The sequence below is a fragment of the Lissotriton vulgaris genome, chromosome 1_1, assembly GCF_964263255.1.
Source record: "Lissotriton vulgaris chromosome 1_1, aLisVul1.2, whole genome shotgun sequence".
NCBI classification, from domain to species: domain Eukaryota; kingdom Metazoa; phylum Chordata; class Amphibia; order Caudata; family Salamandridae; genus Lissotriton; species Lissotriton vulgaris.
Genome location: NC_141685.1, coordinates 832,263,142 through 832,335,230, shown reverse-complemented (window position 1 = coordinate 832,335,230; position 72,089 = coordinate 832,263,142).

Here is a 72,089-nt window from a genome sequence, read left to right as displayed (position 1 = left end):
GCAAAACTTGCCCCCATGGCTACTCCACTTGTTTGGATATAGTATTCATTTTGGAAAACAAAGAAGTTTTTAGTCATTGCGATTTCCAAAAGTTTAACAATGAAGTCGGTCGGTACTCTGTGAGGGGCAGATCTCATATTAAGGGCACACTCTACACAGGACAATGCCTCATTTTGAGGAATGTTTGTGTATAAGGATGCGATATCCATCGCAGCCAATATACACGTGTTGTGGTCATAATTGAAGCCTTCCACCAATTGAATGGTATGTGCGGTGTCCCGCACATATGTTGGGGTAGCCGTGGCTATGGGCTTCAGAAACACATCGATATATTTACACAACGGCTCCAAAAGGGACCCACACCCTGATATTATAGGTCTTCCCGGGGGGTCTTCTAACCTTTTGTGCACCTTGGGGAGCGTATATATGGTTGGTGTTCTGGGGTTCTAATTATTTAGAAACTTGTATTCATGTTTATTAATAATCCCCTGTTCCAATGCTCCTTTTGTTAATTTCTGAATGGAATCGCTGATGGTTTTTGTTGGATCCTTCCTCAAATGAACATAATTTCCTGGTATGCCCAATTGTGTGTAGATTTCAGATTTATAACTTTCCAAGTTCTGTACAACAATAGCTCCGCCTTTATCGGCGGGCTTTATGACGATGTTACTGTTGTTTTTTAGGGATTGTAATGCAGTCTTTAATTCCTTGCTTATATTGTATGGAACGTACTGCCTTGTAATTAAGGTCTCATTGATATCCCTTAACACTACTTGTTCGTAGGTCAATATCTTGTTATCAATCAAGTGTGTAGGGGGGTTAAACTTTGATGGCGGTCGTAATCCGCTACCTGAGCATGTAGGGTTAAGTGGGATTTTTTAAAAATAATGCCTGAGGCGAATTTTTTGGAAAAATTGCTGCAATTCAACTCTAAGGTTGAAATCATTGGGCATGTTAGTCGGGACAAAGGACAGTCCCTTTGATAGGACTTGTTGTTCAATGGGGGATAATTGGTAACCAGATATGTTGATTATAGATTTGTCTGGTTCATTTCTCACCATTTGTATTGTTGCCTCCTCGTATTTATTTCCCCGTGGGAGTTCTGTTGGAAGTGGGTTTGTTTTTTCCCTCGTCCCGCTCCCCTGTTCCACGGGCGGGATCTCGAGCCCCTGGGCCTCCCCCAGGGGCGGCCTCTCGAAGATGAACCCCACCATTGATCTTCCTCTAAAAAAGGCTGTTGTTCTGGGTAGTGTTGATTATGAGGGGGGTTGGTTGCTGAACCAGCATGTGTATATTGGCTGCGATGGATATTGCATCCTTATACATAAACATTCCTCAAAATGAGGCATTGTCCTGTGTAGAGCGTGCCCTTAATATGAGATCTGCCCCTCACAGAGTACCGACCGACTTCATTGTCAAACTTTTGGAAATCGCAATGACTAAAAACTTCTTTGTTTTCCAAAATGAATACTATATCCAAACAAGTGGAGTAGCCATGGGGGCAAGTTTTGCTCCGAATCTTGCCATCATTTATATGAGTGAATATGAAAGCAGATTTGTCCAAAATCAATATAATCCTTACCTCAATAATATTTTATTGTGGGTAAGGTATATTGATGATGTTCTGTTGATCTGGCACGGTGGTGATTCTGATCTTAGGGATTTCCATAATTGGATTAACAATATCCAATTCACGTTGGAATGTGATTCAATGTCTATTAATTTTCTAGATTTAAAAATAAAAACTGCAGATGGAAAACTGTACACCACTTTGCATAGAAAAAGCAGTGAGGGAAATACTCTCCTCAGGTATACGAGTCACCATCCACGCAACCTCAGGGACAATTTGCCCTTTGGGCAATTCCTGAGGTTGCGTCGAAATTGTTTCAAAAAGGACGATTATCTAGAGGAGTCTGCCGCCCTGATGTCGAGACTGAGTGAGCACGGTTATCCCATCAGGCTCCTCAAAAAAGCTAGAAAACGGGCCTGGCATAACCACCGAGAACATTTACTTCACACTACTCAAAAACCCAAAGAAGACCGGCTAGTTTGTGTCACGCCATTTAACACAAAAAGTAACAACATCAAAAAATGTATAAATCGCCACTGGCATTTAATCAGTGGTGAGTTGGGTGGTATGCCGCCACCTTTACATGCATTCCGTAAGGGTAAAAATATCCGGGACCACCTGGTGAAAGCACTCTTACCACACAAACTACCTTCAAGTCAACCGACAATCTGGGGTGCATCATCGGTAGAAGGCCACAGAAAGTGTGGGAGTTGTAAGGCTTGCCCACTCACACTTGAGTGTAATAAGTTTGATCACAATGAGCGAACATACAGGCTCACCCAACATACAAACTGTAACACATCTTGGGTAGTCTATGCAGTTGCATGTCCTTGCGGTTTTCTGTATGTGGGTCAGACCACACAGAAAATAAAATGTCGGATCTTGCAACACATGAGCCGCATAAGGTGCAAAGTTCAGGGTGCACCTTTGGTTGATCACTTTAGCAGATCTGAACACCATGAGAATAGCCTACGGTGGTGGGTTATTGAAAAAATAACAGCCAACCCCAGAGGAGGTGACCTACATAACATCTTAAATAGAAGAGAGTGTAAATGGATACACACCCTCAATACTGTCAATAAGGGTTGAATGAATTAGAGGAAATGAACAAACAAGTGGCACTGTTGGGAATATGAATTCATACCAGTAGGTGGCAATAGGCTTTGTGATATCCTGAACAGCCAATGTTTCTGAATTGGATTACACTATGTTATCTACTGTAGTAGACTGTATCACGAAACATGATGTAACTAGGAGAGATCCTTGTCACTGCTTTATGGGTAATATTTATTTGTCCTTCAGGGGTTGCATAATGAATGACAACGCAGCCATGTTTTATAGCTCTGTTATTTTGTTATCAGTATTATCCATCATGGTATGAAATTGATGATTTTTATTTCACTAATGTAACCAATGTATTACCCAGATGTTGTTGATGTATCGGTTTACTGTGTTTATCCTATGTGTCTACTTGTTCGTGACTATGTAGCACCTGAGATTTCTCAGGGGTCCATATTACACTTTATGGTCTCTTGTCTATCTCTACCCAGTAGCGCGCAATTGAACTATCTCTATTCCTCAATATGAATTGAGTACCGTTGACAAATCGCCTTCGATATGTTTCTCTATTTACCGCCAGTGGTTAAAATATCAAATCAATAGTGGCGGTTTAATAAAAAACACCGCCCCCGTTTTTCCAACATGATTTTCCAAATAAGGTTTTTTGACCAACAAACATCGCCGTTTTTCAAAAACATGAGGCGATTGGCCTAGTGGCGTAGTCAAATGTAATGCTTCACCCATACAGCAATTATATTTTTCAAAACGCAGCATACCTAGAGTACAAACCAAGTCAGTCCTCTTTCTATGCAGACTGTGCGATGCAGTCTGGGTATTTACCAACGCGGAAGGACATTTGCGGTTCACCGACGGCATCCTGCAGCACCGTGAGGCTCGGATGTAGACGATTTTTTTCGTACGGAAAAGCGGGTAGGTGGAGACCATTTGGAAACTATTGCTCGTTTTTTGCACTACCACGCTTTCGTCTCAAGTGATAATTAAAACAAGCTCCTTATGTGTCTTCACACAGCTTTCCAAATCGAGTAGGAGCATCCTTTACATTAGTACACTTGGACAACCGGAAGCACCGTGAGGCTCGGATGTAGACGCCGATATCACCAATATAGCGGGTAGGTGTGGACCCTCTTAAATTGTTAACTTTACACACAGCGTCGGCAAAAAACTCCGAGTGAGACCTGAATCAATGATTTTGTGTCTCCCTCAACACAGCTCCTTCCAAATTGAATCGGAGTACTACTGCCATTGCTTATCTGAAAAACAGTATAATTTAATTCAGGTAAGCTTCTCAAGTTTTTTAAGTTTACTTGAATGAATCGTGAAAAAAACCCAACAGAGTGGTACTAGTGGCATATCAAGTAAGTAAGTAAGCTTTATTTCGATATATAAAAACATATCATAAAAGCGAAACATCACAGTATAAAACAATGATCAAACAATCAAATTGGAAATCGTTATACATTAAAAGAGATCTGTCAAATGGACAGAAAAAACATGTTAAAAGACGGGGGGACGTTATTGGATCATCAGTTTTTTAGTGGTTCTTATGCGCCAAGCCCATCCTAGGAATTTTGCCAGACAAATGGAGAAAAAAGGTCTTGTGTCTGAGAGCAGTATTCTCAGAGCTTCCAGATGCGAACGAGTTCCTAAGCTCCTAAAAAGAGGTTTCAACCACCTCCGTCTGGGAGCTAGGTAGGCTCGACACTCAAATAAAAAGTGTGCAACGGATTCTGTTTTCAGCTCACAAAATGGGCAGTTGGGAACAGTTTGTAGGGGTGGTTTCCAGGTAGAAGTGAACTGGCATAAAGGTAAAACCCCAACCCTGAATTTAAAATATAAAGCCCTATCATAAGAACTGTGTATCAGGTCCAAATAAGCTTCTCTGGAGGGGTTACATTTGACCATCAGGAAGTTGGCAACAGTTTTTGGATGGTTCGATTTGCCCAGTCTCTCGCTATCGACCCAAGACCAATAGGCCTTCTTCAATTCCTGTTTGGGAGGTGCGGTTTTATTTTCCCACGCAGATCCCAAACCAAGCAAGATGAGTGCCTTCTTAACCTCTCTAAGCCAGGCGATTTTGTGCCAGCCAGGAAGGGACAATACGTCTTTTAGGGCATCCGCATAGCTATGGAGTTCAGGAACGTTCCAAATTCTGGACCACAGTAATAAAGGACGTAATTTAGCTTGGTCGCAGATAGGGCGGGTACCTGCGTCGAGCAAGAGTGGAATTGTGGGAGTGCTCTGGGGTAGCCTCATCAAGTCTTTATGGAATTTGTTTTCTAGATGGGCCAAAGTGTCCACTCTCTGGGTTCCCCAAAGTTCTGCACCATACAATGCTGCACTCACAACCCTGGCCCTATAGATGTCAAGAAGTGCCCCGATCGGTTTTGTGGAAGAGGCACGTTGTTCTTTAAGTAAAGTGCCAACAACCCTCTTGTGGGTTAGAAACACTTTCTGGTGATGGGCCTTCCAATTCATACTATCACAGAGGCGAATGCCTAGGTAGTCAAATTCTTTGACCCGTTCTAACGGAACAGAGTCTAGAGTGGGGGGTTTTACAGATTTCTTCGGGGGGTTGAGGACAAGAAATTTGGTCTTACCAATATTTATTGCTAAGCCCTTGGCATCACAGAAGGCTTTAAAGCTGGTAAGTAGCGCCTGTATGCCTATGGGTGTCTTCGAAATCAGGAGGGTGTCGTCGGCAAACAGGAGTGTCGGGATTTTTCTTCCGGCCAGGGATGGTGCGCCTGCAGGATGTTGTAAAAGATGCTCCACCACTCCATTTACGTACAACGAAAACAGAGTGGGGGCAAGCACACACCCCTGGCGAACACCCCTGTCTACTGGGATACATGATGTTTTTTCTCCCTGGGCACCCCATCTGATTTGAGCAAAGTTATTTGCATGGAATTTTATCAATAGGGCCAGAAGGTAAGGGGGTAGACCTAGACCGTCGAGGACTTTCCACAGTAATGCACGTGGAACCAGGTCGAAGGCCGTTTTTAAGTCAATGAAGACTAGGTATAAACTTCCTCCTCCTAGCACCACAACCTTCCAATAGAGCATTAGAAGGCGGAAAGTCTGCTCGACGGTACCTGTCCCTGATCTAACACCTGCTTGGAAATCAGATAATATCTGGTTATCATCCACCCACTCCAGAATCCTGCCCAATACCACTTTCCCCGCCACCTTTTGCGTTGTGTCCAGCAAGCTGATGGGGCGGTAATTGGCTGGGTCTTCCCTGTTGCCTTTCTTGAAAATGGGGACGACTTCAGCGCCCCTCCAGGAATCAGGGAAAGAACCCCCCAACGTAACCTCATTAAGTAGTTCTGCAATTAGTCTGCTCCAAAATGGGGGATTATTTTTTATCAGGTCGCCCGGGATCCCGTCCGGGCCTGCCGCTTTGTTGGGAACAATACAACCAATTGCCTTCTCTACTTCTACGGCGGTGAATACAACTTCGTTTGGTGGAAGGACTGTAGAACTGAACCGTAATAGCGGGTCTGGTTGGGGGGGCCCTGTTTGCGCTGAATACAAGTTCGAAAAATGGGCAAACCAGACAGCGCCAGGGATGTTACAAGTCAACTGATGATCTATGGGCTTTTCTCTTGACCTTAGCAAGTCCCAAAACCCCTTGGCGTCTTTCCTTGTACTTGCCTCCGTTAAATCACGCCAAAAGTTGAAGTCATATGACCGCTTGGCCTCAGACACAGATTTCCTGTAAAGTTTCCTTGCAAACCTGATGGCAGCTTGGTCTTTCCCTTTTACTGCGGCCACGAGATCACTCTTAGCATTTCGGCAATTCGCTGTGAACCACTTTCCATTCGCTCTCGGGACGTCTTTTGCAGCGTTTCTAGCGCTGGGTTTTGAAATAGTAAATAGCCCACTTAGTGCTGTTACTGTCTCTAAAAATAGTGAAGAAAACTTCTTGCCATCATCGTTTATAGTACCAAACTTGGATTCAGCCTGTAGTAGGATGGTTTCAGCTTGTGCCATCCTTGCCTCGTCTGCTGCGACTCTTGCCCATTTAAGACGTCTCCCGCAGTTTGAGGGGAGGATCTCACGTGAAGATTTCCATATCTGATTGGTGTTTTCTTGGGAGCCCTGATGCCAGGGAACAGAAATGGTTAGTGCAAGAGGGTTGTGGTCGCTATCACAGGTTTCTATAACCTCCATGTCTTGGTGGTATGACCAGAGGGTATAGTTGAGCATGACAAAGTCAATTCTGGAAGAGTGGCCCGTCCTATTATATGTGTGGGCACCCATGGGATCTGATCTGGAACGCCCGTTTGTTGCTCTCAAATTGTGCTCCATACAGAGAGCGTTTATGTCGATCACCCTCTGTGTCCATTTCGGGATCGGGTCAAAGTTCAAGATGGGGATTCCCCTCCTATTATCCTCCTCATTGGTGTCCAGAATATCTTCTATAGCTAAGGGCTCAAAACAGCAGTTAAAATCGCCTGCCAGCAGGACGAGAGAATCAACATCACAGGCAGCCAGGTTGTTACTTAGACCTAGTAAGGTTAGGGATCCTCCGTTCCTACTGTCCCTTAAATAGATATTGAACAGTTCAAGCTTCCTTCCCCCTTTGTGATGGAGTGTTAACCATTGGAGGTCAGGAGATTCAGTGGATCTTCGAAGAACACTGAGGTCTAGAGCTATATTAATCCAAATAAGAAGACCGCCGGACGGGCGTCCTTTGGAACCTTGTTGATGAACAGCCGGGACATGGAAGGTCGAGAAACCCACTCTATGTCTAGGTTCCTGGCACCATGTTTCCTGCAGCAAACAGATGTCGTAAGGTGCCAGGAAGATGTTCCATTCCGGGTTGTCAAGGTTGCGTTCGAGGCCAGCCACATTCCAGCTTAAGATTTTCAGTGAGGATTCCCCAGGTGGAGAGATTTTAGGAACGTGAGTGGATAAGGAAGAGTTTTCTTCATCCGGGATAGTTTGTGTTTGGGGGATCTTGGTCCGACAAAGTTCAGTGAGGGCAGCACTGTCTGGCAGTTTGATCTCCATTAGATTGGATTGAGCGGGAGGTGGGGTCAGGCAGTGGCTGTCTGGCCGCAATTCCATCCTTATACAGTCTGGTGTAACCGTTTTAGTCAGATCCAAGACACGTGGCGTGCGAATCAGGAGTCCGCCATCATTAATTTGTGGGCTGTAAGTTTGGTTTCCAGATAATTCTGTGTCCATGGGAGACAAAGCTTTTCCTAGTTGTGGGGAAGCGGGGGGCGCAATAAGTCAATCGACCTCCTCCAGGCCTCCAAATCTGTTATAGGTTGAAAGGCCATTCCAGTGTAAAAGGGTGTCCATTGGCCTCTTTGGGTTGATGTTCCATGGATGGTGCTGCATCAAGGGCCGAGTATCCGCTTGGGAATGTACTTGGCGTGGAGGGTAAAAGTAGGATAGCGGCCTCGGGATGACAAGGGATTCTTCGCTAGTTGGCCAGGAGCAAATATGGCGTGCCGTATGTGGGTCATCAAAAGTTACAACTACACAGTCCCCTTTCTTAGATTTCTTTGTTGGGCCCACCCAGGGTATTCTGCGGACCATCATTACCCGGCTTCTCTCGTCATTAGAAGTTGGTCTATTAACATTGAGCCAATGCATTGTTTTATTTTTCAAAGACCAATGGTTTTCGTGTTGGTCAGTGCCGAGGACAGGGACGCCTGTCAACACAACTACATAATCGTTGGCCTCTGGAGGAAGATCTATATAGCCTCCTCTAAAATTTTCTTTTGGGCGAGGACCCTGGGTTTCTATAGGGTGGGGTCTAGTAGGTGGTGCCAGATTTGGATTTGTTTTTTTCTGCTTGGGATTCCGTGCAGGAACCTGCGGTTTGGAAGCCTGAGGTTTAGCGGTCGTGGGAGTTTGATCCACAGCCACCGTCCTCGGCTTGGGAACAGGCCTTGCAGCAACAGGTGCTGGAGCGGGGTGCTGCTCAGCCTGTGCAGCAGGAGCTGGCAATTGTGAATCGGATAAGGACACGCCCTGATTTTCAAGATTTCTCAGGCCGAGAGTGGCCAGAGCAATAAGGCTCTTCTCCATCTCGAGTAGATTGTTTTCTATCCTAGACAATCTTAAGTCGAGTGGGGAGAGAAGTTTTTTTAGTGTTTCCCAGACTTGGTCTATGAATTCCCTCTCATTTTGTCCCTGGTCCTGCACCTGTGGCCCCTGAACCTCTGGGGTAATGGTAGCTAAGCCATCTCCCATTTTTTGGCATACTGGCTGTGGTCTCAAGGGACCCTCCGGTAAGACAGTAGATGCCTGAGTGTTAGCCATAGTGAGCTGTTGGGAAACTGCCACTTTAGCCTTTTTGCGGGAGTAGGCTGAGCGAGATTGGCGTTTTCTTTTGGAGTGCGCGCCAGTAGCACAGGCAGTAGTTGGAATTACTTGGGCAGGAGAGTTAAGGGTGGGGGACTGGGTATGGGGAAATACAGGGAAACTTAGCTCTTCTAGAGTGCGTGTTTGCTCTGAGGGCAGAGTGAGGGAGGGAGTGATCGGGGGATGATGTAAATCGGCCTGAATAGTGATGCTATCTGGGCGAACAGGGCGAGCAGGGGTGACAGCAGAGGCTATATGGCCTAGGGATGATTTTTTCGAATGGGCCATTACCTCGGATAACCTACGTGCGGCTGCCAGTTCTAGGGATACCTGAGTTTGGAGTTTGGATATTTCTTCATCAATAGCTATATTAGTGCGAGTGATGAAGTCATCCATGGGACCACTGACTTGTGAACCACCTTTGGTGGCCTTACTACGTGTCATCCTAGTACTCATACTGCTTATGGTAGAGTTGGGGCCCTCACACACCCTGCTAGATGTATTGCCTCTATTAAGTTGGCCTTAGCTTAACACAGTGGTGGATCAACAGGCGGGGTAGGAGTAGCAAGGGGGGTGGGCCAGGGCCGTCCGCTGCCGTCCTCGAACGGCCTCAAACGGCCCGCTCTTAGCCCGGTCTTCGCCCCGGGCTGCGTCCCGCGCTGCGGGAGAACTAGGTCAATAAATAGGTGATCGGGTAGACAAGGGGGCGTGGCAGCGGGGAGAGCGGACCGGAAGTTGGTGAGTGGTCTTGCAGGGACTCCTGGGCAATGGAGTCCCCTGCACGCTCGCAGCCCCGCTGACCGCACTCACCCGGTAACTCTGCAGTCCTTCCCCTGCGTCCCGGTTGTAATATGCATGCAGCGGCACCCGCGGAGCGGGTGCGGCAAGAAGTTACAGGAATCCTTTCAAGAGGCGCTGAGGGCAGTTCAGTCAGCCAAAAAGTGCGTCCGTGCTTCTGGAGGGCGTCCCGCCGGAGGAGAAGAGGTGAGGGTTTTTAAATGCAACAGCTGCAAAGGGCGGGGGGCGGCAGCGGGGAGAGCGGACCGGAAGTTGGTGAGTGGTCTTGCAGGGACTCCTGGGCAATGGAGTCCCCTGCACGCTCGCAGCCCCGCTGACCGCACTCACCTGGTAACTCTGCAGTCCTTCCCCTGCGTCCCGGTTGTAATATGCACGCAGCGGCACCCGCAGGAGCGGGTGCGGCAAGAAGTTACAGGAATCCTTTCAAGAGGCGCTGAGGGCAGTTCAGTCAGCCAAAAAGTGCGTCCGTGCTTCTGGAGGGCGTCCCGCCGGAGGAGAAGAGGTGAGGGTTTTTAAATGCAACAGCTGCAAAGGGCGGGGGGCGGCAGCGGGGAGAGCGGACCGGAAGTTGGTGAGTGGTCTTGCAGGGACTCCTGGGCAATGGAGTCCCCTGCACGCTCGCAGCCCCGCTGACCGCACTCACCCGGTAACTCTGCAGTCCTTCCCCTGCGTCCCGGTTGTAATATGCACGCAGCGGCACCCGCGGAGCGGGTGCGGCAAGAAGTTACAGGAATCCTTTCAAGAGGCGCTGAGGGCAGTTCAGTCAGCCAAAAAGTGCGTCCGTGCTTCTGGAGGGCGTCCCCAGTACTAGTGGCATATAATAAATGACGATTCATTGTCATTTTTATAGTGTTCGTTGAATTCCGGAGTGGAAGTTCGAAAATTCCGACTTGGGTACATTGATTGAATTCCCATCCATAAGGAAATTGACACCGCCCTGCAGGGCAATACATTACTAACTATCAGCTAGTTTATACAGGGTATACTGATGTCATTTTAAATAATTTTAGGTACCGCCAGGCATGTCACATATAAAATAGCGTCACTCTGACATGGACCAAGATATGAATTCAAGGTAAAATGATACCTCTGTAACAATAGTTACCATTGGCGAACTTGCACATCAGTTTATCTAGATACATTCTGGATTCCATTTTGTCTCTACAGGACTCCTGTTGAGATGTGGTAAACTCAGATCTCCCTACATCGTTTTCTCTATTACTAAGAGTAAGAGAAACTGCCAAACCCCTAGTGGGGGATAGGCTTCAACTTTTCACCACGGATAGCAATTCCACAATTCCTTTCTTTTTAGGGTAATTCAATATCCCCTGGTTGCCTCGTTTGCTCTTTGTCCTGATGAAGACTCGCAATCCCCAGGTCCAAATCACGGGTTGGGAATAAGTCGAGTCGAAACGGCGACACTTTCAATATATGTACCTAGGACCATTTGTTTGCCAACATTGTATACAGTGCAAGACTGAGGACATTTATGCTTATGTATTACAATGTTGTTGATCACAATTATATGAACTACGTTGTTGGCCAGGTGTTCAATACGGTGAACTTTGTGTCCAGTATTGATTGTAAAATTATGCAAACCATCTCTTAATCACTACTGTGTAATTCCTTTCCTCCTTTTCACTTGTTTTCACTTTCTGGATCACATCTTTTCTTTTGCACGCTCCTGTCTTGGGGCAACCTATGTGTTTTTATCGACAAAAAATAATGTAAAAAATGAATACAGAGAAAAATTAAACAGGAATATATTTTCTTTAACCGTGGTGCAAGGTTCCTTTCAAAGATATAGTCTTTGAGTTATAGATAGCAGACTGATCATTGTTGCTTTTGATTTGAACATTGATTCTTCTTTGATTTGATCAAATATCATAATTTATAGGTTCAGGACCATTGTTTGTTTATAATTACATTCACCCAGGTCCATACCTTATGGGCCACCCCATTTTCGTAATGGTTACACTCCACAAGAGTTCCGTGAGCCGGCCCTTTGTGTTTTCTTTTGAGGTACCTTCGCGATCCCTGGTCCGTTGAGTGGTGGGTTCCTGAGGAGGCAACTTTAAGTTTTCTTCGGCTTTCCTGGTTTCTCCATATGTGCCCTGATTCTCCTTCTCTTGGAGAGTCCCCTGGACCTTACTGGTCCACACCGAAGCATCTTTTCCTTTTCTGCATGGGGTGCTTTTGCCAAGGCTTGTTGTGTGCAATCAAGCACCGACACCGCAGCACTCTACATTCTTCATGGGACAGTTCCAATCCAGTTCCTGGTTATCGTTGACGCCTCCTGGTTCTCGTAGCTGCAGAGTCAAGCTTCACCTCTTCGCACCTGAAACACCTGACATCGGTGGGCATTCGTCTATCATGCCCCTGGTCACTGGCAAGTGACCCAGACCCTGTCCTCTCTGCTTTCAGGTTTCTCCACATATTCGATCAAGGCTTGGAGCACACCAGACACTTTTCTTCTCTACGGCAGCAGCACTTTGCAGCAGATAGCCATTGAAATCAACGACGATTCCCGACACCATTTGACCCCTATGCACCCGGCTTCCCTGGGTGAGGTAACTCGACTACTCCAGTGCTCCCATGGGTGTTGGCCCTATGACCCCCTTAAGTCTAAAGGGGTTTCCTCAACGTCTTCTCTTAAGTGTCCTTTATCTTTAAAATTCCAACCGCGACTTTCTCTATAAAAGCTAACGGCGCTCGCTGCCTGTGTTCTCACACTGCCGTGTTCCCCGTGGGTCCCCTGTGTCACTACCTTGGGCGGTTCCTTGTGGTCCCAGTGATTCTACAGGCTCTCGGCCTTGTGTCTAGTCAAGTCGTGGTTCTTATACCACTTTCTTAATGTATGGTTTGGTCCCCCCTGGGGCCCAGTGTATATTGTGCTATTTGCTGAAGTTCTATTGCATTTAAAGTGTTTAATTTGCTCTGTAATCTCATAAAGAGATTACCAGAGAGTGTTTAGTAATAAATACATATATTTGATATATATATAACTGGTGTGGTTCTCCTTTCATTTAGACATTCAAGAGGTTATGATCGGTAAAACAAGCTGCTTTACACTCCTTCAAGACTTAGATTGAAGGCTGTTCTCCATAGCTACCACTAGAATAGCTTTCAATAAAGGTTGTCTTAAACCTACCATCAATAAGGGTTAATTGGACTGGTGCAAGGTGCCCACTAGAACTAGTGGACAGCAGATGCCAGCCCAACTTCTCACACTAAATACATGGCAAATCCATTTGCTTCAGTTTCGATGCTTGTGTAAAATAGAATGGGACAAACAAATGTTGCTTCTGTCCATATCACAGAACGATATTTGCACCTGTTTGAATATGAAAGAGAAAGATGGTGAAACCACATACACTGCTTATAAATTGGATTATAACGCAGGGATAAATGTGCTGAGCGCATCTGTTAAAACCCTGGGAAAAAGTAAATTTAAAAGCCTTTCTTAAATAGGTGTGGATAAAAAGTCAGCTTTAGTTCAAAGGGAATCTTGCTCCAATGTTTTGACTCTGTGTCAGACCCCTTTCGAGCGAGAGGAGGCAGAGACAAGGCAGGGGGGCACTTGGCCCCAAATGTGGTGGTTGTGGTTTTTACCACTAGAGTCCTGGAGTCTGTCCTCGTATTTCTCTGAAAAGTGGGCCATGTAAACCCTTTCTGCAACTGACTCTTAGGGACGGGAGGGCAGGCTGGCATAGGGTTCTAATACGAGGTAGGGAAGGACACAGGAGTATTATAACTTACCGGGGAGTTTCTGGGGACTCTAGGGCTAGCAGAAAGATGGAACCAGCTTCTCCATCCTCTTCTCAGGGTGTTAGGGGCCCCTATTGCCTGGTTTTGGGGATGGCAGTGATGGACAGCAATGGAGATGGTCTTTTCATCGTGCTTTTTGTATTGTGCCTGGTTAGAGTTCTGCCTGATTCAACCTTTTTTATAACCGCTGTTTCATTAATAACTGATTTCCACATCCAAGATGGCCGTCATTGACTTCTGGGTTTATGGTCTCTCACTTCCATGTTAAAGGTGTTCTCACAATAAGGAAGCTGACACTGCCATCTTGCTTGGCAACATCCACAGTTGGTGGGTTCTTAAACTGCCCATTGGTTTGCACACCCAGCCCCCTTCCTTAGTGCGTGCCCTTCTTGTGTTTTCAGGGCCTCCATCAGGTTTTTGTCTAACTGCTTGTCACTTAACTATCTCCAGTTATTCGTGCAGCTTAACCAGTAGGAGGCAGCCTCTAGCTTCCACTTGGTGTAGGTTTCCCTCTGGACTAATGGTGGTAAGTGTATTGGTCAGTGCGTATTAATACATTCCATAAGTTATTCCAAATGGTGTGCTTCTGATGTAATTATCTGAAGTGCTGGACTAACTTTGTTTTCTCTGCCTTTTCTAGCCCTGGTTCCCTTTTCCCCCTTAGTCTACACCCCCAAAGTTCTGCAGGACAAATAGCATTGAGGGCAATAGAAAATGGAGGGCTGGTGAATAAGCTGTGCAGTCCATTATCCCGCTCGTGACATAGAGCACAGAACTCAACAGTCAACCATTGAACACAATAACCTGTTGTCTAGCCCAGTCCTTATCCTTCATGTAAAAGAAAGTACTATCATTTTAGAGCAAAACTAAATACTACACAGTTAAAAAGGAATGCAATTCAGGGTTGTAACTGAAATCACACATATTATGAGTAAACCCTGCAGCCGCCTGTCTGTTATTCTTTCCCCTAATATAGTCGGAATCACAGGATTACATTCCACAACACACTACAAGTATAGACATTGATTAGGCACAGGTGCACATGACATCAAATACTCCCACAGGATATTTGCACAATTTAGTTCAATCTCTTTAATCCCTTGGTTTTACTTGGCAAAAGTCTACACAACAGTTGAGGACAGGTCCTCAGGTTCAGCCTATAAGGGTTTCCCACTTTGGCAGCGATGTGGCTTCACTTCCCGAAATCGGCAATGGCAGCACCAATCTCTCAAACCTGAAGTGGAATACTGGGCGACAAAAGGGTACTTGGCCTTGAAAAGTCTTATTGAAGCTCACATGGGAACTGCTCTGAGAGACAGGGGGACCTCCCTGCACTGGTCATTTTTGGCTTCGCACTCTTTGATAGCTTTTTCTGGGTGCTCCTCACGTTGGACTCATGCAGAGCTTCTCCTGGAGAGTCTCTCCTCCTACAGGGCAGACACATTCCATTGATCTGACAGCAGGCAGGCAGGCTTCTAGGCACTTCAGGCAGACACCAGCCTTGGTTAAATAGCCACTATTTGAGTTCTCTGCAGATCCCTCCCTTCCTTGGCCAAGAAGAACCTGGAAACAGAGCAAAGTGAGGCGTTTGGGATACCAATTTTATACACATTTTCCAGACAGGGGAAGTAGATCCTCTGACTAAATATTCAGAACCAGTTTGGGGTGCTTCTCTTTGAAACAGTATTGTCAGGCACTATTCACAAGCAGTCTTTGTGCTAGGTGACCGCTGTCCTTGTAGGTACCAAAAGAGCTGACTCCAAAATGGAGCATATTAAACAATGTACAATAAAGTATGTGATCTCTACACCTTCCTGTCATCAGCCTTCGTGAAGTAGTAATCCGACACACCTAAAGGGCAGGCCCTGTCTGGAAACTTTCTCACCTTAAACAACAGAAATTCTGATTCACCCCTCACTCTTGTCATCTACCACATGTCGGTGTTCAGCAAGGACTATCAGCAGCCCTTTGCAGGAAACATAATTTACTCTGCAGTCTTTACAATGATCAGACTTTACAATGAGGTTGGTAACCCGTCTGCAGCATAACCACGCGCTACTTTAGCATGCAAGGCATTACAACGACTTGCTGTAGGGGGCCCGTTGATGGACTGGTGTTGGATTTTTAAGTTCAACCCCTTCCCTACTGCTGCATAGACTGGAGTTGGAATAGTAATTTATACTATTCCATTGTCTAGAGCCCCCTAAAGCAGGTCATTGTAACGACTTGTGGGCTAAAGTAACATGCAGTAATGTCAAATGCGGGGTACTGACTGCGTTGTAACGACGTGAAGGGTTAATGCCTGCAGGGTTCAATCATATAACTGCCCTTTGCTGACAAGGTTCTCATTCAATTTCTAAAGGTAGTCCTGTGTTCATCCTCCCACCTTCAGTGTCTGGATCTCCACCCTCCAGCCAAAAAAAATCAGACAATACACTTCAACTGCTAGGAAAAGCAGTTCTTATCCTCCATCTTTAGTCATGCTAAACCAAATTCATCCAAAATGGAGACCACTGGTGCCAGCACTGACTCACTCAATGCATTGTCCTGCTACCATGCAAGTGTGAAATTCTCATGGCACATACACACACTCGACATGCATGCAGGAGGTCAGTGCAAGGTTCTGAGTTTCACTTAACAGAGGAACATTTCATGAGAGAAATCAGTCGGTTCACCTCTCTTTGATAAAGAGAAAAAGGTCTGGTCACACTCTCTATTCACAAAACATAGTATGCTGCCACTACCGCTTTTTGAGTTTCACCCAAGGCATGGACAGTAGCCCATTGTCCACTATTTGGGCACACTTGGTGCACCACTCCAGGTAAAAAGAAATGGTCTGGGCCTCTTGCACATGCTATGTTAGTGTGACACCTAGGCCAACATAAATGTTTAAGTGCAGTCTGTTGGCAAGGGCACACACCCATTTACATTTCAGGGGAAATTCTTGTCTCAACACTCTGCTACTGCTAAAGTTTTGTCTTCGACTGTTGAAACTTTTCTCTAGTTGTCAAATTAGCATTTGCTGATCTCTAATCTGTGGTTGGTACACCCAGGTAATGGCTTTGGCTTAATGAACTGGCCTATACCAATGCAGAACTTTAGTGCCAAAGGTCAGGCACTTGAATTGTCTCTGGTACCAACAAGCAACCCATGTAAGGAAGGGAGAGCCAAGGAAGCACGGTTGACCATAGAGATACATGCAACAGCGCAAACCGCATAATTTTGTATCTTCAGTAACTGGCACAATATGGTAGTAGTTTATCTATTGTCTAATGATTAAAATGGTATTGATTGATCTATAATGTGAAACCAGGTATGGACACATATTGCAGAGCAGTCTATTGACATATTAGCAATTTTTGTGGCATAACTGGATTACACCTCCAACACCAGCAGGGCATCATGCATAAACACAAGCGTTCTGAAATTTTGTTGGGGAAATCTCCACTTCCCACATCTGGAGAAAGCAAGAAGTATGAATGCAGCTTAGAAATCTGGTTACTAGAGCTAGTTGCTTTCATCTGTACTGAAGTTTATAGATTTATATAGTGTTGCTTATCACCCTTGAGGGTATCCAGGTGCTGTTAAAGGGCATGGAGAGATTACGTGATTTGCCCAGAATAACAGGAAATTACGCCAACGCTGCAACTTGAACTCGGATACCCAGCTCCTGAGTCAGCAGCTCTGGTCTCTTTGCCACATCTCCCCATCTGTGAGAGCTAAACACAGTGGGCTGTGTTATGCTGCATGTAGAGCAGGTCAACTATGTCCCATTCACACACAGAAAATATTAATTCCCTTATTGAATTGACCTCAATTAAAGTTATGAATTCCTGCCAAGAGAAACACAGCTGTGCTTCATCAGTATAAATATGACAAATAACTATTTTGCTACTCATATAATCGAAAAGGCAACAAACTGACGTTGTCCCAAACATAGTACCTTCACTCTCACTTGAAAAGAGGGGAAAATTGATGTTCTCCACTTCGATCCCTGTCACGGGATGAGCGGAACAAAGGGCCATATCTACAAGGCGGCGTAAAACAATTATTGCTGCTTTTGCGTCTGATTTCGGGCGCCAAGCAGCGATAATTATATCGCCTTATCAGTAAGGTCATGCTATCGCGTGAATCCTTGCCTTAGCGCCCTTTCCACCAACGCCCAGCTTTGCAGCTCTAATGAGATGCAAAGTGGGCGGACCTTGCCAAACTTCCATGGAGAATGTTCCTAACCGATATTACTCTAATCAACAAGGATATTGCTAACCTGCTTAGCAATGTTAAAAGTAGCGCTAACTGCGCTTAACGCAGGATTCATTAGGCCTGCTTCGAAGCTGACTTAGCCTGTAGCCATAATATCCAATGGGAGCTGGATATTATGGCTAAGTCCACCCTGCACTATCAGCAAGGTATCGCCTGTCACAGTACGACTATCGCTGGATTTCCAACGATGATCGCACAGTTACGTAGTTAAAGCTTGGATTTCTATCGCTATGGAGATAAGCATTGCTGATAGCACAATATCTCTGCGATAGAATCCAGCGATAGCCGGCGATAATTATCCTAGCGCTAAGTGCGCTTAGCGATAATTATCGCCGGTTGTTGCTGATATGCCCCAAAGTTAGTTGCATGCTTTCCTGCTTTATCCCGTGATAATTAGTTGTTAGGTTTTCCACAACCAGTTTTTCCAGGTCTGGAAGAATCTAACATAACCGGGCAGAAAAATCTAATGAGATTTAGGAAGCAGCCCAGTGGCGTCACTAGGGTTGGTGTCACCCGGTGCGGGTAACTCATGGTGTCACCCCCTCACGACTTATCGCATGGACCTCCTCCGCTCCGAGTCCGCCAGTGGACACAGATGGCAAATTCCCAGAGTACTGACATGACCACCACAGCATTTTCATGAAAAGTTACGGCTGGCCAATCAGAACGTCAATTACAGCAGTACCATACTAGGTTTTGCAGTACCCCATTGACTGACTGGAAAAAATGCTCCCTCAGCAAGTAATTTTTTATTTTTAGTGCATAACGGGCCAGATATCACTACTTTTTCTGAAAAATTTACCCCTTCATAAGCACACCAAGGACTTATTTCTACAAATATTTCTGTGGCTGGCACCTGTTTCGGGCCCCTACACGGCCTTAGACCTATCCTGGTTTTTTTTGATCCGGCCACACGCCAGCTGATAGTTCAGGCCACCATTCTGTCTCGCATAGACTACGATAACTCACTTTTGTTAGGGGCTATCAAGGCGGATGTGAACCGCTTACAGAGAGGCCAAAATGCTGCTGCACGGGTCTTGCTTAGGCTCCCTAGATCTTGCCCTACGTCAGACGCCATTAAGCGACTCCATTGGCTGCCCGTGCCGAGAAGGATTGAGTTTAAAGCGCTTTGCTTAGCTTTTAAAATATTTAAACTATCATCCTCTGAAATTTTATCTAAACTACTGATCCCATATGTTCCCAACCACCAATTTCGTTCTGCGGAGCAGCTGTTGGCTGTGGTCCCTCGTGTAAAACGTGCTAGAGCTGTGGGGAGTTCTTTTGGCCGCCAAGCTGTGGAACTCTCTTCCTGCACAGATTCGCCGTCTGGATGGGCTTCTTCCCTTCCGTAGGGCCATCAAAACATTTCTGTTCCTAATATGATAGTCTTGCTGCCGCTGCTTTTTGCCTCCAGCGCCGGGACGCCCCTTTGCTGGGGCAGCTGTGCGCTCTAAAAAATTACTTAATAATAATAATAATAATAATAATAATAATAATAATAATAATAATAATAATAATAATAATAATAATACCACCATTTGATAGTGCCCCTCAAGTCTCCATAACCACTATCTCTTAGATTAATTTCGTTTTATAGCACGCACCACTCATGCCAGTTTAAGATGTCAACATTTTTTACATCACACATGCATTGCACAGGGACAATCATCGCTGTGAAAATCAGTATATCGGAAATGTTACATAAGACAGAGACCTGCAAGGGGTAGGAGTCACATGTCATCTATACTGGTAGGCAGTATAGTTTAAGAGTCCTTGGACTGGAAAAGCACGAATTCAGAATTTAAAATTTAACACCATTGTTAGGGGTTGTCATTAATAAAAAGTAGTGATTTTTACCCAAATGACACCCTTTTGCAATATTAGGACAACGAAAGTCTAGTCAAAATTGATATTGCTTTAATATTTTCCATGCCGTTTGCATGCAGCTTGTGATGGCAGTTAATAGCTCACTGCTCTATATTAAGATTTTAACTTATAAACTGAAAGTAAGAAAAGGATTTCAGACCAAACTGGTAACACATTGACCTATTTTTTTTATTATATGCACTTTGTGATGTTAAAGGGATACGCACTTTGCAGCTGGCATGTTAAACCTCTGCCCTACGATCTGTCAATACTTTCAGTAGAAAAGGCTCCGGACTCTCTCCAGGAAGAACATTAATCACTGGAGTCGTCATTTTTATTGCAGGGACAAAGTATGCGGCATCCGGTGCTTTTAAAGCGTTGAACATGGTGCCCCCACACCAAGTCAGCGCTGGAGCCAGGAAGCATAATTAACCAGTTTGGTGTCACCCCATGATGGGGTGACACCCGGTGCGGTCTGCACCCCCGCACCCCCCTAGTGACGCCACTGAAGCAGCCAAGTCTCGTTTCCATGTTTGTATAACAGAAGGAATCATAAAATGCTTCCCCCCCTGCTTGAAAAATGCTTCACCTTCCCTCTTCTAATGTCCCCCTCCCTCCCTCCCTCTTCCTCCACTCTACACAGAGCGCGCAGCACACTTTTACCACCAGCTGAGAACATGGGATAACTTTATGCACTAAAAAGAGCCATGCAACTGGGGATTCAGTGTGGTTTGGGGCCCACACAATAATTGCTCATTCCATGAGATTTAACTACCAAATTGCATGTTACTGGACAGATTTACTACATAGTGATGGTAAATTTACACACAAATTTACTGTGCAGTAAATCTGCCTCATTACCATGCAACTTGTAAGGGGAACATGGCAAACAATGTTTTTATCCAATTGAGAAGCCCTAGGTGTGACAGGTACTCTCAAATTTGGGTCCTTACCTCTCTGAGCCATAGGACTCAAGCAGCATCTCACTGAGGCCAACTTAAACTGAAAACTGTTTAGGGGTCTGAGTGTTGCCATTTCGAGGGAACCTTGCTTGACAGTTAAAGCCGAACTGTTCCTGAAGAAGAAGGACCAAGTCAGATGTGCAAGTGGCTGGTCTCTGGAGTGGCACAGTGAGAAAAACCAATGGTTTTGAATGCAGTCTAGAGTAATTGCCAATGACTGGTATTAATTCAAGTATTCCACTCATCACCTTCTTGATTATCTAAGTGAGACACCCTAAGTGCAACATGTAAACTCAAATGCAAGTCGTGCTGTCTATGCCATAAGACTAAATCTGCAACTTATCTAGGGTTAGAAGTCCATAGACTTCCGTTTACGATTTCCTAATAGCAAATTTTTGCAATTCACTATTAGTAAATCGCAAGCAGCTATGTACAACAGTGTGTTTTACACTGTTTGTGATTCCCAATGGGCCTCAAGGGACCTGCCTCATTAATATTCATGAGGCAGGTCGCAATTTTCGACTCATTGGGAATGTCTAGCACTTACAGGGATGGTTGGCTGTCGGGGTCAGCAGACCACCATGTCTGTGACTCCTTGTAAATAAATATATATATATTTTTTAAATGCAGCCCATTTTCCTTAAATTTAAAAATGAAAAATGAAAAGGTACTGTGATAAAGTGCCATCTTTCTTGCATTAGTATGCCCCCACTTTTTGCTGAACTGCTGATGTGCTTTGCCTGAGTGTGCCCTGGGCTCCTGCCAACCAGGTGCCCAGGGCCTGTGTTCCTTCCCTAAAGCTGTGTTGAAAAAAAAACCAATTGGCATCTCTGGCCACCTATCAGCCCCTAGTAAATGGTACCCTAGGTACCCAGGGCATGGTGATCAGAGAAGATCCCTAAGGGCTGCAGCACTCATGGTGCCACCCTTAGAGGCCCTGTACCCTGGCACCCACACACTACCTTTGCAGGCTGAGTGTCCAAGTACAGAACTAAACAGTGAGTCGACATGGCAAACATCCCTGTGTGCCATGCCCACAACCCCACTGCCCTGGTATACATCAGTCACCCCTCTAGCTGGGCACCCTATGCCAGTAGTATGGGCACGGGTGCATGAGCCCTGTGCCCCTACAGTACCCAGGGCCATTTCTGGGCACTGTAAGTCAGTGCTGCCATTTAAGAGTATATGGTGCTGGGAGGTCGTCAATACAAACTCCACAGCACCATGATGGCTTCACTGAAGACTGAGAAGTTTGGTATCAAACTGCTCAGCACCTTAAACCCGCACTGATGCGAGTGTGAGGTTTAATGTAAAATGCACCAGAGGGCATCTTAGAGATGCCCCCTGAAACCTAACCTACAATCCACGTCTGGACTGAGAGGCTGCCTAGGCTGTCACACAGCAGACATGTTGCTGGACCCCTGGGTGGAGAGCCCCCAGCTCTCCTGGGCCTGTAACAATGTACATCCTGGGCGAGGTGCTAGGTCTCCTCCCCCAGGATGGGCAGGGGGAAGCTCAAAAGGCATGCTGCCTCTGTGAACTTCTCCAGACCATTTGCTGTACCCAGCAACTGGCCCCCACCAATTCTGACCCCCCACTCTGGTGGGAAGACTGGCGGGAAAACTTACGTCAGGAAGGGGGGTGTGCCAGTCTGTGCCAACCCCACCCCTCAGGTGGGAGAGGCAAGGTGAAGCATGACCCCGGGCTCTGGCCATCTTGAAGATGGGGAGCCCTGCCCAATCCCAGCTAGGTTCCTGCCCCCCTCCCACAGGAAAGGAGCAAGCTAGGGGGTGTACCCACCTCAGGACAGGGACCTATTGGTCCCTGCCTTTGCCCTACCTGTAACACCCCTAAATTCAGTATTTAGGGGCTCCCTGAACCTTCCTTCCTCAGATCCCGTTTTGAAAAACTAGAAGAAGAACAAGAAGAAGGACGACCGCCTTGCAGCTAACAAAAGGACGACGACAACTGACTTGGTCCCAGCCCTACCGGCCTGTTGATCTTTGAACCTGCTCCTGCTTAACCCCGGCGTCTCCTGCGGTCAGCAACCTCGAGAACCCCAGAGGACCTGCCTGCCTTGACTCTCATAGAGACTGGGACTCCCATGAGCAGAGGCTCTGCTCCAAAAGCAGCACCCCTGGTGCCAGCCAGGAACCGCGAATCCAGCCCACTCTGCACCCGCCGAGCCCGGCCCGTGCCCGAGTGAACCAAGACCACGAGGACGTCCCCCCGGTGACTAGGACCCAAAGACCAATGCCCAAAGACTCTCCTCGACAAACCAGACGACGCCTGCAGCCTCAGAACCAGAGACCCACCAACTGCGACCAGCCGAGGTTAAAATTCCCGACACCAAAAAACACCCCTGCACCCGGCGTCCTGCAGCCCCCTTTACTTGGGGTACCTGCCTCTTCTCCAAGATCCCAACTTACCTCTCGAAGTGGTGGTCGCACCTGAGGAATCACCGTCCCTGAGTCTGCAGCCTTTGTTCCCTTTTGACCTTTTCCACTGAATAACATTGGGCGCCCGACGGCTCAAAAGCACCCTGCACCCAGCCGCCCGAGTGCCGCTAGAAGTGCAACTACTACCCTACTCTACTTCCCCACTTGCCTTGAGTAAGTGACCAGGAGCTCAGCTTCCACAGCTGCGTGGCCTGCTTGCTTGCAGCCATCAACCGAAGGCCCCCTCCCCTCCATTGGATAACATTGGCCTAACTACCTCTGCACCCAGCTGCCCCTGTGCCGCTGAGGGTGTACCAACTGTACCTACCTTACCCTGGGGGACCCCTGAATCTATTCCCAGAACCTTAACTTCACCAGTCGAGTACTCACCTAGAAACCGATAACTCACTTTCCTGCCATAGGATAACATTGACTGGTTTGACTCGAAAAAATCTTTTAAGTGTGAAGTTTTGAAACTTTAGAATATTCCTATAAAATCAGCTGAATACCGAATTCCGAAGTACTCACATGTGATCAGGAGAGGAGCCAGTACTGTACCTTGTGGCCCAGTACTGAACCACAAAAGTAATCCTAACAGGGTTTTCTAGTAACCTGTATTTTCTCCACAGGAACCCATTGTCTGCTTTTCTATGAAATTTCTTCTGTCTACTTTTGAAAACTTGAAATATTCCTTAAAAATCGTACCTACTACTGAAACGTAATTACTTAACTGTCTTACGTAGAGACCCCAGTGCCAGACCTAGGAGCCCAGTACTGGATAACAAAAGTAACGAGAACGTACTTTACCTGTAACCTAAATTTTCTCACATTGGATAACATTGCCAGATTTTCACTGAAAAGTTTCTAAGTGTGAACTTTTAAAATACCTTTATATTCCTTAAAAATCATTGCAATAACCAAAACGTTTTTACTAAACTGTTTTCAGCTTAGACCCCAGGACTGAATCTAGGATCTAGTCTTGAAATTACAAAAGTAATTTACAAAGTAATCAACTGCATTTTTTGTAGAAAACCCCATTGAGCTCAATGTTAGATTGTGTTTAGAATTGTGTTGCCTACTGCAACCCCTGTACCTGTTGTGTTTACAAAGTTATTTCCTTTATGCAAAGTAGTTACTTGAGACCAATCATAATTCAGAAAAGTATATTTTTTATACTTGTTGATTCTAAAAATAAAACAACTATATCTTTTGATATAAAAGCAATTGGCCTGGAGTTCGGTCCTTGAGTGTGTGATACCTTTTGCTGACTGAGTGTGAACAACAAATGCTTTAAACTGTCCTCTGGTACTGCCTTACTGCTCGACCAAGCTACCACTTTTGAGAGTAAGGTCAGCCCTGACTTTAAACTCTGTTATACCTCTGGGGTTGGTGGCCTCTATACACACTGTACCTTACTTTGGTTGAGTATATATAAAGCCACTTTCTCACAGGTATCTTTCCATATTTTATGAGTAGGCAGTGGTCCGTGGGACCTCTGCCTGCTCTTAAAAAATGTTTGTACCCACATTCATAAAAGGGAAGGGGTCGTTTTGGGGACCCCTTTCCATTTGCGAATGGGTTGCCATCTCCTTCACGGAGTCGGTAAAGTATGAATGCTTTGTGACTGCATTCCGGTCACAAAACATTCATACATGCCCCTGTGACTCTTTATTAGGAAGGGTCGTCCTTGGCACGCCTCTTCTTAACAGCGACTATCAAACCTAATATGCGAATTAGTAATAGCTTACCGAATCACAAATAGGGCTTTGTACATTTAAAAATGCTTTTTTCTGCTCGCAAACAGTTTTTTTGCTAGCAGAAAAAATCTTGGTACATCTTGCCCCTAGACTATAGTAGGGTGGAAAAGATCTGGGTTGCTTGTGTTCTCATGCAGAGGGGGCTAGTCTTTGCAGTTCAGGTTACACTGTTCGTAATGAAACAAGACAAAATCTGATTTGCATGTGGCTCATCTCTTTTTTGAGTGGCAGAGCCAGAAAAAATGGTAGACAGTCAAAATATCGAGTTGTTAATGTCGAAGTACCATATTATCGAGTCCTAAATATCGATGGTAAGAAATATCGAAAACCAAAATATCGTCGTAGAAAATATCGATTTATGTGTGTGTCAATAATATCGAAGACATGAATGTCGAAATCAGTAATATCGAAGCTGAAAATATCGATTGGCAAAAATATCGATATGTAAAAGTGATATTTTAAAGTATGTTAAGTAATGATATAGTTAAATGTTGTTTATATATAAGGTAATTTATACATATAATTTAAATAATTTTAGTTATAAGTGTAGGAGCGGGATGTAGAGTTTATAGGGGATAAGGGTGGGTTGTGTATTAAAAAAGTATAGTGTAATTATGGAATAATAAATTTCGTATTTGAAGTAAAATTATACATTTTCGAAATTTAAATCAAATTTTTGTAAAATGCGAATTTTTATATAAATTTATGGAGTATTGTTAAATTATTTGTAGTTTGATTTTGGATATATATTAAAAAATTGTGTAAATATATATTAATATTTTAATTTTTACAAAATAATTGTATATTAATGTTAGGAGCGGGATGTAGATTTTATAGGGGATAAGGGTGGGTAGTGTTTTAAAAAAGTATAGTGTAATTTTACAATTTAAAATTTCGCATTTTCATTTAAATTTCAAAATTTCGATAATTTATGAAAATATTTGTAGTAGTCGAAATTTGATCGAAATTTAGGGAGTATATTAAAAAATTATTATAATTTTTGTGTATGTACTAAAAAGTATTATAAATATAAAATAATAAATGTATATTTTAATAATATTAGTGAAATAATTTTAGGAGCGGGATGTAGAGTTTATAGGGGATAAGGGTGGGTAGTGTTTTAAAAAAGTATAGTGTAATTTTACAATTTAAAATTTCGAATTTTCATTAAAATTTCAAAATTTCGATAATTTATGAAAATATTTGTAGTAGTCGAAATTTGATCGAAATTAAGGGAGTATATTAAAAAAAAATTATAATTTTTGTGTATGTACTAAAAAGTATAATAAATATAAAATAATAAATTTATATTTTAATAATATTAGTGAAATAATTTTAGGAGCGGGATGTAGAGTTTATAGGGGATAAGGGTGGGTAGTGTTTTAAATAATATAGGGTAATTATATAAATAAATATTTCGCATTTTCTTATAAATTTGCGAATTTTCTAAAATATAAAAAAAAAATTAGAATTATGCGAAATGATATCGATTGTTATAGAATATAGTACACATTTTTTAAGTTTGCTTTTGTGTATGTACGAAAAAGATTTGTAAATATATTATTTTTATATATTTTCTATAAATATTTGTCCAATTATTTTAGGAGTGGGATGTATAGTTTCAAGGGGATAAGGGTGGGTAGTGTATAAACAAAGTATACTGTAATCATAGAATAAAAAATTTCGCATTGTATTTAAATATTTTTTCTTTTCGAAATTTTATATACATATTATTTAAATCCGAAATTTTGAACACAATTATGTTTTTTTTTTTAATTTAGGTATTTTGTGTATGTAGTAAAAATGTATTATAAATATATAATTTAGTAGATATTTACTAAAGAAATGTATCATAAGTTTAGGAGTGGGATGTCGAGTTTATAGTGGATGAGGGTGGGTAGTTTTATCAAAGGTTAATTTTTTCCGTTCAGGGTTTGTTTTTTGTTTGTGTGCGAAGGGGTATTTTACGTGTTCAGGGTCAGTTTTTTGTTTGTGGGTGAAGGGGTTTTGTAAGGTTTCAGGGTCAGTTTTTACTTTGTGGGTAAAGGGGTATTTTTAGGTTTCAGGGTCAGTTTTTAGTTTGTGGGTGAAGGAGTTTTTTAAAGTTTCTGGGTCAGTTTTTAGTTTGTGGGTAAAGGGGTCTTTTTAGGTTTCAGGGTCAGTTTTTAGTTTGTGGGTAAAGGGGTATTTTTAGGTTTCAGGGTCAGTTTTTAGTTTGTGGGTGAAGGGGTTTTGTAAGGTTTCAGGGTCAGTTTTTAGTTTGTGGGTGAAGGGGTTTTGTAAGGTTTCTGGGTCAGTTTTTAGTTTGTGGGTAATGGGGTTTTCTAAGGTTTCAGGGTCAGTTTTTAGTTTGTGGGTAAAGGGGTTTTGTGAGGTTTCAGGGTCAGTTTTTAGTTTGTGGGTAAAGGGGTATTTTTAGGTTTCAGGGTCAGTTTTTAGTTTGTGGGTAAAGGGGTATTTTTAGGTTTCAGGGTCAGTTTTTAGTTTGTGGGTAAAGGGGTATTTTTAGGTCTCAGGGTCAGTTTTTAGTTTGTGGGTGAAGGGGTTTTGTAAGGTTTCAGGGTCAGTTTTTAGTTTGTGGGTGAAGGGGTTTTGTAAGGTTTCTGGGTCAGTTTTTAGTTTGTGGGTAAAGGGGTTTTGTAAGGTTTCAGGGTCAGTTTTTATTTTGTGGGTAAAGGGGTTTTGTGAGGTTTCAGGGTCAGTTTTTAGTTTGTGGGTAAAGGGGTATTTTTAGGTTTCAGGGTCAGTTTTTAGTTTGTGGGTAAAGGGGTATTTTTAGGTTTCAGGGTCAGTTTTTGGTTTGTGGGTAAAGGGGTATTTTTTGGTTTCAGGGTCAGTTTTTAGTTTGTGGGTAAAGGGGTATTTTTAGGTTTCAGTGTCAGTTTTTAGTTTGTGGGTAAAGGGGTATTTTTAGGTTTCAGGGTCAGTTTTTAGTTTGTGGGTAAAGGGGTATTTTTAGGTTTCAGGGTCAGTTTTTAGTTTGTGGGTAAAGGGGTATTTTGGGATTCTGGTTCAGTTTTTAGTTATAGGGGTACAGGGAAAACATAAATTAAGATTCAATTTAAATTAAATTTATTATATGAAATTATATTTAATTATATTACATTAATCATTTTTTTACATTTGATTTACTATAGTAATTTATTATAAATGAATGTCCTGCAGTTACTTAAATTAATTGTTAATTGGAGTTGGAAGAGTAAATTCTATAAGTTCTGTGTCCTGCACTTACCCTAATTAAATGGTGATTGCAGTTGTAATAGTAAATTATTAACGTTTTTTGAGAAGCAATTACCTAAAGTAAATGGTGATTGGAGACGGAATATTAAAACAATTAATTATGTGTCTTTCAAATATTGATATTATATGTATATGGGTGTATGAATAATAATTGTTATAAGTTCAGTGTATAGTATGTACTCTAATTACATGTGGTATATAGAAATAGATAGAACATTACAGTTATAATACATTTGCAAAAATACATAAAAATGATTTTGTCATAGGTAATACAAAATAATGACACCAGTTTTCTTTACTGTAAATTTTTTTATTCAACACTTGAAAAATACAATCACATATACATTTTATCAAGCTATGTTTGGTATCAATATAAAAAAAAGGAGGACAATGTTCTTTTAATAATCACATTTTAGAGTAGTTTTCTTGACAAGTACTTTTAATTTGTAGAGAAAAAATGGTTAGTTCACATAATGCAATGTATGATATTATACATACATAATAAAAAATATTGTTTCTTAATAAAACATTAAACATGTGTAATGAAAAACATAAGTCACTAAATTTTAATAAATATAGTGATATACTGATGATGATATTAACATATGAACACTTTTAATTGTATAATATAATATAAAGATCTTAATTAGAACATGTACATCATCATCAATGATTCTTTTAACAATACAATATTGTTATGTATGATTATTATTATTAATAAATACGTTTTAATAATAACAATTTTCACATATTAGTCATATTGTAAACAATTAAATCTGAAAAACAAATACAATATTACACATTTAGTTATATAATAATTTTAATAAATATTACATTAAATATTTATATATTTTCATACTTAATGTAATAAATATTAAAAGTATGTAAAATATAATAAATATACAGGCAAAAAGATTTTCTATTCACAATATACTACACAATTTTTTGTACATTACACATAATTTCGATCCATATATATAACAATAATGGACATTTATAGTAGTGTTTTTCACAGTTACATATAATTTGGTTCTTTTATTTTGTAACCACTCTTTGTCTTTTTGCTTTATTTTGGGAAAGGGAAAGTCGCGGTTGGAAGCAGGTTCACTTTTGAGTAGGTACGATTCTACTTTTATCTTTTTAAAGTATTGTAACTTAAAATTAAAGGTAGTAATTTGTTATTTTGGGGTTGGTAATTAAAGTATGACTATTTACATATAATGGAGTGGACTCAATACATATTTTCGTTCACGACTTTTTGAGCCATTTAAAATAGTTGGAGTTAATGAGTATGTGGTATAATTTAATTAAAATAACAAAAAATAGGAATGTTATGTTTATATATTATGGGATACTCGTTAGTGTTATGTCGATGGGATTGTTTAGCTTTTTTTTTTCTCGTATTTTGAAACAGCTATTTCCGTTTCCGATTTTTTTTTTTTTTAGGGAAAGGAAGTGTGTTTCAGTAGTTAGAACGGAGATGATTTACATTCTTCCTTTATATTTTGAGTTCTGTGAAATATTTTTCACAGTTTAAGATAACAGTCGTCATTTTAAATGGCATTTAAATTGTCGTTTTATTTGGATGATGGATAGTTTTAGCAGAGTTATTTGAAACATAATTAATGATTTGTTGGATTAAGTCTTTGACATTTACACATTGTATTGTCGGTAAAGGATTAATCTTTATGATGTTCTATTTAAAGGTAAGTTCTTAATTTATGTTATTTTCTTTCTATGGAAACAGTATTTAAAAACAAATATTGTGATATAATAATATATTTATTTAGTCTTTTTATAATAGTGTTAAAAAATAAATTAGACTAAATAAATATTTTTTTATTATATTAAAATATGTGTTTTATTAGATTAAGGATATTGTTTGATCTTTATCAATTGATTTACTTATTGCAATTAGTTCAAGGTTTTGGCTATCATTTTTAGATATTCCAGTCCTCTTGTTGTAGGATATAGTTGGACTTGCTGTTGAAGATATAGATACATTTGAGCAGTTTGTCTAGAGAGTTTTGGTTTCAGTTGTATGACAGATTGCTGCATACGTAGTTCCTGTGACTAGCTTGTGTAATGTAGGTGTTGTACGTCCAGTAGAAGAGAGGAAGGCATTGTGCCAACCTTCAACAGCATTGTTCGTTTTTGCCTCTTGGTTGAACGTTGGTAGATATACATTCCACCAGGGAATTGCAAATTTTGGCTGGCGTCTGTGGCCTGACCTATGTAGTCTTCCTACCCAGTTGTCCTCAAAGTAATCTAAAAGTGGGGCGAGTCTTTGCTCATTTTGTGTGTAGAAAGGACTTTCAATTAACAGATTGTAATGTTCGGCCACATCAGTTACTGGTACATATGCCAGAGCAATGAGATGTTTGATTTGGCATGCAAAAGTTATATTTGTTGCATACTCAACACTAAGGGCAGATTTTTGTAAATGTCTCCAGAGACATTGATTGAAATGAAAATAACATCCTTGAATGGATGTGTGTGGGTAAGTTTTCAAAATAGAATTAATCATAGCTTGTTCGAAGTCTATGATGATTTTCATTGGGAAGTAGTCAAAAGTTTGTTCTTTTATTTTTTGTAAGATTTCTGAGTAAGTTGTGGCTTGTTTGTTCGGTAATAAACAATATATGAAGGGGATACAGGTATTATGATATTGCCCATGAATTGTGTATAACTGGTAGAAAGGTTTTGGGCATATAGAAAAAGTTCCATCCATCATCCAAGTAGCACTTTCAGTTAATTTTTTAATATTGTTATTAGTTGCAAACATGATTATTCTTTTGTCCTTGCTATGATTATCATAAAAAATAAATGGCTCGTCATTATGAGTGATTACAAGCTCTGGCGGAATTATGACTTCTTCAAAAGTTCTAGGAGTTGGTATATTGGGACTACTTGCTTTTTTTGTTCTTGCTATTGTTCTTTTAATGGAAGCAATAGATGGTAGCTGACCTCTTGCTTCTTTGGGAACTTTAGGTAGTAATTCTTTCAGAATTACGTTGGTAGGTAGTTCTGATCTGGTACTTAATTCTTTGATATTCTCAAGAGTGGATCTCACTTCTATTTCCGAGATGTTTGGTGGGTGATTATGTTCAGTGGTATTAATAACACTAGTTTCCCTTGTTGTAGCACGGCCATAGCATTTATTGGAGTAATATTTTGTACACTTCCAATTCACTTTAAGGTCTTTTTGTTTCTCCTGAGTATAAATGTAGCCCATATAGCATAACAAAAATTTGCCTTTCTGAGATGTAATAAATGTTGCATCATCAGTCATTCTTGAGTTCTGGTATCTAGAAAAGTTAATATACAAATATTAATAAAGTTAGAAATGTATAAAAGATTTTAAATAAAGCTAGTACTCTTCTAGTAATTTACTTACCAGTAGTAATGTTCTATTTATCGAAAGTAGATGCTTGTTCAGTTCGATGTTGTCGTTCTATTGCCACGGTCTGTTGAAAAATAATTAAGTATGTTATCGGAAAAGTTACAATTTGTTTTTTGGTAACATTTTTTGTAGTTTATAACGTCTCTAAAAATAGTTTTGTTTATTAGGATTTTAAAAGAGACATTTCCAAGATTATACTAACAGAAGCATAAAAAGAGTCATTTTTAGTTCTAGTACATTCTATAGAGTTTATAAAGACTTGTTATGTTTTATTTATGAACTTACCAAGAGAATTATAGTAGTAGCAGAATGTTTGTTCTTTGATGTGAATTATCTCTTTTCTGTACCTTTGAGTTCTGTTTAGAGAGAAAGTTTATGAAAATTACCAATGCGTTTATATGTTCTATAAACAATACACATTTGTTATAAAGCATTGTTACTTATTTGCTGAAAAGAACCTGGGATGACACATGTATTATGAGTAAAAGCACAAGAAACATATTTAAGAACAGGAAGTAAACATTTTTTACACAGCATTGTAGCGTTTTTTCCCCAAAACATTCTGGCTTCACAATATGTATTAAGAGTTACAGGCTAAGAAACAAAGTAGAGAGTTTGAAATTAGGACAATAATTGTCAAATAACGTTAAGTAAATACTAAACATATGTAGATACCTTTTTTAAATTTAAAGTGTCCAGTATCTTGAAGTTGAAGTATAACTTGATTTGTTTGTAGAGTCTGTTTAAAGGCAAAGTACATAAAGAAACAACAAATTAGGTTACAAATCTTGGTCTATAAGTAATAGCAAAAAAACATTAGAATTTATTAACAGAGCTATATGATTACTTACTTGTAGTTTCAGGACGAATTTTCTTGCAGAGAAGAATATAGATGGTGCTTCCAAAATTGGCAGTATGTGGTCACGAAGAATATTTCCTGCAACTTGTATGGATGTTTGTGACTGGTTTATATAGTCTATGTGTAATTAAGTTAGCTATCTGATTGGTCAGATATGTAAAGACGAGTTACTATTGGTTAGTTTGAATTTTTTTTAAGTTAAACATTTAAGATATATCTTCTTATATAGTTTATGTTGAGGAATTGAAATGATATATTTATGTAATAAAAAACTCTTGTAATAAATAAAGAATATGTAAAATGAGTACTAAGTATTAAAAAAGTATGTTTACAAAGAGTTTATATACAAATATCGTCAGTTTGCGAAAACACAATTTTGTACACTAAATGTTACTTAATAAATTGAAAATACATTTGTGAAGTCATTTGAAATGTGTGTATTACTTAGAGAATAGATTTATTGGTGTTATGTATAAAAAATTGAGTATTATTTAGCTATCGATATTTTGATATTGTCGAAAATAGTGCTATCGATATTTTAGTATTCGATATTATTGTAGTGTGTTATATGTAGTATTGAGTGTCGATATTATGGTATTCGAAAATAATGTTGACGATATTTCTGTAGACGATATTTTTGTGCATCGATATAGTTTGCTCGATATTATTGTCGTTTTCATGTTAAGTATAGGGTGTCGATATTAGTGCTATCGATATTTGAGACTCGATGTTATAGTAGGTCGATTTTTGAGAAATCGAAATTCTGTCAGTGATTCAGAAAAAATGCATGAGCCCTGAGTAAGTATCAGTAGTTAAGATTAATTCAAGCATTCCACTAATCACTTTTTTGAGGAACCACTACTGCATGCAGGTAAATGACATGGTGAACAAAAACAAATGATAAACGATTTCTGATGTTTGCTTATTTCTTTTTCTACTGTTGTAACTCCTTAAATACCTTAACACAGTAAAGAGGAAACTCTTGACCTTATCATCTCCAAAGGACACTCAATCACTCTGGACTCCATCATATTGACCTCTGGATGAACCAATTCACAGCCTTCAACTGCTCCCCACACATTATTGACATAATCTCTAGGAATCACACTGGACAAACATTTGAATATGAAGACCCAGATCAGTAACGTAAGCAAGGGAGTTAACCACCTTCTGAGAACTCTCAGGAATCTCAAACATTTCCTACCTCAAGCCGATTTCAAACAGGTGGTCCAAGCGCTTGTTCTACCGAGGCTTGATTATGGCAGTGCTACACTGTGCGGCCTCCCCAAATACACTTTGGCTCCTTTAAAGGCATCATTGATCGCTGCGGCCAGACTCATTACGGGCACCAAACGAAATGCCCACATCTCCCCGGTCCTAAAATCTCTATACTGGCTGCCCTACGAAGCTAGAATTCAACTAAAGATTGCATGCTTAGCGCACAAGGCCATCCACTTCAAAACCCCCAATTACCTGGCGCAAAAGTTAATACTATCCAGAGGGGGTAGACCGTCGAGGAGTGCTAACTCCCTCCTCTTGGAACCCAAGAGCTTCCGCAAAAAGAGAATTTGTCAACAAGCCTTCTCGGGTTCTGCTCCAAAAATGTTGAACTCTCTCCCACCGGAAATCCGGAGAATCTCCTCCAAGGCTGCATTCAAATGGGAAGCAAAACGATTCCTCATGAACAAGTTCTTACCTTCATAAGAGGAGCGAAGATTAACTATTAGCGCATCTATCACACTTCAAGAAGGACATCATTCTGGTTCTTTACTACTGTACTGACTCCCCTTGGTAATTCGGTTTCAATGCATAGCACATTATACTCCTAGCCAAGTGCTATCTTGAGTCTTCTATGTGCACCATAGTATTGCTTTTGTATATTCCCTATTTGAATTTTTTACTGTTATGTTAACTCACTCCCTCAAGTGTAAAGCGCTCTGATATCCTTCGGGATTAAGTTTGCGCTATATTAAACTTTATAAATAAATAAATAAATAAAATAAATGCAGTGATTCTTAACCTTCTGACTTCTGTGGACCCCAATGAATTACAACGGAAAGCCAGGGAAACCCAAGCAATTTCTACGACTTGTGCCTCAGCAATAATACACAGAAAAAATCACAAACAAGTACACTTTATATGAACTCAGCACATCTACGTTCCTCATCAACTGCATGTTTAACCCCTTCGCTGCGGGGCAAATTCCCTGCGGTGCGAGAGGGGGCAGGGCTGGGCGTGGCGCTGCCATACTGAGGACGGCTCCTGGTCGTCATGAGTCACAGTAGATGTGTGCTCATAACGGCTGGGAGCCGTCCAAATTCTGTCCACTGATTAATTCTCCCACACAGGAGGGGAATTAAATGCTCGTGGGCGGAGCGGCAACGTTTGGACGGCTCCTGGCCATCATGACTCATGAAGGCCGGGAGCTGTCTTGAGCACACAAGGTGCTAAGTGTGACAGCGACTACACATAGGTAAAAGTCTAAGGGTGGGCAGATTTTGCAATTTTTCCTGTGAGTATATGGGAAATTGCATAAAAATTCACAGAACTACACTTTAAAGGGAAAATGTGGTTTAACAGTATTGTACATATGACTTTTTTCACGTGTGCGCACATGTCAGGTAAGTCTTGCGCGATACTGGCAGAAGACTGCTTTGAACCATATACGCCTCTTCTCAGGTCTTTTCTGCATAAAGAGTGTATTTCGTGCAAAAAATACACACAGTTCTGTAATGCAAAATTTCGTTTAACTCAAAATTTGGTAATTATGAATTTTTCCATGATAATTAACATTTCTCCGAGGCCTGTATGTAACCCTGGCCAAATATTTACCAAACAATATATAATCATGTTAAAATAGAACTCCTAAGCAGATGTGAAGGGACAGAAGTAGTAACTGGTTTGACATTGAACTTGGACAGACGCAAGACGGAAATAAGCTTGGTATGGACAAAGCTGAAAGCAAGGCAAGGTCTTTGTGTCAAGAGGTAACAAAAACACTGACTTCATAAAAGCTAGAAGAACACCGGCCTAAGTTAGAATAGTAATGTTGAGCTTCCAGTGTCTGCCGCGCCCACTGCTTCCCTGAGGGCGCAGGTCATTGCAAGAAAGAGGTGCTGGGAAGAGGTGCTCTCTGCCTGTGACGTTTGTCAGCTCTGCTGAAAAGTGCAGGCATGCCACCCTTCCAATACAAGAAGTGTAGGTGCTTGGTGTTGGTAAGTGCCTCTGCATGTAAAGCAGTGGATAGGAGAACGTGCAGTCTGGAAGGGTCTTTTGGGCAGACTGCATTTCTGTGCCTGCCTGCACCCTAGATCATTGAGTCGTTTGAACTCTGGCTGTCTAAGTGTGGAGATTCATATGAGTTTCTAGAAAAACATAAGCAGTCCAAAGGAGTTTTAGTTTGAAGCTGATTGCTCTTTTGGTTTAAATCTTTTTATTGAAGGTTTAACACAGTAGACATAAGATACATCAACATCTTGGGCGAGCATGCGGTCGCCCTGCCAAGTGCAGCTACCCCATTTCTCCCATCGGCTGGGTCCGTGGAGGCTAAATAGTACATGTCCTTCCGAGCCGGGAAGGCCCTGCATTCGAAAGCGAGTGGTAATCCAGTCTAACAAACAATTCTGGAGGTCACCTGAGTGGTGGCCTCCAGAATTGGGTACAGTTCCTTGTCCCAAGGAAAGTGTGAAAAATCTGGGTGTCAAGCTAGATCAATCCCTGGTGCTAAAAGATCATGCCACACAGGTCACGGGAACCTGCATGAGAGTCATTGGCCTACTCAGAAGAGTTTTCCCCTACTTAGCTGACTATCATCGGAGAACATTAGTACAAACCTTAGTTATGACTAGGCTTGACTACTGCAACGGATTGCTCATATCCGCTAATGCAGAACAGCTGAAGAGACTGCAGGTTGTTCAAAATACTGCTGCCAGATTGATCCTTAATGTTCCTGCTAGATCCCCCTCATATCCCCTACTGAGCAAGCTACACTGGCTTCCTATACGTCAGAGAGTACAATTCAAGATATGTTGTATCATCCACAAATGCTTGTACGGAACTGGCCCTAGGTATCTAACTGAAATCTTTCAACCCTATCAACCAGGAAGAACCTCAAGATCTGAAAATCAAGCTCTGCTACAGATCCCTAGGATCAAAAGAGAAAGACAAGGAGGCCGAGCCCTTGCATTTAGAGGTCCTACTCTATGGAATTCATTACCCCTCTTCCTAAGACAAAATTCCAATCTTGCTACTTTCAGAAAATGCTTGAAGACGTACTTGTTTCCTACCCAGCAATCCTAGATGTGTCACACAAACTCTCTGTCTTTACTTACCTTCGGAACAACACAGCGCGGAGATATCTCCCTGGAGATCGAATTCCTGCGCTATAGAAGAAATATAAATATAAATAAATAAATAAATCCAACTTCTCCCCCGCCCCCCCCTTACCCTCCCTATTCCCACCCACAGTTCCCCCTCTCCGGTGTGATAAGTGCGATGGCATCAGTTTGTAGTTGCTGGCATGACCAGCGGCGCTTAGGTAGGTGAGCAAGGTTCTCCCTGAAAGTCTCTTGGAAGTCTAAGTACTCTAAGGTATTTTGGGCAGGTGATTTTGTGGAACTCCTCTGAGAGGAGGGAGACGAAGGGCTGCCATATGTCCAGAAATGTGTCTCGGGTTTGGGTGAGTGAGGCCTGTATTTTTTCCATACCCATAACGTACCGTAGGCGATGAAGCCACCCCGTGTACGTAGGTTTCCTGGAGGTGCCCCAAAGTGACAGGATATGTTGGGTGGCCGCCCCCATCGCCAGCCCCATCTGCTTGCCCCTGACCGATTTCAGAGGGAACGTGATGGCGTTGGGGAGGCCGAGGAGCGTGTATGCCGGGAATCGGGGAATGTCGGTGTCGAAGTGTTTGTCAAAGCTGTGGAGCACCTTCTCCCAGTACCCTTGAACCTCTGGGCATTCCCATAGGATGTGAGTGAGTGTCCCTTGTTGCCCGCAGCCCCTCCAGCACCCGGGGTCTCTGCGTGGGTTACCCTGATGAAGCCGGGCCGGCGTGAGGTGCCAGTTGTACGCTATTTTCACCGCCGCTTCCTTACTGGCTACATTGCGGGCGGTGTGGTGGGCCCTGAAATAGATGTCCTGCCACTCCTTATCTGTGAAGGCGCGCCCTAGTTCGTGTTCCCATCTGTTCTGTCCCGCCGTTGGGGAGGCCGAGCATCCTGTAGAGGTCCGTGATTGCGTGTCTGTCATTTTGTTTTGTGTGAAGCCAGCGTTTATAGACTGTCAGGGGTCTGCTTACGTGAGGTTGCACATCTTTCTCCATAAGCCAGTGTCTAATCTGGAAGTATTGGAAGCGTTGTATCTGCGGGTGTGTGTAATAGTCTTGCAGAGTGCAGATTGGCATAAGGCCCTCGGGGTTGAAGAAATCGCCAGCCGCTTTGCATTCCGAGTCTCGCCACTGCGGGAATGACCGTGGGGCCATACCCGGAGGGAACGCAGGGTTTTCGAACAGGGGGGAGATCGGGGATGGGAATGTGGTAAGGCCTTTTGGTACCGCTACTTTGTCCCAAACCTGCATCACCGTTCTCGTGATGGGGGATTTCTTGAGGTATGAGGGCCTGTCCTTGCGTCTCAGGAATAGGATTTTCCATAGGGACATCTGGCCCATGGCGCGATCCTGAAATAACCACCGTTTTTCGGATTCGGGCCTACTCCATTCTAGGAGGTAGCGGAGCTGCGTCGCTTGAAAATAGCGAAGGAGATCAGGCACCCCGAGACCGCCGTCCGCCGTGGCTCTTGTATTGAGGTCTCTGCAGAGGCGAGGACGCTTACCCGCCCACACAAAGTGTGTGATGGAGTCCTGCAGTTGTTTGAGTTCTCCGATCGGGGGCGTAACTGGGATGGTTTGAAAGAGGTATGAGATCTTGGGGAGCAGGGTCATCTTTACCGCTGCTACTCGTCCCAGCCAGGAGAGCGGCTGACGACGCCATCTCGCAAGGTCTCCGTTGAGGGCAGTTATTAACGTTGTATCGTTCTCCTCAACCGTCTGGGTGGTGCTCGGGGTCAGAGAGATGCCCAAGTAGGGTATGGACATCTGAACTGTTAAGTCCCCATATGTTTGGTGGTCATGTCGCGCCGCTTTCGCGTTCCGACCCAAGGGCAAGACTAGGGATTTCTCTAAGTTCATCCTGAACCCCGACACCTCCCGAAGCGCTCCACCTCTGAAAGGAAAGCCGGTACCGACGTCGAGGGGTCCTCAAGGGCCGCTAAGATGTCGTCAGCATACAGGCTTATGGTCTGCTGTTCGCCGCCAAAATGGACGCCCTTGATGGACCCGTTGTCTCGGATCCGCTGGGCCAAGGCCTCGATGTACAGAGCAAAAAGCAGGGGCGAGAGAGGGCACCCCTGCCAGGTTCCCCTTCTAATGTCTAGGGGTTCCGAACGTACCCCGTTAACCGAGATCCTGGCCTGTGGGGTGGCATAACAGCTAGCAACCCACGTGCGGAATCGGTCTCCAAATCCGTAGCGCACCAGGACGGTGTCCAAATAACCCCAGTCCACCCTGTCGAACGCCTTCTCGGCATCCACCGACAGGAGGACCACGTCGGAGTCATTATAATGAGTTTTATCAATGACATGAAGCAGTCGTTTAGTGTTGTCAGCGCATTGTCTATTGGGAACAAATCCCGCTTGGTCTGGCTCAATAATCCCCGGTAGGCACAGGCCCAATCCAGCAGCCAGCACGCTTGTGAGCAATTTTAGATCGAGGTTGAGAAGGGAGATGGGCCTGTATGCTTTTCACTGGGACGGGTCCTTACCCGGCTTAGGGATAACCACGATGTCCGCGTCCAGCATGTCTTGGGGGATGGAACCTCTACCCTGGAAGGAATTGAACAGTCTGGTCAGCAACGGAGCGATTTGGGGGCAGAAAGCCTTGTAGAAGCTGGCCGAAAAGCCATCCGGGCCTGGGGCTTTCAGAGGCTTGAGACGCGCGATCACGGAGATGACCTGTAGCCGAGTGGATGAAACACAGCCGTCTGAAACTGAACTCAGACAAAACAGAAGTCCTCATCTTAGGCACCTCCCCCTCCGCCTGGGACGACTCTTGGTGGCCAGAGGCCCTTGGAAAAGCACCCATCCCGACGGACCACGCACGGAACCTGGGCGTCATCCTGGACTCCTCACTCTCGATGACCAGACAAGTCAACGCCGTTTCATCATCTTGCTTCAACATTCTTCGCATGCTCAAAAAAACATTTCGCTGGATCCCCACCGAAACTAGAAAAACGGTCACCCACGCACTGGTCACGAGCCGCCTGGGCTACGGAAACACACTATACGTCGGTACCACCGCAAAACTCCAGAAAAAACTACAACGCATCCAGAATGCTTCAGCCAGGCTCATACTAGACATCCCACGTAAAGAACACATCTCTGGTCACCTGAAAAATCTCCACTGGCTCCCCGTAAATAAGAGGATTACTTTCCGCCTCCTAACCTACGCACACAAAGCACTTTACGAACTTGGACCCGAATGCCTCAACACACGATTGTCCTTCTACACCCCCTCCCGTCAGCTGCGATCCTCCAACCTAGCCCTTGCCACTGTACCTTGCATCAACAAAACCACCATGGGAGGTAGATCCTTCTCCTACTTGGCAGCTAAAACCTGGAACTCACTTCCCACTCACCTTCGCCTTACTCAGAACCACCTAGCATTCAGAAAACAACTTAAAACTTGGATATTTGAGAAGTAATTTCCCCACCCTTCCTCTAGCGCCTTGAGACCCTATGGGTATGTAGCGCGCTATATAAATCTCTTGACTTGACTTGACTTGACCTCCTCGGTTCTGATGGGAGCGTCAAGGGAGACCTTGGTATGTTCGTTCAGGGGCGTTATCTCCGCGTCGCGGAGATAAATGTCAGTGAGTGCCTGCTCGGGCGGTGGTTCCGCCGTATACAACGAGGCATAGAACCCGCGGAAGGCTTCTGCTATTTGGACATCGTCCTGGGCGATTGTCCCATCTTGAGCGTGGACGGAGGGTACCTTCGCCTTCAGGGTCTTAGCCTTGAGGCAACTCGCTAGTAGGCGTCCCGTCTTGTTCCCCCCCACATAGTACGTGTGGCGCAGCCTCAGGGCTGCATACTCTGCTCTGTCCAGATCTAAACTGGCAAGCTGAGCCCTAACTGCCTTGAGCTGTCTCCATATCCTGGGTGCTCTGGTCCGGCTATGGGCTTGCTCGAGATCGAGCACCTGTGCTGACAAGGAAAGCCTCTTTTCCTTCCGAGTCTTCACTTCCTCCGCGGCCACCGAAATCAGCTCGCCCCGCACCACCGCCTTAAGTGCCCCCCATACCGCGGTCAGGGAAACCTCCGGGGTGTCGTTAGTCTGTAGATAGTCTATGATGCGGTCTTGGAGTCTCTGTGTCACCCCCTTGTGTTGCAGGAGGGCATCGTTGAGTCGCCATCTACCTCTGCATTGGTTAAGAGCAGGGGTCAGCATGTGCAGGAGAAGTGCGTCATGGTCCGATAGCGCCGCTGGGAGCACCTCTACATCTTCTGTCAAGGAAGACACGTCTGCGCTGCCAAAAAAATGATCAATGCGTGCGTATGTGCGATGTACGTGGGAATAGAAGGTGTACCCCGGGGAGGTGGGGTGGCGCGAGCGCCACAGATATGTGAACCCCTCCTCCGACAGCCACCGGCTCCCCTCTCGCGTGATTGCCCCGGCAAACCCTTGTCGGTGGCCAGACCTGTCCATGTCGGGACTCATTACCAGGTTTGCGTCTCCTCCCACCAATACCGCCCTAACATTGGGTTGCAGTGCATCTGCTAGTGCCCCCTTTAGAAATGGTTCCTGCTTGGAATTTGGAGCGTACAGAGATCCAACAACCATGTCCAGCCCTCCTATGTGAAGTGTGTAAGCCAGGAATCTCCCTTTAATTTCAGCCACCTTGTCTCCTATTGTCCCCTTAAAGTGACGTGCCACCAGAAGAGCCACCCCCGCTTTCTTCTCAAGGGTCGAGGAATAATGTTGAGTCGGGAATGCCCTGGAGCGCATCCTGTGCCAGTCTTTGGAGAGTAAGTGAGTTTCTTGGAGCAGACAGATTTCGGCCCCTGAGTTTTCTAAAAAGGACAGGACGGCTCTGCACTTTATGGGGTTGTTGTGCCCCTTCACATTTAAGGTGAGGATCTTCAGCGGAGGATTTGCCATTTACAGGAAGATTGTAGGCATGGCAGTGTGTGCGGTGTGCCCAAGGTGCGCCAGGTCCCCGTGCCAATTTGCGTCGACGTAAATGAACCACACCGGGAGGGATCCAGTACCATCCGCCCCGCCCACCCCAGACCCCGGCCCCCCCTCCCCTGATCCCCCTCTCCCCCCAACTCCCCCATGTCCCTGTGCCCAACTCCCTGTCCCGCCCCTGCCCACCCTAACCCCAACTTGTGGCACCCGACCCAAAGTCATAGTCCCAAGCCTATCCAAAGTCAAATCAGGCCTGTAGGTAAAAAAGGTGAAGTGGATTGTGGCAGTGGCAGCCATTGCGGCCCCCCGCCCCTCTCCCCCCCCCCCACTTCGGAATAGCAATGTGAGTGTGGCCCCCCACCAGTGCACAGTTCAGGGTGTAGCGGTGGTGTCCTTAACAACCTCCTCAATGGCCGCGGCTTTGTCCTTCCCGATCGTTCCTGGGTCCGGGCGGTGGGTATGTTTAGGGCCTCGACATCTCCTCACTTGCTGCCAGGCTCCCTCAGTTGAGTGGGTTCGGGTTGCCTGCGATAACCCCGGAGAGGAAGCCCCGTCCGAGTTGTCGTCGGGGAGCTCAATACCCAACAGGGCGCAGGTGTCCTGGAGTGAACGGAGTTGGTGCAAGGTTCCTTCCCATTTGAAGACCAGACGGAATGGGTGACCCCAGGAGTAGGGCACCCCCTTGTCTCTCAGGAACGTGGTGACCACTCTGAAATCTTTGCGTTTCTGCAGAGTAATTGCCGAGAGATCTTGATATAGTTCAATGGGATGGCCTCGGAAGCGGATGGGTTGTGCTTTGCACGCGTCTCGTAGGATCCTCTCTTTCAGGGGAAAGTCCGGGAGGAACGCTAAAATGTCCGGTGGGGGGGGGCTGGAGCTCGGCGAGGCAACCCCACCCGGTGAGCGAGGTCAATGCGAATGGGGAAGTAGGCTGCTTCATTGAGAACCTCTCGGAAGAGGTCTTGGAGATACTCCGTGACACTGTTCCCCTCCGCTTTCAATGGCACTCTCCGAACCCGTATATTGTTCCGCCGAGATCGGTTTTCAAGGTCCTCCGCGTGGGCCTGGAGGCCTACTTGTTGCTCTTGAAGACGGATGACTTCCTGCTGGAGGAGCACCAGGTCGTCACAGCGGGTCTGGTTCGATTCTTCCACCGCCATCACTCTTTCCCCTAGACCCTCCAGGTCCCGGCGCAGCTCCCTCTGCTCACTCACCATGTCCTGCTTCAGAGTCTGGAAGTCCTCACGTAGCGTGTTGAAGAGGGACTCTAGGAACGATTTCGTAATGGGGGCCTCCGCAGGCTCCTTGATCGGGGTGACATTCTGAGCCGCCGGCATTGTGGGCAACTGGGATTTCCCCGATTTAGAGGAGGATTTCATGAAGAGTTCGTTGATCGGACGGCACCCTCTGCGTGTAGTGCTCGACATAGGTGGGCGAGAAATCGGGCTGTCCACGTCCCAGCGTAGTGGAGGTGCTGTGTCAGGGAGGCCCACTGATCCCGGCACCCGCGTGTCCCGTTGGTGTGGCCTGGAACGCTGGGGAGTATGGCGTGCGGCTCACCTCCCCCGGGGGCCCGGCCTCCACGCCCCGGGCAGGAGCCGGCCGTGCAGATGGAGGGTAGCCGGTCCGCTAAGCTCCTAGTGCGGTTTCAGGGTACAGTTCAGGCACAACTCACAACCCCTCGTGCACTATAAGCAAGTGTCTCAGGGCCCAGCGCAGGGCGGGTCTCGGGCTCACAGCAACTTTCCTCCCGCCGGGGGTGCGACCTCAGGCCCCCTGAGTTCCCCCAACTCCTCACCTTGAGTAGCGTCGGACCGCCCGTGGTCTCCTCAGCTGCGTGTGGGGTCCGGTGGTCCGGCCCGGGCAGGCGACAGCCGGCGTGCAGGGTCTCAGATAGGGCGTCGTGCGGCGCTAGGGGGGGGGCCGGGCAGGCCACCAGGTCTTGCGCACCCACTGTCTCTCACCGCTGCGAAGGCCCAAGCCGGGGCCCAGCGTGCAGCGTCCCCCAGGCACAGTCCGCCTCGGACGTCAGCCGCCCCGCCGTCCGTGACCAAGCGGAGACCCAGGGGCCTCTGATATGGTGTGCTGAAGCCCCCTCCGGTCCGTCGCCAGTCTCACTGCCGGGGCAACTCGGGATACACACACTTCTGCTGGCAGGTCCGGGGTCCGCACAGGCCCAAGCGGGGACTAAATTAGAGGCACTCCCGGGCAGCGCCGCGGGCCAGTCCCGGGGCCGCTCGAGCACGCCAGTATCAGCAGCGCAGGTTCTCTGTGCTCCGGGGGGGTCGCATCACCAGGCAGCAGTCCCTGTCACACCCGCGCCGCTCCGTAACAGCGCCCAGCCCCCTCGAGGCCGAGGTAGAGCCGTTGAGCGCGGGGCCTGGATCTCGTCACCTTCCCGCCCTGTGGTGCGACGGCGGCCAAGGCGTGCAGCGGTCGCCCTCCGGGGGTTAGTTTCGGGGGTTTCGGGTGCACCCCGCGTGGGTAGCGGTGTGTGGGGGGCCAGATGCGCTGGATATCAGGGCTTTAGTGGGGGTTACCAGGGACCAGGGCGAGGAGCTCCGCGGCTACACGTCCGTCCTGGCCGCCATCTTAGCCACGCCCCCCGCTGATTGCTCTTTTGAATGCAACAGTGACACATTTTCTCTGTCCTCAACAACCAATCACCTTCTTACAAACATATCTTTATTGATGTCATTAATACATATTTCAAATGCACTGGGAAGGAAACACAGTCGACATGAAGTAAGTATTATTGTTACTTATTGTAACAATTATCCCTGTAGGAGGAACTACCTTTTTACAGTTATTTAGCTTAAAATGCTTATGATTATTTCCATAAAATAATAGAGGTCACCAGGGTCACAGGTTAAAAATCGCGAATCTAATGTATAACGAAGTAACATTTTCAGAAAATGTGTCGCATTATGCTACGTAATTTGTCTTTTCTTACCCCAAAATGTTGTCAAACTTGTCGCATAATTTGATCCTTTACTGTTACATAATTCCAGTGGCCCTGATCATACCCTGTGATGTTCGGGTGAATGAAATGCATCTGTCGTCAGTGTAACGTCTGCACGCATAAGGTAATTGCAATGTGTTTATAGTCCTACTGGAAGACTTGCTTATGGTAAACAGAGCCTTAAGGCTCTTTCCAATCTACATTCCTTTTGCATTATGGCCCTTGGATTTCAGCGTGTTCATTTCCTAATCGGAGGCCCTCCCTCTTCAGAACGCTGCGAGTTATGACAGTAATTTGAAATGATCAGGCACAGAGTGAATTTCTTATCTTTCGCAGAAATGCTTCTGATGCAAGTGCCTTTTCTACAGAAAAGATTAGACAAGAATGCCACGCGCCTTTTTTTTGGTTTCCGATTTCAGCTTTGTGGGGCGAACTGTAGTGTGTTTTCTGACAGTGCAAATGTGCTTTGTGTAGGAACAAGGACACCCTTAACAAAATACGAAGCATTGAGGAATTTTTTTTTTCAGACGGGTCTTCAATCCTGCCAGAGCGACAAGGTCACTCGACTAAAGACTTGAGAGGCCATGCTTATCTCCAAAAACTATGAAAATTCAGCATTGTTGAGCATTAACAACAATTGCATCCAACACAAACTCTTGTGCCAATGGATGGAACTCACAGCAGTTCCCTTGAAGCAGAGTGAATCGTTTGTGACCTGCAGGCGCCTACAAACCAAAACCTTATTCTAAATATATAATAATATTTTTATGTATTTGTAATCAGTGACAAAGATCTGATAGTCTTATTATGACATATCCACTAAAAGTTTAGGGAACACATATATCATTACCCTGTTCAAATAATTTCTGATAATTGAGCGAACTGAAGTTTGCATGGCAACATTCTATTTATGAGAACAAACAAATTTCACACATAGTACTTGAGGTGGGATGAAGAGCACTAGAGGGTTCTTAAATGGGCGTGGCCAAAGAAGCATATGTAAGAAATCTCCACAAGAGGCATTGCCTATTTTAACTGACTTCTGGCCTATGTATGTGAAATTTAATTATCTTCTTGAAGTTATTGTTTTAAAGAGTGTACTGGGCAAAAAAATTGAAATCAGCTTTGTGGGGCGAACTGTAGTGTGTTTTCTGACAGTGCAAATGTGCTTTGTGTAGGAACAAGGACACCCTTAACAAAATACGAAGCATTGAGGAATTTTTTTTTTCAGACGGGTCTTCAATCCTGCCAGAGCGACAAGGTCACTCGACTAAAGACTTGAGAGGCCATGCTTATCTCCAAAAACTATGAAAATTCAGCATTGTTGAGCATTAACAACAATTGCATCCAACACAAACTCTTGTGCCAATGGATGGAACTCACAGCAGTTCCCTTGAAGCAGAGTGAATCGTTTGTGACCTGCAGGCGCCTACAAACCAAAACCTTATTCTAAATATATAATAATATTTTTATGTATTTGTAATCAGTGACAAAGATCTGATAGTCTTATTATGACATATCCACTAAAAGTTTAGGGAACACATATATCATTACCCTGTTCAAATAATTTCTGATAATTGAGCGAACTGAAGTTTGCATGGCAACATTCTATTTATGAGAACAAACAAATTTCACACATAGTACTTGAGGTGGGATGAAGAGCACTAGAGGGTTCTTAAATGGGCGTGGCCAAAGAAGCATATGTAAGAAATCTCCACAAGAGGCATTGCCTATTTTAACTGACTTCTGGCCTATGTATGTGAAATTTAATTATCTTCTTGAAGTTATTGTTTTAAAGAGTGTACTGGGCAAAAAAATTGAAATCAGAAGACAATAAGACATGGGGTGCTATTTTCAAACGCCTACTGCCGCCGCTGTTGCTGCTGTCATCCCAGCTGCAGAAGGACTCCATCTTCCAGGGTCCCTAGGGAGAATGCCACCAGCCCAACAAGGAGGGACTATTTTCATTACAGCGCTTAAAAGCACTCAAGGACTCTGCGGCGCTGGGCACTGTTTTCCCCACCTACTGCCACCGCCATTGCTGCTAAACAATAAACACCACAAGAAATGCAAATACTGAACACCATTCACTCATACCTTCTTTCAAAGATCACACAAATTAATTGTTATGATTCTCAAAAAATTGTAATTTAATTTCTTAATTTCAATGTTTTGTTTTGTTTAGATGCAAATACTTAGAAATATTTGTTTGGGTACATAGAAAGCTTTTTGAGATATTTATACATACACTGGAATCACAAAAAATAATTGGTATACAGATCACATTACAAAATATATTACCAAACCTAGGAACAAGAATGACAGACAAAACATTTATAGCTCAGGTTCTGTATAATCTTTCAACCTCAGTAATATCAAAATACCTCTAAGTAATAATGTTTTTAAACCTTTTCAGAGGTAGCGGCCAAATAGTGACCCTACTGCATTCACTCTGGTCATTTTACAAGAAGAAAACTTGGTTGTGAGCAAAAGCGGTAGCACATAATCTTGAACTGTTGACGCGTTTCGAACCCCAATACGTTTAAGGGTTCTCCTCCGGACACAGAACATTCAGAGAGCTGCAAATTAAAAAAAGGCTAAAGTTAAACCCAATCTTTGTTGTCACTCAAACTCTCTTCTCTCATTCCGTCATGACACAACCCAATTTATTTACCCCCCCCCCCCCGTCCTTAACTGACACTTAAATGTATTTCTTTCAACAGCCACTGTTTATAGACAAATGGAGACTGCCACCAATGGCACCAATCTAAAAGGGAAACAACACCAAAAATCTGATGTAATTAGAGTACGCAAAAGAACTTGAAAAGAGTTGGAAAATGCCTATTATTATTGTTAAGGCACTTACTTTGGGAGAAGGCCCAATCACTGGACTCGTCACTCTTCTTATTTTGAAGCTATGTTCTTTGGGATTTTCTTGGGGGAGAAAAAAACATTGTAGGTAGGGTGCCTCCTTTTTATTCCTTTTTCGTTGTTAAACTGGTCATACCTAGATTGCTTCCATCTATACCAATTACAGTTGTGGTTTATATAAGCATTTTTTATCTTCATTCAACTGCTGCCGCCATCACCCCCCTGATGAGGGACTACATCTCCCAGGAGCTCATGGGAAATTGCCACGAGCCCCACGAGGAGGGGTTACTTTCATCACAGTTCTTAAAAGTGCTCAATGGCATTGCGATACACACACTGGCACGTGGCCAGGCAAAGATTGGGCCAATAATGGGCCCATCTGCGCCCACCAATGACCGGACTAGGCTGGGCTTGGCACCCCCTGTTGGTCTTCAGCCAGAACCTCATACAAGTAAGGTGAGATCCATCCCTTACTTTCATGTCTTGATTTCTACCTTTATGGCTCTTTATACAAAATAGGGAAGAAAAAGTCTGCACAGTAACCTACATTGGGTACTAAAGGAGCTGCTTTGTCTCCCTTAATTACTTCATACTTATCATCTCCTATGGGGCTATTTCCACAGAGCTTGGACTTGTGAAAATTAGTATTGATGCAGTTCAAAAAAGGATAAAAGTCCCTTTGGAACCTTCCCCTTACTTAATCACAGGGAAGGGTAAACACTGCTCATCCGAGTAACTTCCAAAAAGACTTTCAACGATCTCCTCCTGTTCAAATGTTTAATTCTTGCATTGCACACGATTTTGTTGAAGAAATTTCTATTGTGGGCTCAACTAATTCCCCATCAAGTGTCCCTAATCTGCCAGCCCATAAGCAAAGCAAAACAAGGGTAAAACACAGAGGGAAGAGGCAAAGATTAATAAGCCCAGATCCAAAACTGCTGCTCCATCTAATAATTTAGTTTCCACCAGCGATACTGATATTGACATTAGTACCGCTTTTTTGAGCATATGTAAACCCTTGCTGACAACTTGGAAACTTTACTGAAGGACTTTCAACAAGCATTATTCTCACAACGTAATCTTTAAAATGAGAAAGTGCAAAACTTGTATGATTTACAGCTTAATTCCTAGCAGACTCATTCATGCCTGCCTCCCCAACCAAGGTGTTAATCTATACCCACTGCTAACGCCGCAGGTACTCCACCTTGCCAGTGATGTTAGCCAATCCATGCCCAGGCCATCCTTCTTTTCATCCTAGCCATGCCAGCTCTGTGCAAGGTCCGAGCGTGACAGCGCATCAGTAGTGGTTGGAAGCTAGGGGGATCCAAGCCGTCGACTGCAGGTATCTGGCCTGTGTGCAATTACCTCCTGATTGCATTGCACACCAAATGGTATAGTCCTCATAGGTTTTTCACCTTTGAGTGATGACTCCTCTGAAGATTGGCAGATGTTCAAACGTAGAGGTGCCCACTGGCTTGTGACAGAATCTGGTTGGGGTAATGATTTGGTGTATGACATTCTCATGGTCTGAAGGGTGGGTGGCAGGGTTATGCTTGCAACTTCATTCAAGGAGTCTGTATGGTTGCAAACTTTAGAAGTACCTGGTTGGTAAGCTCTTTACTTCACCACCTGACCTATTTAGCCATTGGACATGCCAAGATTTGTGCATTCTCCCTGGGCTTTTTCTATCATCCATCATTTACACGAGGTACAAACTGCGGGAAGAACAGACAAGGACCTTTATTGTCCAGTTACTCTACAGATCTCCTTGCTCATGAGAACCATTATACCGCCCTTTCTGGTCCCTCAGATATTGAGCGACTTGTCCCTCTGGCAGACTCCACCCTTTTACCTATGCCTATCATTGAACCAGTTTCCTTAGCCCGGGCTTCTCCCACAGTTACTAATGTACAATTTAAGACACCTAGGGCAGGTGGCTTACGTTTGCTTTCCTGGAACGTAGCAGGTATTGGTGAGAAATTGGACAATGCCAACTGGCTTGAAATTGTTAAATTGTTTGATGTGGTGTGCGGCCAAGAAACATGGGCTTCAACTAATTTTTCTGTAAATGGCTTCCAAACCTTTTGTCTCCTAACTATACCTCCGCCATCCGGTCCATCCAAAGGAGTTTTGGAAGTGCTTATTTCCCTCAATTTGAGTAACGCAACAATTGAGGTGCAGCACACTTCTTGTTATCAAATGTTGTTAATATGTTTGGCAAGCTTCTTCACACTTTCTTTTGTTCATTTTTTATTTTAAGTTTTTAAAATCACCCGGTCGAGTTGATGTGGGACCTAGATATTTTTATCTCTGATTTCTTAGAGATCGCTCGATAGGGTGACTATTATGTGGATGATAGATTTTAACATAACAAAATGCTCCCTACCGTGAGATGCAATAGACTGGCAGAGGGAAGAACTATTTAATTTTCTACTCAATCCTAATGGGGAAGAATTGAAGCAGATTATTCCCAAGTACAATGTATTGTTTAACCTGGATTTTGTTAACAACAGAGTGGGGCCTCCCTCGACATTTACAGGGAGAGACAGATGGTCTACCATTGATTTTATTCTGTTTTCTCCATCTTTGACTACCCTAGCCACAGCATCAACAAACCTGTCACCCAGCATAAGTGATCATAACCTAGTTGTTATCTGCTTATCCTGTCCAGATATTGATATGCCTTCTCCTGTTTGTGCCTCCAATTTTCAATGTAGCAAAAACAAGAGGATACCCAATCAAATATGGATCAGGAAACATTTTTGGTCGATTTAGTTAATGAGAGAAGAGAGGACGTGCTATGTTGCCTATATGATTTAGTTGAGCCACAAGTAGTATTGTGGAGTTTTAGTGAACTTTGTAAAGCGATGTCTAGGCTGAGGGTCACCAAGAAAACTTTTACTGAATCATCCATCTCTGATGGTTCAATCATGCTTGCTCAGGTGCCTTTAAGAACTTACAATTGGCAATTAAGACCCTACCACAAATACTGAGGGTATTAAGCTTGCCAGGAGGGCCTATAACATGACTCTTGAAAACGGGAATAGGTAAATAAGAGAGAAGGCCTGGGAGTATTTACAAGTACCTGCTAAGCTCATGTATTAACCAAGGCTTTCTGGGAGGTGATAAATCAAACTTATTTTGTTGAAGATAAAGAATGCTAAAATTGAATGCCATGTTTCCCCAGAAATCTGGATATCCCATTTCTTTAATATTTTTGAAGAGAAGGGGCCTAACCAACCAGCCCCTGCCTGCTAAATTCCCCCAGCCCGTGTTAATCCTTTTGTTTATTCTATGAGTAGCAGTAACTCTCTAGTCCACCTTATTGACATCAGTGATGTAATTCCAGCTATTTTAAAGAGCGCTGCTGGCCAAGCCCGGGCCCTGACGGGGTCTCCATTGATGTCTTTAGACAAAACTCAACTTATTGGGCTCCTTTGTTGCCAAATGTGTTCTGTGCCGTGCTTACAGTTAAAATTGTCAGTTCTTGATGGAAATCCATCATATTTCCTATTTTTAACCCTTTAAGTGCTGCCGTCGGCCAACGGTCGTCGCGAGCACGACCTTGCCAGAGCTGCGCACGACCGTTGGCCAACGGGCCAGCACCCGTTATTCAAACGTTCAGCACTGGGCGCTGAACGTTCAACGCTCTTAAGGAGTTAAGAAAGGTGACACAGGGAACCCAACATGGTATCACCCATTCTCCCTCCTGGACCCTTCCATTAAAATCCCAAGAGGGGGATTCTCCAGAAATTGGAAGACTGGGCAGAAGATAAGGTTTCCTTCTGAAGTACAGTTTGGCTTTTGACCAGGTGTGGGCACAGTGGAGCAGTCACTCAACCTGCTCCTGATCATTGGAAAGTATGTTAAGGCCAAGGGAGACTCACTACACCTAACCTTCATGGACCTCTCCAGTGCATTCGACCTGGTGGACAGGGGCAGGTTGTGGGACTAAATGAGTAAAGTTAGGATAAACACCTCCCTGACTTCTTAAGCGTCTGTACTGGGACGCCGTAGCTCAAGTTTGGTATGGCCCCGATGGAGAATGTACGTCACCTTTTAAGGTCTAAAAGCCGGTTAGACAGAGATGCATATTAGCTCCCTTTCTATTCCTCTTTTATATCAATTCCCTTGACCAAGTATTGGAGGCCAAAGGTAAACAACTCATTATGTAGAAATCGGTGATTACACAAGGACAAGGCATTCTGGAAAAGTGAGGACTTTCTAAATAGAGAGGACGAAAGAGACCTAGGTTCGCACACTACATCACCTGTTGATGATTGAGTAAGATGGGAGTATATTAAAGTGTAAAGGGAGTGAGTCTTTGTAAGTAACCTACTTGAGGAAGGAAGAACATAGTGTTAGCGCTTCAAACAAACGAACTGAAATGGCGATTGATTTGCGCAGAGAAGGCTACACAAGGATGCCCTTTTTTAAAACACGATTCTTTTAATCAGCAGTGAATAACTTTCCAGAGTGTTTTACCACAAGAACGAAATGAGAGCTAACAGATCATATGTTTAAACGGAGGCCTTTAGTATTTTAGAAAAATCTAAACATGATGTTGAAAAGTTAATCTTTGGTACACAGTGTTTAACATGTTGTATTTGTTTATATTCGTAGATATCCCTGACAAAGGGAGTTTTTTCTCCCGAAATGCATTGGATCAATAAATCGCGACACAGAATGAATCTCATGTTTCTGAGTGCTTATTTGAAAATGAATAACAGATTGAATAAAATGAATTGAACAGAGGAAAAAGTATGATTTAAACGTAAGAGGAATCGTAAAGAAATGTAAGAAATTATTGTACTCAATTCATTGGATTTAATCCAGAACCTGGCTTAAAATGTGCGGCTTTTGTGATTCCGACCCAGGGACCACCGTACTTGTAGTCTTTTAAACATTGCCAATGATTGGATGGGTTGATCATAAAAACACTGTCAAAGAACCATCCGGGCATATACTTTGGGAAAAAAAGAATTGCATGATGGCCAGCAAGCATTTGCCACAGCAGTCTTGTAACAGATTTTCATAAACCTTGAAAAATTAATTACAAAATGGCTGCTGAGTGCATGCACCAATTGTTGGTAGCTATTTTCTAATGTTTTTTACAAACCGTAAGGAAAACCACTACGAAATTGTCGCTGTGCATGCACTCTCAGTGCTCAGCATCCATCGGTGGAGTAAAAAATAAATAAGCAATGGCAAAGTCAATGGGTGGGCGCCTGGTACTAAAGGCGAGGCCTACTTGCTTTACCAATGCTTCTTTTTGCTTTGACATGGCTTACTTGAAGTACAGGGAGGAAGCATAAAAGGCACAGATGCACAAATCAGCTTTGTCTTCAATATGTGACATGCTTGTAACAGAGAAGTAGACACTATGGGGGTCATTAGGACTAAGTCCGCCCGCCATCCTATCAGTGATTGGGACCGCCTGCCATAAGTGTGGGGGTCCCGTGGGGGGTATTAGGATGCACCCGCCACTGTGCGGTCGCATCCTGCATTTTTAGCATTGTGGCGGGCGGTGCTGAGAGCACGTATGCATTTGCATAAACAAAGTGGCAGGCACCGCGCGGTGCCTGCCGCTTTGTTTATGCAAATGCAGGGGGGTACCACAGGTATCCCCCTTGTGCACCCCCCACCTCTCCTTCACTCTGGAGGCCCACAGGGGGCCCCCAAAGTGAAGACCGCATGCCTTTCTGTGGCGGCATCGCCGCCACGGAAAGGCATCTCTGCAAGCCCATGCTAATATGGCTTGTGGTGTCTATTAGACACCGCAACCATATTGGACCTATTCTGCCTCGGTCGCCTTGCGACCGGGGTGGAAAAGCGGTGGATGGTCTTTCCTTCCGTCGCGGTCCCCCCCGCCATCCTAATATGGCGGGGGTTCATTTAGGTGAGGATGGCAGGCGGATTGCCCCCGCCAGGCTGGCCGTGGCTACCGCCAGTCTGGAGGGGGCAATCCGCCCCCCATCCTAATGGCCCCCTATATCTCATTCTTCTGAGTGTCTAAAAATGCAGTGTATTTCAGGATTGAAACATTGCAACAGTAGGTATAGTACTGAATTTGTCAATGAACATACCTCATCTTCACCTATACCATCCCAGGCTTTACTGTGATAAAATACCTCTTTAGCATATTCACCCACATTTTTCTGCTGAATTTTATTGCTCGTTTTAGACTAGGCATACTGTGGCGCTGCTGTCCAGTGTCCATGCTCTGGTCCCTAAAACTTGTGAAAACTGACTAGTCTCTGCTTGACACATTTAACTCATTTAAGGCCATAGTGTATAGTGTAGAATTTGCACCTATTGCATGGAAAGAATTTCACCTGTGTACGGTAGTGCTTATTGTGCCATCCATTAGTGTGAGAAGGAAAGCATAGCTTCATGCCTACCATTGTAGCCGGACTGCTGCAATTTATGCCTGCAGCCTGACTTGGCTAAATAATTTTCCTTATAAGTTTTATTAAGTCTCACCATATGTAGCCATTGTTGCACACAAAGTCGGTTGCGTGGTATTACAAAGTGGGGCATGTAGGAATGTAATGGTGCAAGGTTCCTGCAATGACAAGCGCCCAAAAGCTATTTTCACTGTGATTTTGGTTGTCCTAAGAGGAAAGATAGAGTACAGATTAAAATATTAACTCTGCTGCCTCGGCTTTGGGACAAGCTACAGAAAATGTTAATTATTTTTAATATTAACAAAAATCCAATTGAACAATGAAGTTAGATATGTAATACATATTTAGCAAAAGTAAGTTTTAGAAAGTGACATTTTCCTTGCCTGAAGCTTCTGGAGTCTAATTTGCATTAGCCTGACAGCTGCTGCCCTGCCAGTGGTTGACCTTAATGAGGTGTAAAAACCACTCCTAGAGTAAAGACAATTGTTTAGGTTTGGTGACAGGCAGATGGGGCTAGAGTGTGTGATACATATCAGCCCTTGAAGAGCAGCTGGGGAGGTTCTAGGAACTTCATTTCCTTGAAAGGGACATAGGTGAAGCCGGCCCATTCATAGTTTAGTGAACAGAGAGGTCTCATAAAGTAATTGCCTTTGTTCTTTAGAACCAAGGTAGCCAATTGAGGTTGGGGAGCAGCTGTCCCATATCCAGTTGTGTGTAGCCTAGGAATGCTAGTGAAACATAAAAAGTTGGCATATCACCTTCAGCTCTTCAGCTGTGAATCTTATGAAAGGCATAACATCTCTCAGTACTGCTCTCTCAAGATGATTCACAGAGTTTGGCCCTGAGAAACTGATAGTAGCATGGGACTTTAATCTGCATTAGATCCCATTGAGGATAGGTCTATTGGACCTCACCTACATAATGGTTCAAACAGAGCTCTGTCTGATGTGATGACAAACCATGACGTTCTTGACAATTGGCACTTTTTACACCCAGCTAACAGACACAACATGCTCCTGTCGTGTTTGCATGTTACCACATCTCATGTTGATAATTTCCTACTGAAGGGTCCTGTTCTGAGTTATGCTGTGCACTGCGATATCCTGGAAGGGGGAATATCAGACCACTCTCTTGAGTCACTAGTTATAGACCTGTGTGTTTGAATAAAGATTTGTTGAAAAAAACAGTGGGGCTATTGTCTGTAAACTCTCCTGAGGAAGTGATAGGTTGGAGCTAGATGCCTACAGGCAGGCAGGAATGTACCCTTCAGTGAGCTGAACACACTATCCATCATCAATCTACTCTCCCTACAACTTTGAGAGTGGATGACGTTTATGACAGAAATGCGCAAGTGTTTAGAGACTTGCCAGGCAGAAGACTACTGCTTTTTGTTTTTTAAATGTCAGAAAATAATAGAAATCTGAGCAGACAATGGGATTCGTAAGAGACGCAAGTTGCCCAAAAGGAAGAGCTGAATGAGAGACAGCGTGGAGACTTTCATGTGAGTCAATCTATGAGTCCTTCTGAGGCTCCACATCCGGAAGTAATATTTATGATTACGTCCTGGTCACCATTTCTGTATGGATAATTTCTGGCCTTTCAGGCCTCAATCACACATAGCACTCCACCTTGATATTGCGCTACCAGATATAAAAACAGATATAACAAATATTCAGGAACAGCATTTCCACAAGGTGAGGTCATATAGCTAAGTATAGATTCACAATTTTACAATTCTTAACTCCACATCTACGTAGCTATATATATATATATATATATATATATATATGTATATATATATATATATATGTCCGTTGCAGTCCCTCCCACCACCGCGCCAGCGATTGAAAAAGACCACTCCAGTGTTTGTATCAGGCAAGTTGATTTATTTCGTCAAGCCACCAGATCCGAAGCGTTTCGGCCGTCCGCCCTTGCTCACAGATCGTCAGATAAGTATTTTTTCTTAGTTTATATATATTTTTTTCCCGGTTTTTTGCAAACCCATTACGTCAACACCCCTTGTGACCATAGATGTGGAAGACATACTACAAAAATTAGGCTAAGTAGTCTGTTTTCTATTGAAATTTTCCACATATACTTTGGAATTGCAATTTGTTTAAAGAATACATAGATATTGAAATTGTACATATGTTGCTACATTCAAGATATATTAAAAATAACCGCATAAATGCTGCACAGCCAACATGTAAAATTACAGAACGGGATAAAAAGAGACAAATTAATAGTTTAAAATCCAATATAATACTGTTTAAAAACCTATTAATTGTCATGATGACAGATATAAAAAGTCATACATAAGTGTGCAAATTACGCAAAAGATATTTTAGTGCAACATAGAGCATATAAAGTGCTATGTGCAAAGTGCAAATTTCGCAATTGATTGTAAACAATCAGTGACTGTGCAAATTAACGCATTGTAAACAAATATTTGTAAACAGAGACTGTGCAAAATAACGCAGTGTAAACAATTCTTTTATCCCATATATAATTTCACTTTGTATTAGAAATGGTTCTGTTACATACACATATTCTTTATTATTTCTGCATGAATGCTCGTGTGTGTGGTTGGCTCTTGTACGTTATATCTCACACTGTGCAACTCTATGATGTAAAACAAATGCAAAAAGATATGAAGTAGAAAAAATCTAGCATGTAGACTGCTTTTCATCATGCCCCTTTGTCTATGTCTTTAATGTGTAGTGCCCTCTACTAAGTGGCTATCTACCATCCGGAGGGGAGGAAGATAGAGATAACAAATGGAAAAAAATCATGAAAGTTAATTCACAATAAGTGCCATTGAAACGATCTGAAAAAGTAGAAATAAAATATTTCTTTCAGAAACTCATAGGTAGGGAAGGTGGTTAAGGCAGGAAGCTCCAAGCCAGTCTAACCAATATTGAGTGGTCTGTGTATTAAAGGAATACATGAAGGTCCTCAGTGGTATTGAGGCCATTAGGGAAACGACTATCTAATTCCAAAAGGAATTGGGATTCCAGTCTTCTCAGCATTTTGTCATGGTCACCTCCCCTGCGGGGTCTAGGTACTGCAGCAATCACATAGTATATAGGGCATTGTAAATTATTGTTATGGATTGCCTTAAAGTGTCTTGCCACAGGGTAAGAGCTGTCATTATTAACTATTGCTCTGAGATGTTGTAATATCCTGGCATGCACCTGTAGCCGGGTACTGCCCACAGGTGCATGTCAGGATATAAACCGCAAATTCGGTTTTGCAATTTAAGGATCCCATGATGTTGACTGGGGTGGGATTGAAAGGTGTGAGGTACTCTTTAGTATTAATCCCAAACTTACAGGCCCTGCAATTGAAGCAGCAAGTGAACCCTGGTCGAAGCATCCAATTGTCTTTTATGATTAATTCAGGGAATTCTCTGCTGATTTGGGTCCTAAGGCAAGGGCCTTTTCTGTATGTTATGTTGGGTCCTTCTGGCAATCTAGGTGTCAAAACCAGGTCTGTTTTTAAGACTGGCCATCTTTGTTTCACAATTGATCTTATTTTCCTGTCCTGCTTATTAAAAGTCATGATTAATCTAGGGGCCGTTGTGTCTGTGTTTGATTTCGATGCAGTGTTAGTTACATTGTCAGATGTGATTTCAGTTGCCAATAAAGATTCTCGGGATCTTACTTTGGTTTTAGCAACAGCTTGTTTAAGGACACATTCTTTGTACTCCCTGCATCGGAATCTTTCTAAGGCTTCCTCCATACACCTACTGAAATCTGTTTCAGTGCTACAGATTCTCTTATGCCTCAGAAGTTCCCCATAGGGGATATTGTCAATAATGTGTTTGGGGTGAGCACTGCTGGCATGAAGAATGCTGTTTCCAGCAGTGCTTTTGCGGTGCAGTTTGGTGGCCAGTTTTCCTTCGTGAATGAAGACCTTAACGTCTAAAAATTCAGCTTCCACGTTGCTGATAGATGATGTGAATTTAAGGTTCTGGTCATTAGCATATATATCTTTGATAAAGTTTTCTGCACTCAACTTGTGCCCTCTCCACAAAACAAACACATCGTCAATGAAACGCATCCAATGGACTACGTTATTGTCCATGATGGCCCCATAGGTGCGCTTAAGTACCTGCTCCTCCCACCAGCCTACGTGTAAACACGCATAGCTGGGGGAGAAGCAGGCACCCATCGCCACACCGCGTTGTTGTAAATAGACCTCCCCGCCAAACATAAAGAAATTATGGTGGAGACACCAGGCAGGTAGTTCCAACAGCATTTTGTTATGTTTGTAACAGTTAATAGCTCGTGTTCCCAGGAAGTGTTCTAATGCTTTCAAACCAGTTTCATGTTCGATACTCGTATAGAGAGACTCTATATCGAGTGTTATAAAAAGCAACTCATCATTCCAGGGCACATTTCTAATTTTGCTGATGAAGTGGCCAGTGTCTTTTATGTATGTATGTGTCTAAGATGGCGCTTCGGTAAACATAGATGAAGGTTTTTTACCGAAACGCGTCTGTTGATGGAGTGTCTGTTTGCTGGTGAAAAATAAACAACCCAAACGACCCCCCGTGAGTGCTTTTTTACCGTAGGATGGAAGTCCAAAGTTACGGAATCTGGAGCGAGTATATATATATATATATATATTCACTGAAAAAAACATAGGTTTAACACTCGTTATAGTTAGGAATTAGCATTTAAAAAACCTTTGAAATTCACTGAAAAAAACATAGGTTTAAGACACGTTATAGTTAGGAATTAGTATTTAAAAAAACCTTTGAAATTCACAAAAAAAACCATAGGTTTAACACTCGTTATAGTTAGGAATTAGCATTTAAAAAACCTTTGAAATTCACTGAAAAAACCATAGGTTTAACACTCGTTATAGTTAGGAATAAGCATTTAAAAAACCTTCGTAATTCACTGAAAAAACCATAGGTTTAACACCAGTTATAGTTAGCTGGACATTTTACTCATACAAAACCATTGAAATTCCCACGTTATAGTTAGTTGGACTCACTATAACTTGCGCACCCGCAATCCCCTGCTGATGATGTCACATATTACATCATTCATGACATGGTCAGTGACATCACTGATGACATCACTGATGACTTCACTGTTGACATCTCAAATGACATCACTGATGACATCACTGATGACATCATCCAGTGAAGGTGTTTTTTTGTAAAGTTAAAATATGTTTTACATATTGAAGAATGAGTGTATGTATGAGTGTGTGGATGAAGGATTTAGTAGGTGCGTGACTGACTGTATGAGTGAGTGATTAAATGTGTCTTACTGAATGCATAGGTTAGTGACTAAACTGTCTGAATGTGTGCATCATTATGTCTGTTGTTGTGTAAGCTGCTCCATGTGTTGATTAGTAGCTATATGAGTGGTTATATGGGTAATTCATTGGTTGCCCAAGTATTTGAATATGAGGGTGAGTGTGTGTGGGAGTGGCTGAGAGGTGTGTGACTCTGTGCATAGATGAGTAAGCAGTTGATTCACTTGATGTATGGGCTCAAGAGTGCCTGTGGAAACAGCTGTATGGGCGGTTGACTGTGTGCATGGGTGTGTTGGTGAGTGAATGGATATCTCAGTGCTACATGTCCAAGTAAGTACATATGTAAAACACAGTGCATGTGAGAGTTGGCATATAATAACTATACATGAGAGCCTGTGATTGTGTAAGTGACTGTATAGATCAATGTGAACTTGTATCAGTGATTGTAAAAGAGAGAAAGTATGTGTTAGTATATGTTTAAAAAAGTAAGGTTATGTGTGTATAACTGTATAGATGAGGAAATGGAAGTGTGATTGATTCTTTGCATGACTGACTAGGTGTGTGAGTAACTCCATGGATGAGTGACAGTGTGTGAGTATCTCTATAGGTGTATGAGTGCTTATGATAGTGTTGTATTGATGAGTGACTGTATGTATGAGTGATTCTATGGGTGAATGAGTTGTATTGGTGTGTCAATGGTTTCTGGAATGGTAGTCTGTGTTTAACACTAGATATATCAAAAGTCAGATTAGAGTGTGAGGAGGTGCATCGTATTATCACATGAATGAGGTCATCAGTGATGTCATCAGTGATGTCATGTGAGATGTCATCAGTGATGTCATCAGTGATGTCACTGACCATGTCATGAATGATGTAATATGTGACATCATCAGCAGTGGATTGCGGGCGCGCAAGTTATAGTAAGTCCAACTAACTATAACGTGGGAATTTCAATGGTTTTGTGTGAGTAAAATGTCCAGCTAACTATAACTGGTGTTAAACCTATGGTTTTTTCAGTGAATTTCGAAGGTTTTTTAAATGCTTATTCCTAACTATAACGAGTGTTAAACCTATGGTTTTTTCAGTGAATTTCAAAGGATTTTTAAATGCTAATTCCTAACTATAACGAGTGTTAAACCTATGGTTTTTTCAGTGAATTTCAAAGGTTTTTTAAATGCTAATTCCTAACTATAACGAGTGTTAAACCTATGGTTTTTTCAGTGAATTTCAAAGGTTTTTTAAAAGCTAATTCCTTTGTGTATCGAGTTTGTAACCTATGATTTTTAAACTGATTTTTTTTATTACCTGTTTTTTATAACTAATATCTATATTTTTTTCAATGTATTTTTAATTTTTTTTTCATATTGTCTTGGGGCGTTCAGGGTGCGCGCACCGGTAAGCTCACCCGAGAGCGCAGCGTGAGCGTCATTTCTTCGTGCGGAAAAAAAAGTATGTATTTAACTAAATAATAATGCAAGACATTCAGTAGCATACTTATAAAAGTAGTATTTTTTATTGTAAATACCCATATTACAACTTTAAAAGTATTTTCGTAATGTTAGCAAAACGTCATTTAGACACGCCGCGTAAGCGCCCCCGGAAGCGCCTACGTACGTGCCGCGTAAGCGCCCCCGGAAGCGCTTACGTTCGTGCCGCGAAAGCGTCCCCGGAAGCGCTCCGGTGCGCACAGCGTAAGCGCGTCAAGTTCTGTGACCTTAAAATAACTCTTTTCATTGGTTGTTAACAGTTATTTTTACAACTAATGAAAACCCCACCCATTTCCTTCACTTCTTCTTTTACTTTTGTGACTGCAAGACCTGTTTTTTTCTGTCCTACCATTTTGTGCAAAGAATGGCAGCTAGACCATCCAGCAGTAGTGAGGACTCAGATGGCTTCATTGAGGAAGAGCCTCCTCAGCCCAAGATCAAGGAGCATTTTATTTGGAAGTTTTTTCAATTCCTGAAGGATTAAAAAAGGTGAATGCTCCCAAAGTTGAATGCAAAATCTGCCAAACTGTGCTTTCCTGAGGAGACCCAAGAAGGAAGTACAGTTTTGGCAATTCAACAATGATTCGCCACGTCCAACGCAGGCACCCCCAGAACTATGCCCGGGAGAGTGTCCGAGACCTGGCACGTAATCCCCTAAGGGATGGTGCCTCTACATCTACAGGAGGAGCCACGACATCAGGGAGAGGACGTGCAGCGGAATTGGAGATGATTCCTAACATTCAACCTGTTTTTAGTGACATTACTATAAAGTGCAAGCAATGCGATGAAATGCTTTGCTATGGTGAGCAGAGCATCAAGCTCATTGCACGGAAGAGGCAAGAACACCGCTGCCTTCCCCAGCCCTAATTTTTACCCTTTTTTTTTGCTCCTGTTGAGCAGTTTTGCATTCCCTGTTTTTGTTTTTGTTCTGAAAAAACATAAAAAAAGAAGAAAAAAACCAGTTCTTTTTAGAACTACCTCCAATTCTCAAAAAGAGCTGTATTATCTATTTTCTTTCTCTGTTTTTACCTGTGGTGCGCTCAGGGTGCGCGCACCAGAGAGCGAACCTGGGAACGTACCCAGCGCTTACCCCACAAAAATTCCCCCCCCCCCATAAAAATAGTTTTTTGCCCCTCAAAAAACCTAGGGGGTCAGGAGATGTCTACCCTGCCCCCTTTTAAACTTTTCCCACTTTTTATGTTCACCTCTTGTGTCTCGATTCTACCGAGACACAAGATGGCAGACTCTCCGGACTGTTTAGAATGTTGATAGACACCCGACAGCCAATCAGCTTTCCGCTCACGCACTCCCGTAGCCCGTCGGGTGCGCTCCACGGTACGCGCACCGGTGAGCGCCTGCAGCGCGCCTATAGATATATATGTGTTTTTGAAGTTAATTTTCATAAAAACCACTGGAGCAATTTTCACCAAACATAGCAAAGGCACATCTACGTACCAGTCCCTACAATTTTGCCAAGTTTGGCGTAATTCTGTTCAGCGGTTCGGGCTGTAGACTTGTCAGACCGTCCTATGGAAATTAACATGGAGAAAACACGTTTTGAGACCCCCCTTTTTTCTCAGCCCCCACTTCACGAATCCCCCCGAAACTTTCAGGGAAGGAGCGGAGCGGAGCGAGACCATTTTAAGGAAAATTACCGGCAGATCCCTCATTCGGCACCAAAGTTATTCCCAATAGAATGTTCGGAATTTCCTATGGTAGCCAATCCTAACTATATCTACCTACTGGCGACCGCCAGTTGATAATATATATATATATATATATATATATATATATATATATATATATATATATATATATATATATATATATATATATATATATATATATCACTGACACCGTCTCTGTTCCAACTCGAACAGACGAGAGCATACCCAAATCGTGGTGCAATTAAACTTTTATTTTTCTTCCCCACACCACCGCCATGACGCGTTTCAGCCTCCCACAAGGTCTTGATCACATGAACGCGCTGAGAAAAGTGCATGAACATTTAAAGTGACAGTGCTCAATAGCTTAGTTTCATGTATGCCGTACTGATAGACATAGAAAAGTTGTAACCACTAGATTAGGATAGGGTTGGACAACACTGTATACATGCCTGTAATGGGATCCGTTTTACAGGTGAAGCAGGAACTGTGCAAATATAGGCAATAAATATGTTAAAACTCAATAAATACAATTATAAATAGAGTTTTAAAACACTGGTGATCAAATACATAAAAAATGGGTAAAAACCTGTCAAGGAAATTAATATACAATGTCCTAACACAGTCTCCACAATATGTATGGTCATCACTCAAATAGACACCAAATAATACCCTGAATCCAGATGCATATCTGTTCAATTCAGTATACATGTTAATTGATAACGCCCAAGTGGGCCTACCTTTATCCACAACAGTGCATGTCTAAAACTGCAAGTGCAATATACTACAGTACTATCCGCTAAGCTCATATGTGACTATATATAAAAAAAATGTGAATAATAAAATATTTTATGCATAAAAAATACAGTGATAAGATTGGCAAGTAAAAAGACTAGGTACACTAGCTAATGTTGACTACATTCTCCATATTAAAATAGCTGTGTCGCTCATGATCTAGAAGTATATACAAAATGTAACAGTCGTCAATCATGGGGTTAAATTATAAACATGTATGCATGTCCTCACTGGAATTAAGTCCATTCGGTATCTTGGTATCCAATTCCAGTATATCATTTGTCTCCATCCTGCTTAACACTGCTTCCCGATTACCCCCCCGTTTCATGGGTGGAACACTGTCCATGACAAAGTAACTCAAGCCCTTGAGATTAATGTTTTGCGACCGGGTAAGCGATGTCATTATTTGTGATAGATCGCATGTGCTGCAGTACCCGTTTGTGTGCCTGCAACTTGGTGCTCCCAATACATTGCAGGCCACACGTGCACTGCAGCACACACACCACAAATTCTGTTTTGCAGGTCAAGAATTTTGGAATGGCGACTGATTTTGTTGAAAAGGGGGTAACATAGGTACTTTTGTTAATGCCATATTGACAAGCTTTACAAGAATGGCATTTAAAGAAACCTTTCTTGGTGTTCAGCCATGTCTTGGGAATGCTAAGTTCGGGACTGCTGTTAACTAGATTGTCCCCCATAGATCGGGCTTTCCTGAACGTTAAAACTGGTTTCTTCGGGACCATACTGCCAATGATTGGATCAGTCCATACTAAAGCCCAGTTGTCATTAAATATACGGCGCAAGGCCTGGTGTTGCCTGCTGTATGACATGATTAATCTAGGCGATTGATCTGACAAATTTGATGTGTCAGTAATTGCAATCCTAGGCTCCTATTGTCAAGAAACACACATTTTGAGGTATGTAAAGTAAACCTATATTCACTGATTCAGTGATTTGCACTCGCCTTCTCGATATTTAGTTCCCGGATATAATGGGAGCACAATGTTTCTGTAGACGATATTCCGACATACACACAACAGGCAGAGATCACTTAACTGAAACAAAGATTAGCTCAGGATTCTTTCCAGATGTGGCTTCTCGAGTTTGTTGCCAAAGGTTTGAAACAATCCTCCCAAAGTCTCAAGAGTGGCTCGGGTATTCGGAAATTCCACTTTTGCAAAAATCAAATGTTCCAATCCGTTACTCAAAATTTTTATTTTCAGTGTCATTTGACTAAAACAAATGACTGATTTATGCAGGGTTACATATATTTGACAACAACTATAATCAGTGTTGCATTAACATGGTTTCCTGCAACACTTTGCAAGAACCAGAATGAAACAATACTAATATTGTGACTAAGGGAGTAGCCAGACTATTAACCTTACTTCTAATCACACGGCGAGCAAAGGTGATCATCCTTAGAAGTGTTTCTTTTACCCTTCCATCCATCAATCTATACATCCATTCATCCTTTCACCCTTCCATCTATTCATTTCCATCTGCCCAACTGTCCATCCCTTCACCTCTCCATCCACCCACACATCCAACCATTCTTTCTTCCATCCACTCTTTCACCCATTAACCGAAAAATATATTCATGAATCTACTGATCCATCTTTTCATCCATGCATCCTTTCACTCTTCATCCTTCCACCCTTTCTCCCATTTGCCCATTCTTCCTTTCATTCACCTTTGACCTATCTATCCTTTCAGTCATTGACCCATCCATTCCCCTTTTCTTCCACTCTTGAATTCACCCTTCCATCCTTTCATCCATCAATTTTTAGGTTTTCCCTGCACAGGGCTTGCACTTCACTTGCCTCACCTCTTGTTAAGAAAAACAAATCCTGAACGGGACTTAGAACCTGCCCTTTACTTACCTTTACATACCATTAGTACGCTTCCACATCACTCTTGTTTCTTTGCTTCTTAGTGGGCTTCCTCCTGGGCTTTGAGTCTTCATTACTGCCATGGAGTGTGGACCAATCCTGTGGTCAGTGTCCTTCCAGTGGCCAGTGTCACCCTCCCCTGGCCCAAGTCCTACGGTCTGTTGTTTCACACAAACCCCATTGACCCACCCTGCTCCTGCTCTCTGATGGGTTTCCCACACTACTCCCTCATTTTGCTTGACCCATCCCAACATCCCACACTGTTTTTTTTACATGCTGCACAGCAGTGCGGGCTGCTGTTCAACATGGATTGAAGGAAAAAAGTACTATGGCGCGGTCATTGCTGGCTGCATCATAGTGTTTTAGGAGTCGAGCATAGAGTAAGTGCGCATGCACTGCTCTGCGAGACTTGGTGTACTGGAGTATGGAAGGGAAGCCCTGCCCACTCTCCGCCCATATTTTTCATTGGCTTGTGTCTTTGTACTTTGTAAATGCTGGCTTCTGATTCAGTAATCGGTTTGTTAGTCCCTCCTCAATTGTAACCTCCCATGACTAGTGGCTCTTTTACTTCTGTTGTTACACTGTACGTGTTATTTAGCCTGCAAGCACTACTTTCTTTAATTAGTTTTTCCTACTGCATGCACGACATTCTTTCCTGCAACATTTAGCGTGCCATGCGCGCTTCACTTTCCAAGCAGCCATGGACCTTCTATTTCTTGACATAGAATTCGGGACTAGCTTTCCAACAAATTCTTTTACCAGGCCTTAAGAATGCAGTTCTTAGCCCGCCTTCTGTTTTTGTTTAAGCAGACCTTTTGTCAGCCATTTTGGAACAATGCTTATTCCTCTTTAAAGAGAGAAACCTACCGCATTGTGTTTTTCGACTGTTATACTGTCTAGTTTGTGCCAGAAACACTTCGAATAATTAACTACGGCCGGATCACGTGACTCTTTTAAGTTCATTATAACTGAATTGTATGTGATAACCTAGGTATCAGTTGAGGGGATGTCATTGTAATAAGTTCCGTTGAACTTGCGCTTACAGCTGTCTAAGGTAAAAATCGCAGCATGTGGAAGCATCTCGCAACAAGCTATATTAATAACGAGGAAACAAGCCTGATTCACAACGCTGCCAGGCATTATGGTACTACTCTGAGCTCAGGTTGAAGGGCAAAGCAATACATACAAGCTCCGCCTCTGGTCTCCTTTCACTTCTCAGCATAGGTTGTATCAAGTGGCTTGACAGTGTCATTTCGGGCTGGAAGGGCATGAATGAATGAAGCTTTATTTGTGTGGTTACTCAAAACCATTTAAATAAAAAAAGAAGAACACTGCATTTAAAAGAAAACAATGGAATTAAAATCTAGAGATCTAAAATCCAAAATCTAAAAAGAGATGAATCTATATTTACAGCATGTGTTAAGATTTTCCTTTACATGCTTAGATAAAATCAATCAGGTGATAAAAGGTGGTGGGCAGCCGCCACACAAGAGCCTGCCTGATTGCTTTAAGGGAGGTGTCCATCAATTTTGTGCGGGTATGTTGAACAAATTTGTCAAAGGTAGCCATGTGTTTCACTGTGTCCAGCATGTAAAGTTGATGGACTGCTTCCTTTGCGGTGCGAGTGTCCAGTTGAAGTAAGATGGGCCTGAGGTAGATTCTACGGGCTAGACGCAGAGCCGGGCAGCAGAATAAGATGTGGGCCAAAGACTAACGTTCGTATTTGCAGAGCGGCACTCCGTGATCACTGGCCTTGCTGTCATGGTGGGGTATAATTCTTTAAAGGGGAGGGATGTAGTCTGGCTGCTTAGATCCTATATAGGGCTTGTCTCCACACTGCATGCGTAAGATGAGGTTTGAGGTTATGTGCTGTGTGCGGGAAGCTTTGGGACTCGTGAAATTCTCTTGCTACCAGGGATTCCATGGCCAATGTGCGGGAGCGTAGATGTACTTGATTTTTTATTGTACTTTTGATAGAGGCATACTTGCCTATCCTGGGGTCCCAGTTCTCTGTTGCAAGTTGCAAATGGTCTTTGGTGGAAGTGAGACCGGCGTATCAGGGATTGCCAGATTCTTGGAAAATACTTTTTATAACAGCTTTCATTGTGTTCTCCGGTGCCGCCATTGTTAGATAAAAGTATTTGCTCAGGGTGGCCATCTCTTCCAGTTTTTGTTGGCTGAGTTTAAATTCCAGCCAAATCAAATTGTTCCTGATGCAGACTGGTAAATGAAATAACCTTTTATAGGCTGTGCAGTAGATGTTTTCTAGATCTTTTGCAAATTTCCCTTGGAGTGCCTGTTGGGCATAATTGATAGATGGTATTAATTTCGCCCTCAGTCATCTTTGGATAGCACCTGTTGTGGGACTATGTAAGGTGGCAAGTAACTTACAGAGGGCATAGGTAATGTTTTTCCCTTTCATCTGCAGTTTGAGGAGAGGAACACCTGGGCAGCCCGTTTCGCTAAACCAAACCGCCAGGTAGTTCTAATGTTGTATGCAATCCAAAGTCAGCTGACCCAGCCTCCATTTTGCCAGTTTTTTGTGGGGGGTAGTTCCGAAAAATTACTATTTTGGACTTTGTTGGGTTGGCGACCAACTTGTTTTTAGTGTTGAAGACTGCAAGGGCCGTAAGTGCATTTTGTAAGCCAATTTTGGTATGGTCCAAAAGTACTAGGTCGTCAGCATATTGCATCAGTTGAATCTTGGTGCACCCAATCCTGGATGAGGCTAGTGTAGCTACGTTGAGTGCTTGGCCCATGTCTGCTGTGTATAAATTGAAAAGCATCAAGGCCAGGACACAGCCTTGCTTTAGCCCCTGGTCCGTAGCAATTTTCTCTGTGGCAAACTCGCTCGAGAGTTTGATTCTTACCCAGGTTTGTGAGTACAGCGATCTGATGGCTTGCAGTAGAGATGGGTTGATGTTCCAGCGTGCCAACTTCTGCCAGAGGATGGTGCGATCTACCCCGTTGAAGGCTGCTGAGTAACATTTTCATTTCATTTCATGAAGCTTTATTCGGTTCATATAAAATGACCATAAAAGCACATAGTAAAAATCACAGATTGACAAATTATAATTTACAGATAAAAAGATACCAACAAATGCGGGCAGGAAATTTAAAATAACATGCCTTTGCGTGCACTAATAGACTGATTTAAAAACATAGCAGTGTAAAAACAAATGTCGACAGATTTCAAGTTAAATATAAGATTCATTGCCTCATCAACTGTACGCACACCATATTTGACGAACATCGGTTTCAGATAGGTAATAAGAAAGTTCGTGTACAGTTTACATACCAATAAAAAGTGCAAAGTGCTCTGTTTAGATATGCCATCACACAGACATGGGCCTTTAGGATGTTTCTTAAGGTTTGGTAAGGCAACTAGATGGTGTGCAACTCCAAATCTCAATGAAGCAGGCAAAAAGCTGCATGCTTTGGTGAGCCACGGCTTGTTGTGCTAAGTATGACAGGGCGATTATGTTGTCCACCATCGAGCCCCCAGGTCTAAACCCAGTTTGAAAGAAGGGCAGAAGGCCTTCAGTGCCGGCCCAGTCTGCTAGTTACGCCAGAAGAGTGCTTGCATAAGCCTTGCCCTCAATGTCCAACAGGGCGATTATACAGTAGTTTTTAGGGTCGGATTATGGCCCTTTCTTACGTATTGGATGCAATAACGATCCCCTTCAGGAACCTGGAACGTTCCCCAAGACCCTACATTCGGCATATAACTAGGCCAGGTTTTCCATCCAGAAGTCTGGGTCTGCCCTAAAAAGGGAGCCAGGCAGGCCAACGGGACCCAGTGCCCCATTGTGTCGAATCTTTTTTAAAGTTATATGGACTAAGGTTTTACCTGGAGAAACTGTGTCAACTAACATTTTGGGTGCAGCTGTGGTATTGCCTGTTCCATCCCCTGGTATTGAGGGTTTCTTTGGAGAAATTGTTTCTAGATCGTCCGTATACAGTGTTTTCACGTGGGCTACCCAAATGCCTGCTTCAAGTGGATTCTCTCCGTTAGTGGCCCCGTGAGTTAAATTATTTAGGTATCGCCAGAACTCTTGGGATTTACATGGTCCCAGCAGCTCGAAGATCTTCAGCCATTTTGCCTCCGTGGATTTGTGTCTTACAGTCCAAACCTGCTTCGAATGCTTTTTGCGATTTCTTTGAGTTGCCTTTTGACAAATTCTGACCCGGTTTTCTGATGAGCCCTGCGTTAGGCATTTAATTGCTTGGCACTTTCCTTGATCGCTGGGACAAGTTCTAGAGTATATGATGAATCTGTGCGGGTTCTGCGTGTAGTGCTCCCCCGAAGCAATGAGGCTAATTTGTTGGCAAAATGGTCCCATTCATCTATGATGCCTCTATTATTTGAGCTGATTTGCCAGCCTACCCAATTTTTTTTCCAGGAGTCGAACTTGTTAATTGACATTGGCCCCCATTTAATTCTTCTGAAGAGTTTGTGCTGTTCTTCTCTGTTGGGGGCCCCAATGCAGCGTAGAAAGTGGTGAATATCTGCTGTAAGGTTTAACTGAACCATTAAGGTGGCGTGGTCGCTTTCGCTCCGTGGGTGCACTGTATAGTTTGACATGAGTTTTTGTAGTCTTTCTCTTATTAAGGTTTGATTGTTGTATTTAGGTGCAAAGAGTGCCCCTTGCTTGTTCCTTATAGCTAGGGATTGCGCTGTTGGCAAGTTATATGTCAGCATTAGGGCATTAAAAATCCCTTTGGGCCCAGAGCGGTGGTTTTGTGATACAATGTTCCCTATTTTATGCGTATTGAAATCCCCGAGGATGATGGATTCCATAGGTGCAAATTGTAAAAGCAAAGTTTCTATCTGATTTATCAGCTGGATAAGCTTGTCCTTGGAGCCCGGCCCGTGGGGGTTGTAACAGACATTATTTAGAGGAATATCAATTGGGTCGTCGACCGTGGAAAGGCCTTTAGGGTGCCAGCAAGAAACATATTTGAAGAGGTTTTCATTTCTGTGAATTTTACTTTCAGCGAGTGCTTAATGTATATGGATATCCCACCTGAGGGTCTTCCGAATATGTTGCCTTTGATAGCAGGCTTATAAGGAAGGGCATGAGTGGAGTGTTATTTCCTGGTTCGCTCAGTGGGGTTGGCTTAATGCTTGATAATACGTGTGGGCACGCGCTTGAGTTTTGCAAGGAGGAAGAATTTTGTGGAGAGTTCTGTTTCATTTGTCCTCGATGGGCATCCTGCTTTTCATCTGTTCTGATAGATGAGGTTGATCAACTTCAGACAGGCTGCTAAAGATAAATCAGGAAGGGGCATTTTATTTCTCTCAGCTGTCATTTGTCTAGTTTTGGGGTTCAACTGTGTAGTGATGGGGGGGTATTGTAGTAGTAGACGTGTACGAGATCCATCCCATAAAGTAAACAAGCATTTGCAATGCAATTGATATCACATGTATGCAAGTTTAAGCTATTGGCATTGTAAATGACAATGCCTTATACTTATGTTTCAAAAACCAAAACATAAATAAAAGGCATTGTCATTTACAGTGCCAATAGCTCAAACTCACGTAAATGCGAGACCTATTGCATTGCAAATGCTTGCTATTTTAATCCAAGCCATGCTGTACAGCAGTTTGTGCTGCTGTGCAACATGTAAAAAACACATTAAGAATGCCAATAGATTTTGCATGGACTAAACCTAATGACTTTGCCAATGCTTGTTTCATATTTCCATCCATTCGTTCTTTTAAACTTTCCTTTAGTTTACCCTTCTATCATCTTTCTTCTTTCATTTTTTTCACCTTTCCTTCCTTCTCCAGTTCTTGTATTCCCCTGTCTACCCATCTTTTTCCTCTCATCCACACATTTTCTTTTTTTTTTTACCTTTTGTCTTTCTCTCCCTGTTTTCCCCTATTTTCATCATTACTCTTTCTTCCCTTCGCTGTGCATGTAGGTCAAAACCATTTCCCCTCTGTCATGCTGTTCCCTACCAGTGAAATGTATTGCTCATTGTCTGCAAACCCGCAGCCAAAAGATGCCCATAAACAACAAATTAAGGTTCCAGAGAGACCCAGTTTACCTGCATATGGGACCCGGGGCAGCCCCAGTTTAAGCTGCTAGGGCTGGGGGTTCTACGCCACTGATTGTGGAAGGTTTACGACGCTTGATTAGGTGGGTTTCAGTTATGTAATTTGGGAAAGGTTTAATGTGCATTGTAAAGGTATTGCCTGATTTTCCTTTACTGATATGATAAAAAAAATATGCTTTTCTGTGGCAGGCTTTTCATTCCAGAGATATTGGCTCATTTTATAACTTTCAATTGTTTCCCATCGCGGACATTCCCAAAGAATTTGAAATCTGTCGTCCCAGCCCATTTTTGCTATTACTTTTTACATTAGTTTTGTAGACTCCAAGATTGCCTCATCCACTATAACCAAGCCCCCTCCAAAAATAATTTCTCTACTTGCTAAGTCAGAGTTAAAACTGAAATGAAATTCCACTTATAATTCAGCTTATTTTGAAACCTCTTAACAAAAGGATATGCCTTACATTTGCATCATTTGATGATGCGAGGGATGCTCTCAGCCATTTGAACTCTAGGTGAAAACATCTTCAATGCACAAGATAGAATACCACTCCATGCATAGTTCACTAAGACTAATTATGTTAACACTGGGATTGCAGTGGGCTCAAGAATAACCACTCGAAACACTAGATAAACTCAGCAAAAATAGGCTCATAAAAAGAGCCTTTCTGTTTTATGTGCCTCCAGAGGAGACTCTGAAGACATATAGATGGTGTTAGACCTGACATCTTTTGGCACATTTCCCCTGTCTTTTTGCATTCTGGCCTCATGTTTTTAATGGTATTGTGTACTTTGTTTTGCTGTTTAGTGCATCTGCGCACTTTCTCACTGCTGTTTAGTGTTAAAGTGCAAGTCCTCCTCCTGTAAATTGTGTTTATGGATTGGTGTTTCCATCTTTGGCTGTGTGTGCCCTGGGCCTGTAAATCAAATGCTGATAGTGGGCCTGCAGAACTGATTGTATCACCCATACAAGCAGCCTTTCAAAGGTGTCTCAGACCTGCCTCTGAAGTGTTTGCATGCAGTTTTTACTGCAATGTTAACCTGGCAAGTGCCCCCACTTGCCAGGACCTAACCATCCGTTTTTTTTACATGTAAGGCACCCCTC